Source organism: Asparagus officinalis, chromosome 7, assembly GCF_001876935.1.
Source record: "Asparagus officinalis chromosome 7, Aspof.V1, whole genome shotgun sequence".
NCBI lineage: Eukaryota > Viridiplantae > Streptophyta > Magnoliopsida > Asparagales > Asparagaceae > Asparagus > Asparagus officinalis.
The window spans coordinates 117,581,317-117,653,405 of record NC_033800.1 but is presented as its reverse complement, the minus strand read 5'-3'; positions in this window follow the sequence as shown (position 1 = coordinate 117,653,405).

The following is a 72,089-nucleotide window of genomic DNA, read 5'->3' as shown; positions in this document are numbered from 1 at the left end:
TGGTCCTAACTGTAAGAAGGTTTGACCAAGTGGGTGTTTTGAGACAATCCTAACTGTAGGAAGGTTTGATCGCTCAATTTGTGGACCTCTCGTTCATTGGGGGAATCGAGAGGGGATTTTGACTGTGGTCCTAACTGTAAGAAGGTTTGACCAAGTGGGTGTTTTGAGACAATCCTAACTGTAGGAAGGTTTGATCGCTCAATTTGTGGACCTCTCGTTCATTGGGGGAATCGAGAGGGGATTTTGACTGTGGTCCTAACTGTAAGAAGGTTTGACCAAGTGGGTGTTTTGAGACAATCCTAACTGTAGGAAGGTTTGATCGCTCAATTTGTGGACCTCTCGTTCATTGGGGGAATCGAGAGGGGATTTTGACTGTGGTCCTAACTGTAAGAAGGTTTGACCAAGTGGGTGTTTTGAGACAATCCTAACTGTAGGAAGGTTTGATCGCTCAATTTGTGGACCTCTCGTTCATTGGGGGAATCGAGAGGGGATTTTGACTGTGGTCCTAACTGTAAGAAGGTTTGACCAAGTGGGTGTTTTGAGACAATCCTAACTGTAGGAAGGTTTGATCGCTCAATTTGTGGACCTCTCGTTCATTGGGGGAATCGAGAGGGGATTTTGACTGTGGTCCTAACTGTAAGAAGGTTTGACCAAGTGGGTGTTTTGAGACAATCCTAACTGTAGGAAGGTTTGATCGCTCAATTTGTGGACCTCTCGTTCATTGGGGGAATCGAGAGGGGATTTTGACTGTGGTCCTAACTGTAAGAAGGTTTGACCAAGTGGGTGTTTTGAGACAATCCTAACTGTAGGAAGGTTTGATCGCTCAATTTGTGGACCTCTCGTTCATTGGGGGAATCGAGAGGGGATTTTGACTGTGGTCCTAACTGTAAGAAGGTTTGACCAAGTGGGTGTTTTGAGACAATCCTAACTGTAGGAAGGTTTGATCGCTCAATTTGTGGACCTCTCGTTCATTGGGGGAATCGAGAGGGGATTTTGACTGTGGTCCTAACTGTAAGAAGGTTTGACCAAGTGGGTGTTTTGAGACAATCCTAACTGTAGGAAGGTTTGATCGCTCAATTTGTGGACCTCTCGTTCATTGGGGGAATCGAGAGGGGATTTTGACTGTGGTCCTAACTGTAAGAAGGTTTGACCAAGTGGGTGTTTTGAGACAATCCTAACTGTAGGAAGGTTTGATCGCTCAATTTGTGGACCTCTCGTTCATTGGGGGAATCGAGAGGGGATTTTGACTGTGGTCCTAACTGTAAGAAGGTTTGACCAAGTGGGTGTTTTGAGACAATCCTAACTGTAGGAAGGTTTGATCGCTCAATTTGTGGACCTCTCGTTCATTGGGGGAATCGAGAGGGGATTTTGACTGTGGTCCTAACTGTAAGAAGGTTTGACCAAGTGGGTGTTTTGAGACAATCCTAACTGTAGGAAGGTTTGATCGCTCAATTTGTGGACCTCTCGTTCATTGGGGGAATCGAGAGGGGATTTTGACTGTGGTCCTAACTGTAAGAAGGTTTGACCAAGTGGGTGTTTTGAGACAATCCTAACTGTAGGAAGGTTTGATCGCTCAATTTGTGGACCTCTCGTTCATTGGGGGAATCGAGAGGGGATTTTGACTGTGGTCCTAACTGTAAGAAGGTTTGACCAAGTGGGTGTTTTGAGACAATCCTAACTGTAGGAAGGTTTGATCGCTCAATTTGTGGACCTCTCGTTCATTGGGGGAATCGAGAGGGGATTTTGACTGTGGTCCTAACTGTAAGAAGGTTTGACCAAGTGGGTGTTTTGAGACAATCCTAACTGTAGGAAGGTTTGATCGCTCAATTTGTGGACCTCTCGTTCATTGGGGGAATCGAGAGGGGATTTTGACTGTGGTCCTAACTGTAAGAAGGTTTGACCAAGTGGGTGTTTTGAGACAATCCTAACTGTAGGAAGGTTTGATCGCTCAATTTGTGGACCTCTCGTTCATTGGGGGAATCGAGAGGGGATTTTGACTGTGGTCCTAACTGTAAGAAGGTTTGACCAAGTGGGTGTTTTGAGACAATCCTAACTGTAGGAAGGTTTGATCGCTCAATTTGTGGACCTCTCGTTCATTGGGGGAATCGAGAGGGGATTTTGACTGTGGTCCTAACTGTAAGAAGGTTTGACCAAGTGGGTGTTTTGAGACAATCCTAACTGTAGGAAGGTTTGATCGCTCAATTTGTGGACCTCTCGTTCATTGGGGGAATCGAGAGGGGATTTTGACTGTGGTCCTAACTGTAAGAAGGTTTGACCAAGTGGGTGTTTTGAGACAATCCTAACTGTAGGAAGGTTTGATCGCTCAATTTGTGGACCTCTCGTTCATTGGGGGAATCGAGAGGGGATTTTGACTGTGGTCCTAACTGTAAGAAGGTTTGACCAAGTGGGTGTTTTGAGACAATCCTAACTGTAGGAAGGTTTGATCGCTCAATTTGTGGACCTCTCGTTCATTGGGGGAATCGAGAGGGGATTTTGACTGTGGTCCTAACTGTAAGAAGGTTTGACCAAGTGGGTGTTTTGAGACAATCCTAACTGTAGGAAGGTTTGATCGCTCAATTTGTGGACCTCTCGTTCATTGGGGGAATCGAGAGGGGATTTTGACTGTGGTCCTAACTGTAAGAAGGTTTGACCAAGTGGGTGTTTTGAGACAATCCTAACTGTAGGAAGGTTTGATCGCTCAATTTGTGGACCTCTCGTTCATTGGGGGAATCGAGAGGGGATTTTGACTGTGGTCCTAACTGTAAGAAGGTTTGACCAAGTGGGTGTTTTGAGACAATCCTAACTGTAGGAAGGTTTGATCGCTCAATTTGTGGACCTCTCGTTCATTGGGGGAATCGAGAGGGGATTTTGACTGTGGTCCTAACTGTAAGAAGGTTTGACCAAGTGGGTGTTTTGAGACAATCCTAACTGTAGGAAGGTTTGATCGCTCAATTTGTGGACCTCTCGTTCATTGGGGGAATCGAGAGGGGATTTTGACTGTGGTCCTAACTGTAAGAAGGTTTGACCAAGTGGGTGTTTTGAGACAATCCTAACTGTAGGAAGGTTTGATCGCTCAATTTGTGGACCTCTCGTTCATTGGGGGAATCGAGAGGGGATTTTGACTGTGGTCCTAACTGTAAGAAGGTTTGACCAAGTGGGTGTTTTGAGACAATCCTAACTGTAGGAAGGTTTGATCGCTCAATTTGTGGACCTCTCGTTCATTGGGGGAATCGAGAGGGGATTTTGACTGTGGTCCTAACTGTAAGAAGGTTTGACCAAGTGGGTGTTTTGAGACAATCCTAACTGTAGGAAGGTTTGATCGCTCAATTTGTGGACCTCTCGTTCATTGGGGGAATCGAGAGGGGATTTTGACTGTGGTCCTAACTGTAAGAAGGTTTGACCAAGTGGGTGTTTTGAGACAATCCTAACTGTAGGAAGGTTTGATCGCTCAATTTGTGGACCTCTCGTTCATTGGGGGAATCGAGAGGGGATTTTGACTGTGGTCCTAACTGTAAGAAGGTTTGACCAAGTGGGTGTTTTGAGACAATCCTAACTGTAGGAAGGTTTGATCGCTCAATTTGTGGACCTCTCGTTCATTGGGGGAATCGAGAGGGGATTTTGACTGTGGTCCTAACTGTAAGAAGGTTTGACCAAGTGGGTGTTTTGAGACAATCCTAACTGTAGGAAGGTTTGATCGCTCAATTTGTGGACCTCTCGTTCATTGGGGGAATCGAGAGGGGATTTTGACTGTGGTCCTAACTGTAAGAAGGTTTGACCAAGTGGGTGTTTTGAGACAATCCTAACTGTAGGAAGGTTTGATCGCTCAATTTGTGGACCTCTCGTTCATTGGGGGAATCGAGAGGGGATTTTGACTGTGGTCCTAACTGTAAGAAGGTTTGACCAAGTGGGTGTTTTGAGACAATCCTAACTGTAGGAAGGTTTGATCGCTCAATTTGTGGACCTCTCGTTCATTGGGGGAATCGAGAGGGGATTTTGACTGTGGTCCTAACTGTAAGAAGGTTTGACCAAGTGGGTGTTTTGAGACAATCCTAACTGTAGGAAGGTTTGATCGCTCAATTTGTGGACCTCTCGTTCATTGGGGGAATCGAGAGGGGATTTTGACTGTGGTCCTAACTGTAAGAAGGTTTGACCAAGTGGGTGTTTTGAGACAATCCTAACTGTAGGAAGGTTTGATCGCTCAATTTGTGGACCTCTCGTTCATTGGGGGAATCGAGAGGGGATTTTGACTGTGGTCCTAACTGTAAGAAGGTTTGACCAAGTGGGTGTTTTGAGACAATCCTAACTGTAGGAAGGTTTGATCGCTCAATTTGTGGACCTCTCGTTCATTGGGGGAATCGAGAGGGGATTTTGACTGTGGTCCTAACTGTAAGAAGGTTTGACCAAGTGGGTGTTTTGAGACAATCCTAACTGTAGGAAGGTTTGATCGCTCAATTTGTGGACCTCTCGTTCATTGGGGGAATCGAGAGGGGATTTTGACTGTGGTCCTAACTGTAAGAAGGTTTGACCAAGTGGGTGTTTTGAGACAATCCTAACTGTAGGAAGGTTTGATCGCTCAATTTGTGGACCTCTCGTTCATTGGGGGAATCGAGAGGGGATTTTGACTGTGGTCCTAACTGTAAGAAGGTTTGACCAAGTGGGTGTTTTGAGACAATCCTAACTGTAGGAAGGTTTGATCGCTCAATTTGTGGACCTCTCGTTCATTGGGGGAATCGAGAGGGGATTTTGACTGTGGTCCTAACTGTAAGAAGGTTTGACCAAGTGGGTGTTTTGAGACAATCCTAACTGTAGGAAGGTTTGATCGCTCAATTTGTGGACCTCTCGTTCATTGGGGGAATCGAGAGGGGATTTTGACTGTGGTCCTAACTGTAAGAAGGTTTGACCAAGTGGGTGTTTTGAGACAATCCTAACTGTAGGAAGGTTTGATCGCTCAATTTGTGGACCTCTCGTTCATTGGGGGAATCGAGAGGGGATTTTGACTGTGGTCCTAACTGTAAGAAGGTTTGACCAAGTGGGTGTTTTGAGACAATCCTAACTGTAGGAAGGTTTGATCGCTCAATTTGTGGACCTCTCGTTCATTGGGGGAATCGAGAGGGGATTTTGACTGTGGTCCTAACTGTAAGAAGGTTTGACCAAGTGGGTGTTTTGAGACAATCCTAACTGTAGGAAGGTTTGATCGCTCAATTTGTGGACCTCTCGTTCATTGGGGGAATCGAGAGGGGATTTTGACTGTGGTCCTAACTGTAAGAAGGTTTGACCAAGTGGGTGTTTTGAGACAATCCTAACTGTAGGAAGGTTTGATCGCTCAATTTGTGGACCTCTCGTTCATTGGGGGAATCGAGAGGGGATTTTGACTGTGGTCCTAACTGTAAGAAGGTTTGACCAAGTGGGTGTTTTGAGACAATCCTAACTGTAGGAAGGTTTGATCGCTCAATTTGTGGACCTCTCGTTCATTGGGGGAATCGAGAGGGGATTTTGACTGTGGTCCTAACTGTAAGAAGGTTTGACCAAGTGGGTGTTTTGAGACAATCCTAACTGTAGGAAGGTTTGATCGCTCAATTTGTGGACCTCTCGTTCATTGGGGGAATCGAGAGGGGATTTTGACTGTGGTCCTAACTGTAAGAAGGTTTGACCAAGTGGGTGTTTTGAGACAATCCTAACTGTAGGAAGGTTTGATCGCTCAATTTGTGGACCTCTCGTTCATTGGGGGAATCGAGAGGGGATTTTGACTGTGGTCCTAACTGTAAGAAGGTTTGACCAAGTGGGTGTTTTGAGACAATCCTAACTGTAGGAAGGTTTGATCGCTCAATTTGTGGACCTCTCGTTCATTGGGGGAATCGAGAGGGGATTTTGACTGTGGTCCTAACTGTAAGAAGGTTTGACCAAGTGGGTGTTTTGAGACAATCCTAACTGTAGGAAGGTTTGATCGCTCAATTTGTGGACCTCTCGTTCATTGGGGGAATCGAGAGGGGATTTTGACTGTGGTCCTAACTGTAAGAAGGTTTGACCAAGTGGGTGTTTTGAGACAATCCTAACTGTAGGAAGGTTTGATCGCTCAATTTGTGGACCTCTCGTTCATTGGGGGAATCGAGAGGGGATTTTGACTGTGGTCCTAACTGTAAGAAGGTTTGACCAAGTGGGTGTTTTGAGACAATCCTAACTGTAGGAAGGTTTGATCGCTCAATTTGTGGACCTCTCGTTCATTGGGGGAATCGAGAGGGGATTTTGACTGTGGTCCTAACTGTAAGAAGGTTTGACCAAGTGGGTGTTTTGAGACAATCCTAACTGTAGGAAGGTTTGATCGCTCAATTTGTGGACCTCTCGTTCATTGGGGGAATCGAGAGGGGATTTTGACTGTGGTCCTAACTGTAAGAAGGTTTGACCAAGTGGGTGTTTTGAGACAATCCTAACTGTAGGAAGGTTTGATCGCTCAATTTGTGGACCTCTCGTTCATTGGGGGAATCGAGAGGGGATTTTGACTGTGGTCCTAACTGTAAGAAGGTTTGACCAAGTGGGTGTTTTGAGACAATCCTAACTGTAGGAAGGTTTGATCGCTCAATTTGTGGACCTCTCGTTCATTGGGGGAATCGAGAGGGGATTTTGACTGTGGTCCTAACTGTAAGAAGGTTTGACCAAGTGGGTGTTTTGAGACAATCCTAACTGTAGGAAGGTTTGATCGCTCAATTTGTGGACCTCTCGTTCATTGGGGGAATCGAGAGGGGATTTTGACTGTGGTCCTAACTGTAAGAAGGTTTGACCAAGTGGGTGTTTTGAGACAATCCTAACTGTAGGAAGGTTTGATCGCTCAATTTGTGGACCTCTCGTTCATTGGGGGAATCGAGAGGGGATTTTGACTGTGGTCCTAACTGTAAGAAGGTTTGACCAAGTGGGTGTTTTGAGACAATCCTAACTGTAGGAAGGTTTGATCGCTCAATTTGTGGACCTCTCGTTCATTGGGGGAATCGAGAGGGGATTTTGACTGTGGTCCTAACTGTAAGAAGGTTTGACCAAGTGGGTGTTTTGAGACAATCCTAACTGTAGGAAGGTTTGATCGCTCAATTTGTGGACCTCTCGTTCATTGGGGGAATCGAGAGGGGATTTTGACTGTGGTCCTAACTGTAAGAAGGTTTGACCAAGTGGGTGTTTTGAGACAATCCTAACTGTAGGAAGGTTTGATCGCTCAATTTGTGGACCTCTCGTTCATTGGGGGAATCGAGAGGGGATTTTGACTGTGGTCCTAACTGTAAGAAGGTTTGACCAAGTGGGTGTTTTGAGACAATCCTAACTGTAGGAAGGTTTGATCGCTCAATTTGTGGACCTCTCGTTCATTGGGGGAATCGAGAGGGGATTTTGACTGTGGTCCTAACTGTAAGAAGGTTTGACCAAGTGGGTGTTTTGAGACAATCCTAACTGTAGGAAGGTTTGATCGCTCAATTTGTGGACCTCTCGTTCATTGGGGGAATCGAGAGGGGATTTTGACTGTGGTCCTAACTGTAAGAAGGTTTGACCAAGTGGGTACTTTACGTCCAGACTCTAACAGAGAGAGTGTTGAGTGCATAGACATGGTGAGAATGGGAGTTCTTATTCATTACATTGCTGTGGTTTTGGGAACTTCCCGTTACATAAATCGTCCACCCCCAGTTTCCTCTGCGGAACTGGTTCGGACATTATTATCAGTTAACTAACCGGGTTATCCTTAAGAATATTAGCTTAATATTCTCCAGGAACTTCCCGTCAAAAGTGGGGAAACAGTTTAGACTCATATACCTATTGGAGTATCAGGGAGTAGTTTAACCTCTTATACCGGTCGGAGGATTGAGAAACAGTTTATACTCGTATACTCTTTGGAGTTTTGCCGTTCTCAATTGGCTTACCTTAGCGTTATGACGCCGGCTTCAACCAAGGTCTGAATGCTATTCTTGAGAGCAAAGCAATCCTTGGTGGGATGAACGACCCTCCTGTGGTATGCACAGTACTTTGGGTCCGTAGTGTTGTCAGCTTCCTCCTGATTTGTGATAGGTGGTAGCTTGATCTTGTTACCTTCAAGGAGGGATTCGAAGATGGCTGGAACGTCTTCGTCCTTGAAGGAATACTCTCTTTGGAGTCTCGGACCCGAAGTCTTTTGCTGCCTTCGGGATTGCTGTTGTGACGCTTGATTAGCACCACCAGTAGCTGCAGGTGTTTTGCCCTTACCACGAGAGGCGAAATTTGAGTCCAGCGGATTAACCGTCGGTTGGTTCCTCTCGGCCTTCTTCCTTCTAAGGAATCGCTCAGCCTGCTCCCCTCGGGCCTTCAGATCCTTCCAAGTGTCAGACGGTGCTGTTCCCATTGCTTCCAACACGTCCAACGCAAGGTTGTTGTGGCAAGTTTGGAGGATGAATTCCTCTGTGATCGGGTCCCGGCAATTCATCGCCTTGTTCCGGAATCTTTTGACGAAGGTATCGACTAACTCTCCGTCCTTCTGCTTCTCATCGAGCAACGATCCGATAGATATCTCGGTGTCGTCGTCGAAGAAGTTGGCCAGGAACTTGGTCTCCATGTCATCCCAGCTGTTTACGCTGCCTGGCTTGAGGCGGCGATACCAATCGAAGGCGGCTCCGCGAAGAGTGCCGACGAATGACCGCACCATCAGAGGCTCATTACCAGAGATCACCCCCAAATGCGATTTGAAGTAAATCAAATGCTGGGTAGGTGAACCCATCCCATTAAACGGCGTGAAGTTAATTAGATTAAACTTCGCCGGATATGGGATCGATTCCCATTCTCTTGGGTATGGGCAAGGAATGCCTGTTTTCTTCGTCTCTTGAGCGGAAATTAGTGTGTTGATTTTGCTCTCGAGGTTCTTGATCTTCAGGTTTTCGCCGGTTTCTTCGCCAGCATTCTCATTACCACCCCCTGCGTTGACGGGAGGATCATTGGTGTTACGAGCATTTGTATCCTCATCTTCCACATTAATCGGGTTACGATGATTCTGCTCGCCTTGTTGGTTCGCCAATGCTTGGATCTGTTGGTCATGCATTTCTCTCATCTGCTGCATGGCCATCTCCATCTCAAATTTGAAACTTTCTTTCTGCTTAGCCAAAGCGTCTTCAAGCATCTTGGCCATCTGCTCCGCACTTATCATCAGGGCCTCGCGGGGTTGTCCCTCGCTGGATACTGTATTATCTGATGCCACCGCGGAGCCGGCATCAGATTCTTCATCTTCTGAAGGGCGTCTTGTCCGAATCCTACCATAAGTTGCTCGCTCTATGGTTCCGGACTGCAGACGGGTTCTAGGTCGGGAGGCTCTCAGAATCGACTCGAAATCATCTCGTGCCGATGTCTTCTTGCTCGTCATGTTGGTGGTGACCCTCGGAAATTCTCCGTCTTCAATCACCCTTCTTCTTCGTTGGAAGCGCCTAGGCCTTGGTTTTGGCGTCTCCGTGTTGAGTCTTTCAAAAACTGAAACTCTTTCGGGGACCGCCTTAATGCAATTGCATTCAGACAATACCGCCCGAATGAGTTTGGAACAGGGACATTGAATTTCCTGTTCTCGGGGACTCCTCTTCCTGGTTCTATTCGTACCCCCAGCACGATAGTACAACTCGTCATTTTGACAGTCGGAGTAACCTATCGTGTGTGGGCACGACTTCTCAGGTATAACACTATCATTATCAGATGATAATGTTTCCATCTGAGGTTGGATCGCCTTCTTTGGGCTTTCAAAGGTTACACGCCTAGAAACGTGCCTTCGTGGGCGCGAGTCTTCAGCGTGCTCTTGGACTTCGATGCGCAAGTTAGTGCGCGCAGCTGCCTTGAGCTCTTTGTCATACTGGAGGTGACGGCGACCCCCAGTGTGTTGAGTCGTTCTGGGCTTCTTCATCGGGCCCAAACGCTCGTGAACTGGAGCTTTGCCTCTCTCGTCGGGAACTGGACCGAGGCGCTCCAAAACTGGCTTTTTCCTTTGGGATGATTCTGCATGATCTCCCGGAGTAGCCATAGGAACTAACGGCGACTTTGGTTGATTCGCCGGAGTTTGACCTTGCTTAGAAGGCTGCACTGGTTGCTTTTTGGCCTGAGTCGCCACTTCAGACTTAGGCTTCCAGACTTGACGAGTTGATGGTGGCTTCTTTGCCTCCTCCTTTTGCAGCTTTCTACGGGCTTCCTGAGCTTGAGCCCGTGCCTGCGCTGACATCGCGCGGCGCTTGCGAATACGCTCTTCAAGTGTCGAACGGTTCCGTTTGGCCTCTTCCATTCTTCAGATCCGCGTTGTAGCGGAATCCGTCCGTAGACTCCATCGCCTTAGCGAATTGCCGCGCGAGGCGTTGACGACGCCTCTGGCGGGCTCTCTTTGAGAGAGTCACAACGCCCTGAATAGTGGAGGCGTTGGCGGGAGTAGAGTTGACCTGGTTGGAGGTCGGTGGAATTTCATCTGACGCGACTTTGGCGTCAGCTGGGTTGAGAGCTTCGTTGGCTTCTTGAGCAGCTTCGAACCAACAAACTTCTTTTCTCCCGGAGGAGAACTTCTTGGACTTGCAGGGGGAGGTAGATCCGGACGAGGACACGTACTCCTCGAACTTGGCTTGGTCGAATTCGTACTCGACCTCCTCCATGACCGGGATTGGAATCCGCGGTTGCGACGTATCGATCTCGACAGCGAGATCGCCGGCTCCCACTGTGGTCGCCAGATTGTTCGCGGGGAAAACTGTTGTCTTTTTCATTGAAATAATCGTCATCTTGGGTTACAAAAGATCCGGTCTTTTTAGATCCGGTTACAATTAAATCAAGGAAAAATAAGAAAAATTACAACTTTCCTTTTGTGAACAAATCGCGAGCTCCTGTTTTGCGGTCGCTCGCTTTGGTGGGTTCTTTGCCAACGCCGGGGTTAATCCGTGGACCACCGCGCGATCTAGATCCGGTCGGATCTACACGATTATACGGGTATTATTCCACGAAGGGAATAATAGCCGGGAGGGATTAATCCACCAAGGGAATAATCGCTCAGATCTCGAGATCTAAGACCTGGAGTGTGATCTCGTGTAGATCTCAGATCTGTTCTTTCTTCCTCTCGAAATCCTGCCTTTTCTGACGTGGATGCTCGCCGAGGATCAGATCCGAATGTGCAAGTCTTCAAGTCTTCAAAGCTCCGAGTTCGCTCTTCAATCCGGCAGAGTTTTGGCTTTTGAAATTCCAACCTTTTGAAAATGAGCAATGCTTATCCTATTTATAGGCTCTCTGAACTGTGCCCGCGCACAGGAAAACGTCGGCCACCTCTGGGTGGCCGGCACTGTGCCGAGCCACCTTGAGGTGGCTCGGCTCTTGGCCAAGCCACCCTGAGGTGGCTCGGCCTTGGCCGAGCCACCCCGAGGTGGCTCGGCCACCGAGCCACCTCAGGGTGGCTCGGCTTTGGCCGAGCCACCTTGAGGGCGGGCTCCCCGGTTTGGCCGGGGAGCCCCCTCTGGGTTGGTGTTTTCCGGTCGTTTTGTGTTGTAGTCCGGTTTTTTCCGTTTTGTCCCGTTATTTGGTTGATTAAAACTCTGATTTTGGTTGACTGATTGCAGTAAATCTGATTCCTGATTTGGCAAGTAAAATCAATCTTTGGAGTTTCGGAAGGTTCCGGAAACTTGATCTTGATTCGATGCGTGATTCGGTCCGTAAGTCTGGTTCCCCCGGTTGGATTGACTGTTGATTTCTTTAAACCACTTGGCTTGATTCCCAAACGCGTATGGATGCAATTCCGCGCTTTGCGTGCGGATCGCATCCGTCGCCTCGTTAGGGGTTCCTCGTTCGTGCCGAACTATTGCTAAGGACACCTAAAGGCAAAATTTTATATGGGCCTACAAATTATATATAATATATATATATCATATAAGATATATATATATATTATATTATATATATTTAGTATATAGAAATTATATATATATATATATATATATATATATACATAGAAACAAAAAAAAAGTGTATGTGTATGATTGAGCTTAGAGTACTAACACACATAATATAAAAACCTAAACTAAATTACCCAAGCTTGATCTATCTTCATTGTAGCTCAACTTGGTAAACTTGGATGAAGCTTGTAAATGGATCTTTAACTTGATAGCAAGACTTCACTCTACTATTCCGCCAACCTCCATTGGATATTATCGTTGAAGCGCAATCCATCCAACCTCCAACTCGTTGTTTGCCTAGAATAAATACGAAAACACAAACATTAGACAAACAACATCAGAAGTAAATTATTTGTTAAATATCATCAAAACAAGAATGCCAACAATCTCCCCCTTTTTGATGATGACAAACAATTTACAAAAAGGATATATGCATGAAAGAAAATGAATATATAAATTATAATTCACATGCATATAAACAAGAAAGAATATACTCATAATATTTCTCTCCCTTTGACAACATCAAAAAGGGGACAAAGGAATGAAGAGAGCGAAAACTCTCCCTATCAATATGCATGGGTGAGTATACCACATAAAAAAAATAGGGATTGCTCCCCCTATCAAAATACCTTAATAAATATATGCAATGAATGCTAAGGCATACATATGTGAGCAAGCAATAAACATGCTAAATACAACTCACATACAAAAAGACAATGAGAACACATATAAATATGTCAAAATGAAAATAGTGTCTTATTAACACAAAAAATATAAAAACCATATAAAAGAATAGATTTATAAAAATAAAAGAAGAGGTACATGAGAATCATGTAAAAAGTTTTCAAATAAAAACAAATCAACCAAAAGGAATCATAAATAAAAGTTTAAATCCAAAAACAATGTTTAATCAATTAAGAGAATTTTCTTTGTGGGATTTGATCAAACCACATATGGAATACATTATAAGGCACGAATAGATGATCCATAAGCACAAACACATAAATATCATCATATAAGTAAAATATAATGAATTCAAAGCAATAATTCAAAACAAAATCTTAGATAAAAGAATTTCAAGAGAGGAAATAATATATCAAGCTCTTAAGCTTGTTCCAACACATATAATCATTCTAGCATCCGGTAAACATGATTTGGGAATAAACACCCAATAAACCCGGAGGGTTATATAAACGCAAACCTCTCATCAAAATCAAAACTAATTATCATAAAAACAAAAGAATTTAAAAAAAAAATTGTTTGGAAAGTGTACAAGTCAACACGACGAACAAATACATGAAACGATAAAAAGTACAAGTCTGGAAAGTCGAGAAACATTGAAAAAACGTCGAAAAGGGGTTCGAAACCCGCGTAGGAACGCAATCACCAAACAGTGACCTGTGGCCATGCGGGTCACCAAATGGTGACCCGAAGAGTGACCCGCGGTCGCGCGGGTTACCAAATGGTGACCCGCGGCCGNGCAGGTCAGGTCTGTCTGACCCACGCCCCCTGTCAGTCAGCAGATGCCGACTTGTGTCCGTAACCACCAAAACGTGTTTCAGTTTGTTTCGATCAGTTTTTTCTATTCCGGAACCTCCATAACTACCTGCAAATCATATCTAAACATGAGTGGATGGTTGTTGACTGAAGATATGACCAAATACTCTGTTCCTATCCAAATATCCTGCATCCGGGGCCTTATAAATACAAGCCTAAGGTCTTCTTACAGAGGGGGCGAATTATTATCAAGACGAGGAGGTGCTGCCAAACTTCAGAGCCAAGAGCCATAAATTTTAGCAAGGGCTAGCGAGATCCCGGCGAACTTCGGCATAAAGAAGGAGTCTTTCAAAGGATCTGAAGCTCGTTTCCACCTTTCTTTGATATTAGGCTTGGTCTTAATCTCGAGAAGAGTACTAATTTTGCTTGGTCGATATCAATACTTCAGCGAATACTTCTTTTGTGAAGTAGGAGCTCTGATTAATCATTCTGTCAACCGGATCGATCCGTAGGCGGTCCACGGATATCAACGTCCCAGGCACAGGCAAAGATCCCACGCAAACAAAGACTAATAAATAGGATTTGTGTATTGTTTGAAAGAGATTGTAATCAGTTGTTTCTATTGTGTAAAAGTCTTATAAAAGATTAACTTTTTGTTGAGTTTATTATAACGCCTGAAGTTGTAATAGATTCAATCACAATAAAGAAAACAATTTCCGACCCAAACAATTATTAAGCACAACAAAAGCAAAATAGTTATACACGTGAAATCTGCAGAAGTTATACACACGAAATCTGCAGACGTGTTTCGCGTCTATCTTGTCTAGATTGTAGTTCCACTTAGCTAGATCTTTTATTATACCCTACAAGTGAGAAGCCTTCATTTGGTTAGTCTGCAAGCCATGTAGTCTAAGAAGCACGTCGGCCTGGGCCTGACCCAGTTCTGGCTCGCACCCGGCCGAGTTCAAACCCAGTCTGGACCAGTGCTATTGAAAGACCAAAAAGTGACGTTAATGCGATAATGTATTTACAAGATTGGTGGAGGTTTAAAAGGAGACATCAAGTCATTGAAGCGAGAAAATACAATTTTTTGTAAATTTTTTAAATGTAATTTTAATTATTTGAAAAAAGTTCCACGTGGTATTAATATAGATGAGTATGTATCAATTTAGTGGGGTTGTATCAATACTATTGTGACGTGACAATTTTCCAAATAATGTTGTAATTCTGAGTGACTAGTAATAAGATAGAAATTTTATGATCTTTTAAATTTTTATAAAAATTATAAATTGTAATTCTGAGTGATTAATAATAAGATAGATTTTTTTCCAGAATTTTTATTTTTTAATATAAAATTTTCTTGAATTTTTATTTTTAAAAAATTTTATGAAATAAAAAAAGAAAACATTATTTGTCCGAGCTATTCTGTGCCCTGGTCAAGGTCGTTCGAGTCTGAGATCGGACATGGGCAGATTCAATGTGGGGGCAGTTGTTCCTCACTGAGCCCCTAATGATTAATATTAAATATTAGCTTTTTATTTTCAGACTACCCCTCGATATTTGATCTTACTGACCCCTCAACCCAAGGGTTTTAAAAATAAACACCTAAATAGATCAAACTCAAACCATTAACCAAAATACTTTTACCTAATACCTAAATTCTTGTCGATGTTAGACTCCCCCAAATTCTAAAATAAAAACCCTTTAGCATTTGTCCACCTTTGTAATCATGAGAGGAGTCTACTTGCGAATTGTGAGGGACGTGGAGGGAACAATTGTAAATAATTTTAATAAAGCATTTCTATTGACTCTATTTTATTTCTACATAGCACGTTTCATGTTGGTGTCTCTAATATTAGGTTTTTTGTATTAGTCCCCCAAATCCATCATATTTTGAGATTAGTCACCCATATTCTTCATATTTTAAAATTAGTCCCCCAAATACGTTAAGTGTTTTGAAATTTGACTCTCGAATCTTTCAACCTGGTACTAAATAAGGATCTAATTTTAAAACACTTAAGATATTTGGGGGACTAATTTCAAAGTATGAAGAGTTTGGGGATTAATTTCAAAGCATTTAAATATGAAGATTCGAGGGACTAATTTTAAAATATGCAATATTTGGGAGACCAATTGTAACACCCCCTCCAAAACCTATTGAGGCGGGACTTGAGAGATACATAAAAGTTGGGCATGAGTCGGATGTAATGGGGAGCATAGACCTGCTCAATTTTTATATACACTCATATATCAAGCAATAATGTTGAAGAGCGGAACACAAGGTTGACACTAGAGTCCACATAATACCAGAATAATAAAAAGCTAAAGGGAATAATAATACACTACATAGTCTGATAATGAACTACAATATACATTATTATATGTCCAACTACTCAAAAGTACTACAAAAGTTAAATAGAACCTAATCTTTATTGTTGGGATTTGCGATCCCCTTGCCTTTTATCTACTTTGCGACATGTGAATAGATGTAGAAAAAATAAGGTGAGCCTAAAGCCCAATAGACTACTATAAAAATCTTACGTACAACATAAGGAGAATAAAAATAAAGGAACATGTATAGACACTTGAAATTGAAATGTATAGTTATTAGCAATAAGCCACCCATACTCATAATATGATTGTCGATCTAAATGAAATAACAGATGTCAATAACGAATAATCAAACTCTAATATTTAGGATTTTAAATTCCTCCAATCATGGGATATATTAATAAACCACGCATGTCTTATATACACCCACCAGTGAGCATCCTCAAGTAGGGCATGTCCCTACCGAGACCCATTTTCATTTACCACCCACTGGTGAAGCTTACTTCATACAGAGCATAATCCATAAATATAGAGTATCAACAAGACAACAAATGAAAGAATTCTTCCATCCCCAATATTAGAGTCATCAAAAGCAAGATGAGTTATTATAATATAATCATTCATGGAAGTTTCAATGACATAATACCGAAATGAATAAACAACGGTATAGCAAACAAGTAATCCACGCATGAAGAAATCCAAGTAGACTTTTACCGAAGCAAAAGAGCATACAACTGAGTTATTGAAATTCATCTTGTGGGATTTTCAAGAAAATAAATAACCGAACTCTCAACGGATTGAAAGGGAACAAGAAAATGTTACTTACCGTTTGTGTCGGGTTCCTTGGTACTGACAAACGAACCTAAAACTCTTGCTCCTATATACACATACATGTATACCCATATGAGTTTCTAATCAATTAGATCTTTTCCTAGCCATAACTTATACCATGACATATATGTTGTGCTCGAAAAGGTTACGCTCAACACTTATGATATGCACAAATAGCGAAGATAATGTACATATAGCATATTGAGATGGATAGATGAGAGAGCAATTGATGTCTGAAATGTATGAAACTAGTGTCATATAACTCCTATACATGTCTAGTTATCAGGACAATAATTAATTTGCAAAACTAATGTATATAGCTCAAGTTAGACTTCGAAAATGCAAGACATATACAAACTATAATGCAAATCATATTCGTGGATTCAAGTGATAGATGAGGGCCAGTCGATATCCAAAATTAGTGAAACAAAATATAAATTGTTCCTATTACAAGTCTAATTTCCGGAACAAAAAAAAATTCATACATGCAAGCTTCTTACAGAGAGTTATACTCTTTACAATGCAAATGTATTAGGATAACCGAGTCAGGTCAATAACAAAAAAACACTCTCTTATCTTTCTAACTCTTTCAGATATCACTTATCGCCAAAAGGCAACAATAATTATGATGCAGGTGCCTTCATAAATGTAATTTTAGATTCCAAATTTTTTTTACTTGGCCATAACCAAAATTAGAGATACATGAAAAACACCAAAGAGGGCATATTGTATTTCCTGTGCACATGAATTGAATTTAACCACAAATTCAAACTAGCAAATGATCTCATAATTAAATCAAACTATTTTGAAATGAAAGATATGAAAGTCTAGTTTCTAAAAGAAAAGTTTACTAAATTTGAACACGTATAGAGAGAGTTATGGCCAAAATACTAATAAGGTATTTTGCAATAAATGTTATGTACGAGACTTTATTTCAAATATCGACATGCAAGCTTGCTACACATACAAGGATGCTTGTAAAACTATAATCAAAGGTATGCACTACAACTACCACATTTAAGGGCAATAACACAAGAAAGATCATATTTTTATTAATTACAAACATAAAGACCACAACATTAACACTCAAGAGTGACATGCAAGAGTGAATATCCATCTATACCCCACATGCAAATATTGATTCATCAACTAGAGTTCAAGCATGATCAAACTAACACAAACATGTCAAATTTTAGATTTTAATTCAAATGCAAGCAAGATTATAAAGTAGGGCTGGGCATATTCGGTTTGGATCAGTTTTAAACTCAATCCGCATCCAATCCGAATTTTTTGAATTCTCAAAACTCTCATCCAGATATAGATTTTTTTCCCTTCATCAGAATATTCGGCCCAACCGAAATTCGGATCGGTTTTGGTTTTGGACCGAATTAATACTATTTCACAAAAATCTGCCCACACCTGAGATCATTGCCTATTAATTTCTGATGAAGTATCATTATTTGTCCATTTTGTCTACTTAACTTTTCCCCCCAAACAATGAAATGTGGAGCTTGTTTGAAGTAACACCATTGCCACAGCTAACAAAAAACCGAAATCAGTGAAATGAGCGCAAACCATATCAACAAGTACATATGGTTACGTAACATTCAAATATTAATTAACTATAATCAAAATGTTATCTTTCATTTCTTGGAAAATAACTTAACATGCCTCTAGTAGAATTTGAAAGCTTATATGAGGTTTCACCGATTTTAATGCGGGCATATACGCTAGCAGACCCAATGAAAAAGGAACTATACAATATAAACATGTATGTAAACATAACAATCAAATTACCGAGCAATTATATAGCTTAATGTTCAAGTGATGACTCACTAATAAGAAAGCTATTCCATCCGACTTCGTCCGAACCAAAAGTCCTTTCCATTTTGACCGAATTCCGAACGACGAAGTCCTTCTCATTTTGAGCAATATGAATATTCGACAAAGAACGAATTAGAAAATTCGGTTCGGTTTTTTTCGGGCAGTTCAGGGGTTCAAACCGGATCCAAACCGGTTTAATTCGGTTCGGGCGGTTTAGAGTCTTCTTCTCATCCATTTAATCCGGTTCGGTTAACCGGCCCGCTTTTTCGGGCGGTTTTTTCGGTTGAATCGATTTTTTTGGTTTTTGCCCACCCCTATTATAAAGGGTTTGAGAGGATGCTGAATGGTGGCTCTAGAATTCCTCCTCTACCAAGCTTTCTTGCAACCCTTGTCTTTGCTTCTTCTTCTAGTTTGAGAGATGAAACTTGAATGGTGGATAAGTGGTAAAAATTAAGAAAATTAGAGGGATATGAGGATGAGATGGGGCCAGCCAAAGCGGAGGAAAGAGGGAGAGGTTTGAAGGATTTTTCTCTTTGGAATGAGAGAGAGAGAGAGAGAGAGAGAGAGAGAGAGAGAGAGAGAGAGAGAGAGAGTGTGAGTGAGAGAGAGAGAGAGAGAGAGAGAGAGAGAGAGAGAGAGAGAGATGTTGAGTGTTTTACCCTGACCCATGTGATTTGGAATATTAGGTTATGGAGAAGTGGTAAAAATTAAGAAAATTAGAAGGATATGAGGCTGAGATGGGGCCAGCAAAACTGGAGGAAAGAGGGAGAGGTTTGAAGGATTTTTCTCTTTGGAATGAGAATGAGAGAGAGAGAGAGAGAGAGAGAGAGAGAGAGAGAGAGAGAGAGAGAGAGGAGAGAGAGAGAGAGAGAGAGAGAGAGAGAGAGAGAGAGAGAGAGGTTGAGTGTTATACCCTGACCCATGTGATTTGGAATATTAGGTTATGGTAAAGTTTGTGGGGTTGAAATGCAAAAATTCCCCCTCTCTAACATGATTTGAAATGAATTAGTATAATTATTGGAATAGGAGTTAACTTGAATTTGATCATAGTGGACTTAGAGTTCATATAAAATTAATATGCACTCTATAACTTGATTAAATAAAACTATAATGAGAACATGATCACATTGCATTCTCATGACATTAGAAAGCATGTATGGAATTTGTATATACTAGGGGTCCATATTGATAACGGTATCCGAGTATCAAAAGAATGTTAGTATTTGTTTGTAAAAAACAAGATAGTCCCACATTGGAATTTTGAGCATTGTTTTAGAGGTTTAAAAGCATTGAATGCTTAGTGGGCTTTGAATAATGGATCAAAGTATAGGCTTCTAAACCCGCGTGCGGGTAGCGCGAATAATGCGCGATTTTGACGCGATTATTAGACGCACTTAGCACTTAGCACTTAGCACGCTTGCCGCTACCGCTTAAATGTTATATTTTTTATATATATAATTATATATTGAATATATTTTATTTTTAATATTATTTTAAAAATTAAAATTATGAAAAGACAAGACTGTTGAAAAGTGGCTGTTTAATCCAAGGGGTGTTTTGAAAAGTTGTGACTGTTGGAAGCACTTTTTCAAAATCTATAAATAGTTTATATTTTCAGATATCAAACAATTCTTTTCTGAATCTTTTCTATCAAAAAACTTTTGCAATATTACAAACTTGTTTCACAACGAATTAAGGAAAATTCCAGATTTGCTTACTAAAATTTTCATTTTCTGTTGTATCCTGGGAAGAAAATTTGCATTAACCCGAAGCAACTTTGAATATCAAGTGGGGGCAAATATTTCTTTAAGGAAAGTGTTTCACGCCTCAGAATTTCTGTCTCCTTCATTGTTTTACTAACAGTGAGAAGAAGAGATCAGTGAGAAAGTCATGTGGTTTTTGTATTCACTTGCTACTATCTGTTAAGGAACTTCCACATCTACTCCTCTATACTTAAAGTAGACATCTACTGGAATAATTTCTCTCGCTGGCAAGACAAGATGATGTTTCTTCTTACAGCATTGAAGATCTCCTACATCCTCAACCCCAACTTACAGCCCATAGAAGATCCAAAACCAAGTGCAGACGGCAAACAACCTACTGAGGAGGAAATAGAAGAAATCAAAAAGCAGAAGGCAAAACGGGAGGAAGATGAAGTGTTGTGTCGCGGTCACATTCTGAACACACTTTCGGACCGCTTATATGATCTTTTCACGAGGATAAAGTCGGCAAGGGAGATCTGGAACGCACTGGAATTTAAATACAAAGCCGAGGAGGAAGGTACAAACAAGTATTTAATTGCAAAATATCTAGAATATAAAATGGTTGATGACAAGTCTGTCCTAGAGCAAGTTCATGAATTGGAGGTTCTGGTTAATAAGATTCATGTTCTCAAAATAGTTCTTCCAGAGTCTTTTCAAGTTGCTGCAATTATTGCAAAACTACCATCAACTTGGAAAGATTATTCGAAGAAACTAATGCATAAAACTGAGGATATCTCTTTGGAACAACTTCAGAAGAATCTTAGAATTGAAGAGGAGTCACGCATACGTGATTCGAAAAATTCTGTCCAAAGTGATTGTAAGGTCCACACCGTGGAGAAGAATGAATCTTCGGTAAAAAATGTGAACCTTCAAGTAAAGAAAAGTGGACAACACTTTAAAAAGAAGAATTTTCAGAAGAAAAAGGGGTCCTGTTTTATTTGCGGCAAGCCTGGACATTTTGCTAAAGAATGTCGTCACAGAAAAAATAATAATGTAAAATCAAAGGCTTCTGCAAATATGATAGAAGAGAATCTGGTCGCTATGATTTCTGAAATCAATATGGCTTCTGTTAAGTCTGGATGGTGGCTTGATTCTGGAGCAACAATCCACGTTTGCAAGGACAAATCCTTGTTCAAAGGATTTGAAGAAATTTCGGAAATTACAGAAGTGCAAATGGGGAATAATGCTTGTGCAAAGGTTGCTGGAAAAGGGACTGTTGATATAGATTTTACTTCTGGAAAGAAATTGACTCTTATAAATGTTCTGTATGTACCCGAAGTTAGAAAGAACTTAGTTTCTGTTGATCTTCTTTGTAAGAAAGGGTTTCGGGTTGCTTTTGAGTCAAATAATGTTATCCTGTCTAAGAACGGGATGTTTGTGGGAAAGGGCTACTCTTGTGATGGAATGTATCAACTAAGTATTAATAATAAAGTTATATCTTCTGTTTATATTGTTGAGTCTTCATATTTATGGCATGATCGCTTAGCACATTTAAATTTTCGCTATTTGAAAAATATGAGAAAGTTAGACTTCATTAACTTTAATGGTGAATTTGATAAATGTGAAATTTGTGCTAAGTCTAAATTAACAAAGAAATCTTTTCCAAGTGTTTCTCGCAAAGATTCTAAAGTTTTAGATTTAATACATTCTGATATATGTGAATTGAATGGTATGTTAACTAGAGGAGGAAAAAGATACTTTATCACTTTTGTTGATGATTGCAGTAGATATATGTATGTTTATCTTTTAAGAACAAAAGATGAAGCTTTTGATATGTTTAAAAAATACAAAACAGAAGTTGAAAATCAACTTGAAAGGAAAATTAAAGTATTACGTTCTGATAGAGGTGGTGAATATTTTTCTGATAACTTTAATACTTTTTGTGAAGAACATGGCATTATTCATCAATGTACAGCACCTTATACTCCCCAACAGAATGGTTTAGCCGAAAGAAAAAATAGAACTTTACAAGAAATGATAAATTGTATGCTTAATAATGCTAAGTTACCTTTAAATTTATGGGGAGAAGCTTTGTACACAGCATGTTATATTCATAATAGGATTCCCTCTAAAAAGTCAAATATAAGCCCTTATGAGTTATGGAAAGGTAGAAAGCCTAATCTGTCATATTTTAAAGTGTGGGGGTGTTTGGCTTATTATAGAGTTCCTGATCCTAAAAGAACAAAACTTGGACCTAGAGCCTTTAAAAGTGTTTTTGTCGGATATGCTGAAAATAGCAAAGCATATAGACTACTTGATTTATCTTCTAATACTATTGTTGAATCTAGAGATGTTGAATTCTTTGAAAATAAATTTTCTGTAGATTCTGAAAATGTTGAAAATGTTCCTATTCTGCTTAACTCTAATAATTTTTCTAGTTCTGATTTTCATGCTAAGGAAACGAATATATCTAAAGAAATATCAGAGCCAAGAAGAAGTACTAGAGTAAGAAAAGAGAAATCTTTACCTTCAGATTTTATTTCTCCTGAACAAATTATTTTTCTTGTTGAAGGTGATAGGAATAATAATGTTTTAAATAAACATCCTATAAGTTTTAATCCAGATGATGATCCTAAAACCTTTATAGAAGCAATGTCATCTAGAGATGCTTCATTTTGGAAAGAAGCTGTCAATGATGAAATGGATTCTATAATGGGAAATAGTACTTGGATTTTAGTAGATTTACCTCAAGGATCAAAGCCAATAGGATGTAAATGGGTTTTTAGAAGAAAATATCATTCTGATGGTTCTGTTCAAGCTTTTAAGGCTAGATTAGTAGCCAAAGGGTTTAGACAAAAAGAAGGCATAGATTATTTTGATACATATGCACCTGTCGCACGTATAACATCTATTAGAATTCTTATTGCTTTGGCATCTATACATAAGTTATTTGTGCATCAAATGGATGTCAAGACTGCTTTTTTAAATGGAGATTTAAATGAGGAGGTTTACATGGAACAACCGGAAGGTTTCATTCTTCCAGGAAATGAAAGAAAAGTATGTAAACTAATTAAATCTCTTTATGGTCTTAAACAAGCACCAAAACAATGGCATGAAAAGTTTGATTCTGTTATTCTATCTTATGGTTTCAAACATAATAGTGCTGATAAGTGTATTTATTCTAAATTCACTGATAAATATGGTGTGCTTGTCTGCTTGTATGTGGATGACATGTTAATATTCGGCACTAATATGATTGGCATAAATGAGACTAAAGAGTATCTATCTTCTATGTTTAAAATGAAAGATTTAGGAGAAGCGGATACTATTTTAGGGATCAAAGTTAGAAAACATAGTGGGGGTTTTTCTTTAAGCCAATCACATTATATTGAAAAAATAGTGAATAAATTTAATCATCTTGGTTTTAAAGAAGTTAACACTCCTTTTGATCCCAGTGTCAAATTGACTGCCAATTCTGGTAGAGCTGTAGCACAGCTTGAGTATGCTAGTGCAATTGGTTCTTTAATGTATGCCATGCATTGTACTAGACCTGATATTGCATTTGCTGTATGCAAATTAAGTAGATACACTAGTAATCCAAGTGTAGAACATTGGAAAAGCATTTCCAGGATTTTTGGATATTTAAAGAAAACCAAAAATCTGTGTTTGTTCTATAATGATTATCCGGCTGTATTAGAGGGATACACCGATGCAAGCTGGATGACTAGTGTTGGAGACAACCAATCCACTTCTGGAATGGTTTTTACACTTGGTGGAGGAGCAGTTTCTTGGGCAAGCAAGAAACAAACATGTATCTCACACTCCACCATGGAATCTGAATTCATTGCTTTAGCAGCAACTGGTAAGGAGGCTGAATGGATTAGGAACTTATTGCTAGATATTAAGTTATGGCCGAGTCCAATGCCTCCTATCTCTATCTATTGTGATAGTCAAGCCACTTTGTCAAGGGCTTATAATTGTACATATAATGGTAAGTCTAGACACATAAGTCTAAGACATGAATATGTGAGACACTTGATACAAGATAGTGTCATAACTATTGTCTATGTCAAGACAAATAAAAATTTGGCTGATCCATTTACAAAACCTCTAGCAAGAGAGGTAGTAAAGATGACATCAAGTGAAATGGGGCTGAAACCTTATATTTAAAATCACCAGGAATGGTAACCCAACCATTTACTAGAACTAAACTGGTTAAATGGTTTAAATGGGTAATAACAAGTTTCTGAAAGTGATTGATTGATATTGACGCATTAAGCCCTAAAAGATAATGTCAATATCGTCCATTACGGAATAAGAGGATGAGTTATGCTCTTAATGAAAGTCTAATACATTATTGTTGTGTGTTTAAAGTAATGGAAAACACATTGTAGACGTTTCACCTATATGAACTTAGAAGTGGTGCCGCTTCTTAAAAGAACTAAAGGTTTGTTCTTTAAAGAGTTCATGAACCAGGAATAAGCACAAGGCCATAACAGTGCTAAAATATTAATTCTCATTGAAACAAGAGATTAGTGTATGTACAATATTCTCCGGTTCTATCACAAAGAGTAATTAGTTTAATGTTAAGGCAACTAACGACTTTGATAGAACTTTGAGGTATTTGTACTAAGTAAAGGTTTAAATCGAAAGATACCTCTACATATGTATACTTATCTCATTTTGTACATATTGCAGATTATTTTTAAATATAATACTATTAAAATGTTTTTTCAAACAAAGTGGGGGATTGTTAGTATTTGTTTGTAAAAAACAAGATAGTCCCACATTGGAATTTTGAACATTCTTTTAGAGGTTTAAAAGCATTGAATGCTTATTGGGCTTTGAATAATGGATCAAAGTGTAGGCTTCTAAACCCGCGTGCGGGTAGCGCGAATAATGCGCGATTTTGACGCGATTATTAGACGCACTTAGCACTTTGCACGCTTGCCGCTGCCGCTTAAATGTTCTATTTTTTATATATATAATTATATAGTATATAATATACTATATATTAATCATCTATATATATATATATATACTATATATATATATATATATATATAAAATTATATATTAAATATATATTAAATATATTTTATTTTTAATATTATTTTAAAAATTAAAATTATGAAAAGACAAGACTGTTGAAAAGTGGCTGGTTAATCCAAGGGGTGTTTTGAAAAGTTGTGACTGTTGGAAGCACTTTTTCAAAATCTATAAATAGTTTATATTTTCAGATATCAAACAATTCTTTTCTGAATCTTTTCTATCAAAAAACTTCTGCAATATTACAAATTTGTTTCACAACGAATTAAGGAAAATTCCAGATTTGCTTACTGGAATTTTTATTTTCTGTTGTATCCTGGGAAGAAAATTTGTATTAACCCGAAGAAACTTTGAATATCAAGTGGGGACAAATATTTCTTTAAGGAAAATGTTTCACGCCTCAGAATTTCTGTCTCCTTCAATTTTAAAATTAACAAAAAATATGGAATATTACACCAATATTGAACAACTCCTAAATTTTTTTCTAAAAATCATATAGTAGGCTTATAATCTTGCTCCCACTGACTAAAATTTTCGGATCCGCTCCTAGGATTAATGGACAGGGGTCTTTACCCGACTCAAGCCTGGTGACCCGGCTAGTTCAGGCCTACCCACCTTGTTTGTACAACCCTAGAGTCGCGATTAACCCCAAATAGAACAAAAAATGACGTCAATTTCTTTCCCTCTATGTTGCTTCTCTAGGCTTGGATTTGTACTTACAGGGTAAACATGAGGATCGGACTTCAGGTGTGCATTTGTATTGATTGAATTAACCCCTTTTTTGTAGTAAATGGAAATCGACACGATGACATTGAAGAAATGGCGAGCACAACAATGAAGACCACAGGAAAAGACGAAGGAATAGGTTTGGGTGCTGTGCGGTCGACCGTGTGTGGTGCGGTGGTCGACCGCCAACGTGCACGAGAATGAGTTCTATTCAGTATCAGTTCGTGGTCGACTGTGAGTGGTGTGACGGTCGACCGTCAAAAGTCCAAAGACTCAGGAAAGTTTCTATCATTTTCGCGGTCGACCGCGATGAGTTTTGCGATCGACCAACCAAACCTTGTAGGGTTTTTTTAGTCTTGGTCATTGGATCTGGTCGATCGTGAGTGGTTCTGCGGTCAGCCGCGAGTCGGGTCTAAGCTGAGTTTTGGTTTTAAACCCGTTTTGTTTCTGAGTTGATATATAAGTCTAATCATAATTAATTAGGGTTAAGTAAGAACGTTTTGAGTAGTCTTTGAGAGAGGATTATTACATCTAATTATGGAAGATTTATGAGAGATCTAGAGGCTTTGTTTTAGGGTTTATTTGAGAGATTTGTAATCCTATTTGTATTCTCTTGATTTCTAATAGTAAGAACTCCACCTCCTTGCCCCGTGGACGTAAGAAACTTATCGAACCACGTAAAATTCGTTTGTCTTGCTGTGGTATTGTATTTGGCTTATTGGTTGTGAGTTATCTCGTTCTTGTTCATGTGGTTTCAAGCTTCCGCCGCGCACAACAAGTGGTATCAGAGCTTCCGGTTTGACTTGGGGCTTGTTCGAAGGATTTGCTGAAAGATTCCTATTTGAAGAGTTAGATCGATAACATAGGAGAAGCAAGCACATCAGGTTTGTCTCTTATGAAGGCGATATAAAGTCTGAGCATCAATAATACGAAGATTGATGTTCCTGTTAGCCCTTATATTTTGATGATGTTCTTACAACCACCATTATCGGTACTAATGGCTTATTGAGTGTAAATGTAGTAAGTTCATTTATCAAGCTCGTTAGTGCCATTAACGGAGGATGGATGGAATATACGCTACAACGAAGATATCCAAAGGAGGAGGAGGCCAAGAGATGAAGCAACATTATTTTAAGAACGACAAATTCGAATACAAGCTTCATCCGATTCAAGCTATATCAAAGCTCAAGTATTGTTCTTTATATATGAGGATATTAGCTTTCTTTTGTTTTTTTTTCTCTAGTGCTAGAATGTAGGCAAAGAGTTACTGAGGTTACTTGAAGCTATTGGGAATCACACACACGATTCATACTTATGTTTTTAAGCGTTTTTTACAAAATACTATTTTTCACAAGTATGAGGACCTACCTGCAAAATTCTTTTTCCAAACAGTTTATTTTTAGTATTAAAAATATTTTACAAAGTTTCAGATTTTTCAGAGGTCAAATAAATATTTTGTAAATATTTAAAGTTGGTCAAAAACTGTTTTCTGTAAAATGTCAGAAAGCGGTCGACCGGTCCGGTCGACCGCTCCCATCGCCTTTCCTCACTATTTTCCAGAGAGGTCTTCGGTCGACCGGTACGGTCGACCGAAATCTCGATTTTCAAATCGGTCGACCGTGCCGGTCGACCGACGGTGGTTCTGTTTGTTTTCCAAGTTTTCAAAGCGCCTCGCGGTCGACCGAATTTTTCGGTCGGTCGACCGAATTTTTCGGTCGGTTGACCGACGTGATTTTTCGGTCGACCGAAGTATTATTTCGGACGACCGAATTTTCCTTCAGTCAACCGCGACTTTTTCAAACGGTCATTTACCTAGTTAACTGTGCTTACACTTAACTGTGTTTGGCACAGTCTGAGATAAGGGTCTGAAAAGGAGATTTCTATCCTATTTGGGAAGATTGGGTTTTGTTTTAATTGATGAAAATCCTTGGATTTGGCACAAGAGACTTGGACATGCAAATATGGAGTTAATATCAAAATTGTCTAAGAAGAATCTTGTGAAAGGGCTACCTAGCTTGCACTTCATAAAAGATACAATTTGTGAGGATTGTGCCAAAGGTAAACAAACAAAGTCTTCTTTCAAATCCATCCATGAGGTATCTACTTCTAAACCCTTGTAATTACTTCATCTTGATTTATTTGGTCCTATGCGTGTTACCTCTCTTGGAGGCAAACACTATGCTTTTGTGATCATTGCTGATTTTTCTCGTTTTACATGGACAATATTTCTTGCAAAGAAAAATGATTGTTTTGAAGAATTTGCTAATCATGTTAAAAGAATTGAAAATGAAAAGGATTTAAAAGTTGTTAAAATAAGAAGTGATCATGGTGGTGAATTTCAAAATGAATTTTTCTATGATTTTTGTGCTCATCATGGTATAACTCATATGTTTTCCGCTCCTAGAACACCACAACAAAATGGTGTTGTTGAACGGAAAAATCGCACCATACAAGAGATGGCACGTACTATGTTAAATTCTTTTGATTTACCAAAATACTTTTGGGCGGAAGCCGTCAATACGGCTTGCCATGTTTTAAATCGTGTTTTGATTAGACCAAAGCTTAAGAAAACTCCTTATGAACTATTATATGGAAAAACTCCTTTTATTGGTTATTTTCGTATCTTTGGTTGTAAATGTTTCATTTTAAATACAAAAGATCACCATGATAAATTTGATTCCAAAATTGATGTTGGTATTTTCTTGGGTTATGCACCTCGAAGTAAGGCTTATAGGGTCTTCAATAAACGAAGCCTCGTTGTTAAAGAGTCTATAAACGTTACTTTTGATGAGACTAATGTTGGCTCTCAAGTTGTGTTGCCTAGGAAAGATGATGATGATGATATTGAGAGAGGATTGGACTTGCTGCAAATCAATGACACTCCCTCTGTAGAAGTTCAAAAGGATGTAGATAGCACCAATGCTCAAGAACAAGTTGAACCACCTAAAGCTTGGAAATTCACATCCAACCATCCAAAGGAACAAATCATTGGGAGCCCTTCAAAAGGAGTTATAACTCGCTCAAAAGCCTTGAGTGAATGTGGTAATGTTGCATTTCTATCTCAACTAGAACCTAAAAAGGTTAATGATGCTTTAAATGATGAGTTTTGGGTTTTGGCTATGCATGAAGAATTAAACAATTTTCAAAGAAATGAAGTTTGGAAGTTAGTTCCTAGACCTAACAATGCTAGTGTTATTGGTACAAAATGGGTTTTTAGAAACAAACTTGATGAACATGGCATTGTAACTAGAAATAAAGCACGTTTGGTTGCCCAAGGATACAATCAAGAGGAGGGCATAGACTATGATGAAACCTTTGCACCGGTTGCAAGGTTGGAATCTATTAGGATGTTTTTGGCATTTGCTAGCTTTAAAAATTTCAAACTTTTTCAAATGGATGTTAAAAGTGCCTTCTTAAATGGCTTTATAGAAGAGGAAGTGTATGTTGAGCAACCCCCCGGTTTTATAGATCATGCTTTTCCTAATCATGTTTACCGGGTACAAAAAGCTTTATATGGGTTGAAACAAGCTCCTAGGGCTTGGTATGCTCGCCTCTCTAGTTTTCTTATTGAAAATGGTTTTTCAAAAGGAACAATTGATAACACACTTTTTGTGAGAAAAAGGAAAAATGATTTCATTTTAGTTCAAATATATGTGGATGACATCATTTTCGGTGCTACTAATGAATCCTTGTGCAAGGAATTTTCTAAAGTAATGCAGGATCACTTTGAGATGAGTATGATGGGAGAGCTTACATTCTTTCTCGGGCTCCAAGTCAAGCAAACTAAGGATGGGATCTTCATTTCACAAAGCAAGTATGCGATGGAATTGGTGAAGAAATTCAAGTTGGAGAATTCTAAGCATGCGCCCACTCTCATGAGTACTAGTGTTAAGCTTGATGCGGATGAGAGTGGTGAAGATGTGGACCAAAAACTATACCGAGGTATGATAGGTAGTCTTCTTTATCTCACCGCTAGTAGACCCGACATCATGTTTAGTGTATGTGCATGTGCACGTTTTCAAGCCTCTCCCAAAGCGTCTCATTTAATTGCGGTTAAAAGAATCATTAAGTATGTTAATGGAACTTTTAACCTTGGCTTATTTTATCCAAGAAGCACCTCTTTTGATTTATATGGTTTTTGTGATGCCGACTTTGCCGGATGTAAGGTAGATCGCAAGAGTACTAGTGGAACATGCCAATTCTTAGGAAATTCCCTTGTTTCTTGGGCTTCCAAGAAACAAAATTGTGTTGCATTGTCCACTACGGAAGCGGAATACATTGCCGCCGGCTTATGTTGTGCTCAAGTCTTATGGATGAAACAGAGCTTAGTTGACTATGATTTGAATTTTCAAAATATTAAAATCTTTTGTGATAACACAAGTGCTATAAATATTTCCAAAAATTCGGTTTTGCATTCTAGAACTAAACATATTGATGTACGCCATCATTTCTTACGCGATCATGTAGAGCGACAAGATGTATCCCTAGTATTTGTTGACACAAAATCTCAACTAGCGGATATATTTACTAAGCCTCTTGGAGAGGATGATTTTTGTCGCATAAGAAATGGTTTGGGCTTATGCACTATGTGAAAGTTCTACATTGCTTGCTTGTTTAGTTGCATCTTGCATTTTGCATTTCTTTCCCCATTTTTTGATGGTGACAAAGGGGGAGAGAAATCTCCTCATTTGTTGCATATATTTAGGGGGAGCTCATAGATAGGGGGAGCACCTATCTATAAGCTATTTTATTTTTGCTCTTATATAATGGTTGGTTGTCATCATCAAAAAGGGGGAGATTGTTAGCCCTTATGTTTTGATGATGTTCTTACAACCACCATTATCGGTACTAATGGCTTATTGAGTATAAATGTAGTAAATTCATTTGTCAAGCTCGTTAGTGCCATTAATGGAGGATGGATGGAATATATGCTACAACGAAGATATCCAAAGGAGGAGGAGGCCAAGAGATGAAGCAACGTTATTTCAAGAACGACAAATTCGATCTTACTGAGGTTACTTGAAGCTATTGGGAATCACACACATGATTCATACTTATGTTTTTAAGCGTTTTTTACAAAATACTATTTTTCAAAAGTATGAGGACCTACCTGCAAAATTCTTTTTCCAAACAGTTTATTTTTAGTATAAAAAATATTTTACAAAGTTTCAGATTTTTCAGAGGTCAAATAAATATTTTGCAAATATTTAAAGTTGGTCAAAAACTGTTTTCTGTAAAATGTCAGAAAGCGGTCGACCGGTCCGGTCGACCGCTCCCATCGCCTTTCCTTACTATTTTCCAGAGAGGTCGTCGGTCGACCGGTACGGTCGACCGAAATCTCGATTTTCAAATCAGTCGACCGTGCCGGTCGATCGACGGTGGTTCTGTTTGTTTTCCAAGTTTTCGAAGCGCCTCGCAGTCGACCGACGTGATTTTTCGGTCGACCGAAGTATTATTTTGGACGACCGAATTTTCCTTTAGTCAACCGCGACTTTTTCAAACGGTCATTTACCTAGTTAACTGTGCTTACACTTAACTGTGTTTGGCACAGTCTGAGATAAGGGTCTGAAAAGGAGATTACTATCCTATTTGGGAAGATTGGGTTTTGTTTTAAATTGATTAAATCTCTTCTATAAATAACCCCAGTCTTCTTCTTCTTCCTTAAGCCCTAACGTTTGCAAAAACCAGAGTCTGCTGTTTCCTGAGAAAAATTTTCAAAATCTGGTTTCTGTGTTTTCTCTCTGTTTTTGTGTGTGTTTCACTTCCCAGCTTCAGTACTCTTTCTCTTTGCTATAGGGGCTTGTGTAAAGAGAGAGTCTTGCATCTTTTCTTCTGCTGCTGTGAGTGAGATCTGTGTAGATCAACTGTGAGGGAGTGTGATCTGTTGAGATCAAACTGTGTAGTGAGAGAGATCGTGTGGGATCGCTGTGTAGACGAAGTTCCGGCTTCCAAACCGGGTGTGTAGTGGATTTCTCCTCGAGAGTGGGGAGCGGGGACGTAGGCCAGAGGGCCGAACCTCGTTAACACATCGCGCGTCAAGGATAACGAACTCCTAACTCTATCTCTCTTACTTTAATTGCTTTACTGTTTTGTGGTTTGCTTGTGTTTGGTTTTTATTGCATATTAGAGCCTCTTGACCCTAATCACCCCCCCTCTAGGGTCCAACTGTTCCGAAGTTCGACGACAAGATTAATTTTGGTTTGTGGAGATGCCAGGTGATGGATGTATTAGATGCACAGAATTTAGAGGAGACTCTTGAGTTACAAGAAAAACCCACTGACATGGAGGACAAGGTTTGGAAGAAGATTAATAGTAGAGTTTGTGGAGTTATTCGGTCATGCTTGGCAATGGATCTTATCGATGACGTGATGAACGAGACGTCGGCGAAGAGAATGTGGGAAACACTCAATGAGAAGTATCTTACGAAGAGCATTGAGAATCAACTTTACTTGAAGAAGAGGTTTTTCCAGTTCAAGATGAAGAGAAGAGTTTTCATTAGGGAGCATGTAAATAATTTCACGAAGCTACTTTCAGATATGGCCAATATGGACATTATGGTTAAGGATGAAAATAAAGCGACGCTACTTTTGTGTTCGTTACCCGAGGATGATTATGGTACGTTCGTTCTCACTATGATCAATGGAAGAACTACTGTTAGCTACAAGGAGGTGACTTCAGTATTGGTGAATTATGAGCTGAGGAACAGTGATGGTGAACCCTCCGAGAAGGCATCAGGAGATGCATTAGTAGTTCAAGGCCGTAGTCCAAACCGTCGCCAAGTCAACTGCTCAAAATCGAAAAATAGAGGTGCCAATAAGAGTGTTGGTAGAAATTAATATCGATATTGTAAAGAAGAAGGACATTGGAAGATTGACTGCCTAAAGTGGAAGGATAAAGCCGGGAAGAACAAGGGGAAAACTGTACAGGCTTCAGAAGTGAATGTTACAAAAGGTGTTGGCGAACATTCGGATTTTGATTCTTTGGGCTATTCGTACCCTACACTACTGTCACTTTACTATGCCGACTCTACGGAGTGGATGTTAAATTCGGGAGCCACATATCATATTTTTCCTAGGAGGGATTGGTTCTCTAGCTTTGAGGAGCTGGAAAGAGAGGATATCGTGCTTATGAGAAATAACCACGTATTCCCTATTGGTGGTATTGGTTTAGTCCGGGTCAAGATGCATGAAGGTGCAATGAGGGAGTTGAAAGAAGTGAGGTTCGTACCGTAGTTGACAAAAAACATCATTTCTCTTGGTACTTTAGAGGCAGCTAGTTATCGGGTGACCTTAGATGATGCTACTGTGAAGATCACGAATGGTTCTATAATGGTGATGCGAGGAGTCAGGGAAAATTTCCTATACTACTTGAAAGGCAAGATAGTTACAGGGGGTCTGACAGCTTCTATTACTACAGAAAAGGACACTACCACCTTATGGCACATGAGATTAGGACACACAAGTGATAAGTCCCTACAGTCATTGACGAAATAGGAGCTTTTGAAAGGTGTTTGGGGAGAAAGTCGATTTCATTGATGAGTTCATTTACAACTTCAAACTTTTACAACAAACTCAAAGAAATAGTCTTTTTATAAGACTTTCAACAAAAATTATAACTTTCCTTTCAACAAACGCAACAAATATTTATCCCCCACTGCTTGCATGGGATCTTGGCCTGTGACGGAGATGTTGATATTCATGGACTACCAAACGATCAGATTAGATCCGGAGCTTCGTTGATTCGCGAAGGAATCAAGAAACTAAAGCAATTATCTCGGCAACAACGAGATAATCACTCTTCTTAAGATCACCGCAACGGGGCAATCTCAAGGGAAGGAACCAGGAACTGTAGATCTAACGATCTCCTCTTCTTTGTGCCGATGAACTTAATCTGATCTCCCCCTCTCTTCTAAAATTCGTGCTCATTCAGTTTTCAATTCAGCAGGGCTTCGCCGACACTAGAGAATTCTAGGACTCAAAAAATGAAGGTCCTAGGGCTGTATTTATAGGCTTTGGGATCTCTGTTTTTGGATAAGATCGATCGATTCACTCTTATCTTTAGTTGTAACCACTTAACCATGTTTTTGGATGATATTTTATCAGTTCAAACAAATCTAAGGGGTTAACGGTCGAGAAATAGCTCAAAACAACCAAAAACAGGTTTTCGGGGCTACGGACGCCCGTGGTGTCTCGGCAGTGGCCGAGACACCAAGGGGTGTCTCGGCCAATGGCCGAGACACCAAGGGGTGTCTCGGCCAAGCTGAGACACCTAGGGTGTCTTGGTTTTGGCTCTGGGCTTTGTTTTGTGCGTCCCGTTTGTTTTCGTCATAATTTTGTCATCCGAACTCGGAATCACGCGATTCAAAATACGTAGAAAAGATGACGAAGAGATCTACAAGCTCCCATGATTGAATCATATATTGGGTAGACAAGGCATGATGGGCACTCTTGATTAGTTCATGTTTTCGTTATTTTGAAGTTTTGTTGCTTCACACAGTTTGTCGACTCACTTTATGTGCTTATCGACATCAAATAAGCTTCTATGACTCAGATAGTGATGTTCATCATCTTCTCTCTATCTCAAGCCACGTGCGGGAACCTATAGGCAATTTTGGACGCCTACAGATATCTCCTCAAAAGTGTTTCAGTATCGTTTCTTTTATAGAGGAGGCTGAAATACTTTGGATGTGATCGGTCCAATATTCAGTCGGTGTAAAAGGACTTGTACTTAGCTTTGATTCTTGACTCCTTCAATTTTTAGCCTATTCAATATTTTAACGAATAGCTAAAATTTTTCCGGCGCTGCGTTTATCGTCTGACCATCGTCGAAGTCTCGAATCAAAAATTAGTGAGTTGATTTTGGCTTGTGTCATCGAGTTGACTTAGAACTGACTATCTTTGTCACAATATATTGACTTAGGGCTATGCGTTGAACAGCGTTGTTTTGGATCGCCCGACGTTGACTTTCATCGCAACACATTGACCAGTATTGACCTAGGGTTACGCGTTAACCAACATTGACCTTAGGGTTTCGGATCACTAGGCGTTGACTTTTATCATAACACGTTGACTGGCATTGACCTTAGTGTTTCGGATCGCTCGACGTTGACTTTCATCGTAATGCGTTGACCGGCATTGAGCTTATGGTTACGTGTTGACCGACGTTGACCTTAGGGTTTCGGATCGCCCAACGTTAACTTTCATCATAACTCGTCGACCGACATTGACCTAGGATTATGTGTTGAATAGCGTTGACCTTAGGGTTTCGGATCGCTAGGCGTTGACTTTCATCGCAATGCTTTGACCGGCATTGACCTAAGATTACGCATTAGCCGACATTGACCTTAAGGTTTCGGATCACCATGCGTTGACTTTTCATCACAATGTGTTGACCGGTATTAACAAAGTTTATACTCGTACATTTACTGGAGTCCACATAGTTTAAGCTCTTAAGGTATTAGGGTGTGGCAGTCCTAAATTTTGGGCTGTAGGACCAACTATTAAAGTTGTTTCGTCTGCAGATATAGATCTTATCCTGAAGTTGTTGGATGCTCAAATCACAAGACCAACTAATAAAGCTGATGCGTCAGTGACTTTCGCATATATAGGATTTTTTGGCAAACCCTCAGCCATCAACGGGTTTGATTAGCCTTTACCGACTACCGTTTGAATCGGGCTAGCGTGCGAATTGTTTAAGTCTGTTCCGCACATAACATTGTGCTAAGAGAGATAACTCTCTTAGTGCTACGATATTGAATATGTAGACTTCGTCTTTCTTACGTGAAAAGATTAAACGGCGACGCGTGTTAGGCATAGACTTTAGGATTTTTGGCAAACCCTCAGCCTTCAACGGGTTTGATGTGCCTTTACCGATTACCGTTTGAATCGGGCTAGCATGTGAATTGTTTAAACCCGTTTTCACATGTAATGTTGTGCTAAGAGAGTTAACTCTCTTAGTGCTATGATATTGAATACGTAGACTTCGTCTTTCTTACGGGAATAGACTACCCGATAACGTGTGTTAGGCGCTGACTTATCCCTTCTTAGGATTTGGGATAAAAGTCCCCAGACTTGGATTTTGGTGTCTTCTTCAATTGGTAAAAGACTAAACCGATAATGCGTGTTAGGCGCTGACTTATCCTTACTTAGGATTCAGGATAAAATTCCCCAGACTTGGATTCTGGTGTCTTCTTCAATCGGTGAAAGACTAAACCGACAACACGTGTTAGGCGTTAAATTATCCCTACTTAGGATTTAGAATAAAATTTTCCGTACATGTGAGGCATAGATTATGGTGTTATTAATAACAACCTGTCACAATATTAAATATGTGGGTTTTTGTCCTTTTTACGGTTAAGGACTAACCGGCAATACATGTTAGGCGCTGACTTATCCCTACTTAGGCTTCTGAACAAAATTCTCCAGACTCGGGTTCTGGTGTCTTCTTCAATCGGTGAAAGACTAAACCGACAATGCGTGTTAGGCGTTGAGTTATCTTTACTTAGGATTCAAGATAAAATTCCTCGCGCGTGTGAGGCACGGTTTTTGGGAGTTGAAAAAAAAAATAGTGTCTTCTCTTGGGGCAAAAACGAACCCGATGCGGGAGAGAAAGAATTTTATATTCTATCTCCCAAAGCTGAAGAGGAAGAATTTTATATTCTATCTCCAGTTGCTAAGGAAACTCAAAGTGAGATCTCCACTTTGAGAATCCGGGTAGGTAAAACTAAGAGTGAGATCTTCATTTCGAGAATCGACAAGATTCAGATAATCCTAACTGTCGGAAGGTTTGATTACCAAACTAAAGATGTGTTTCTTGTTTATCGAGAGTGAATTGTGGTTTTGGCCCTAAGTGTAGGAAGGTTTGACCGAGTGGGGGTTTGAGACAATCTTGACTTTTATAGATTTGATCGTTTAATTTGAAAGTGGACCTCTCGTTCATGGAAGGAATCGAGAGAGGATTTTGGTTTTGGCCCTAACTGTAGGAAGGTTTGACCAAGTGAGGAGTTTTGAGACAATCCTAACTTTTATAGATTTGATCGCTCAATTTGTGGACCTCTCATTCATTGAAGGAGTCGAGAGGGGATTTTGGTTGTGGTCCTAACTATAGGAAATTTTGACCAAATGAACAGTGAGAGTGGGAGTACAAATTATAGTGGGAGTGTTGATTCGTACAAATCACTCAAAAGGAGTTCCTGGTGTTAATTAAGTGACAAATACTTAATACAGAGGGGTTTGAGAATTGTCAATGATCAGGAGATTAAAATTCTGAGTACTATGTCCGGACTCTAACAATGAGAGTGTTGAGTGCACAGACGTAGCGGGAGTTTGAGTGGGAGTTTCTTATTCATCACCTTCTTGTAGTGATCAGGTTATCCCTAAGAATACACTATATAGAATTCTTTCAGAAACTCCTCGTTACATGAATTATCCACCCCAACCTTTTTTGCAAAATTGGGTCTGATATTGAACACAGTTGCGTGATCAAGTTATCCTTAAGAATATTATATATAAAATTATCCAGGAACTTCCCATCAAAGATAGAAAATAGTTTAGACTCATATAACTATTGGAGTATGCAGGGATCAGTTTAACCTCATGCATCTGTTAGAGGATTGAGAAGCAATTTATACTCATATACTCTTCAGAGTGTAGGAAGGAGCAGTTTATACTCTTATACCTGTCGGAGTCTTCATTCAGCTTAATTTAGTGTTATGACACCGGCTTCAACTAAGGTTTGACAATTGACTAAGTCCGCACATTTCTTACCTGTGAGGACGACTTATACAACAAATATGTATGTGAGGATTTTCATTCAGGAGATTGTTAGATTGCATGGAGTTCTGGAGACGATTGTATCAGATCGGGGCTCAGTCTTCACATCTCATTTTTGGAGGAGTTTTCAGGATGCTTTTGGCAGTCAGTTATCATTTAGTAGTGTTTTCCACCCCCAGACAGATGGACAGACCGAGAGGGTGAATAATATTTTTGAGGACATGCTGAGAGCGTGCATTATAGATTTTTAGGGTAGCTGGGAGGATCACATTCCACTGATCGAATTTGCATACAATATCAGTTATCAAGCTACTATCGGGATGGTACCGTATGAAGCTTTGTACGGGAGACCATGCAGATCACCTATATGTTGGGCAGAACCAGATGATAGTCTATTGATTGGTCCAGAGTTAGTTAGACAGACCACAGAGAAGGTGGCATTGATTCGAGAGCGCATTCTTGTGGCGCAGAGTCGACAGAAGAGCTATGCAGATCAGCAGAGACGACCTTTAGAGTTCTAGGTCGGAGACTCAGTCATGTTGAAAATATCACCGATGAAGGGCGTCCAGCGATTCGATAGACGGGGGAAGCTTGCCCCAAGATATGTGGGTCCTTTCAGGATCATCGAGCGTATTGGAGCTGTTTCTTACAGATTAGATCTTCTAGCATCGATGTCGAGTGTACACGATGTCTTTTATGTCTTGATGCTTAAGAAGCATCTGCGAGATGATAAACAGCAGAGAGTGATTGACTCACCAGAGATTGAGATTCAGGATGATTTGACTACCGTAGAGGTACCGGTATGTATACTTGTTAGAGAGAATAAAAAGCTTAGAAATAAAGTCATTCCATTAGTGAAGGTGCAGTGGAACCGGCAAGGAGCCGAAGAGATTTCTTGGGAGCGCGAGGAGGATGTTCATCGTGACTACCCGCACCTATTTGAACAGGTATGATGTTAATATGCTTATATGACTTGATAGTTGTCATTATCTATGATTTTTTTAGTCACATTTATATTTATCTTTAACACTAGAATGGGGATATTCTTACCTGATCCTTAATCAATTGAAGTATATGGTATATACATGAGGATTTCCTTATTTGGATTATTTCGCTCGACGTACCAATTTCGTTTAGTTAAGGATTTAGGTAAGAATGTTTGCATTCTAGGTTGTTAACTTTAAATATCATTGTGCTAATGCTATGTGATTTGTGCAGAAGGAATTCTTAATATGAATTATACCTTCTGAATGTGTTTTCCCAGTTATTAAGCTTTGAGATGCGACTGTGGAATTTCGAGGACGAAATCCTCTTAAGGCGGGGGAGGGTGAATGTAAAACCCCGATAATTTATGAATAATATAATTAATGTGTGATAAATTATGATATGTGAATATTTAGTATGATAAATATCATTTAATGGTATATGAGTATAATACCATGTGATTTGAGTATGAACGAGTTCATACATGAGACAGAAAAGAGTTGAAACATACACCGAGACTTTAGAAACTAGAAATGTCCGGTCCGGTCAACCGTCGCGGTCGACCGTAGCCCGGTCGACCATCACGGTCGACCGCGATACCTGCAATCTTTTTTCTCCTGTTTTGAGTTAGTTTCGGATTTTTAAACTCATATCCATTTTCCTCTGATATATATATATATAAGTTTTATTTCTTGGAGAAGATTGGAGGCTTTCAAGTTGGGTTTTTGTTGATTCTTGGCTTTTGGAGTAGAGATCTCCTTCGACGTTGCTTCTAACACATTTTCCTACAACCCCAGGCGAGTATCATCTCTGCTAATCCCCCTCCTAGTTTTTAAAACATTTTTAAAGATTTTTAAACATATTTCGTAGAGCCTAAATGACTAGTTTATGAATAAAGTCAATCTCTTTTGTATTATATGTATAAAGATTAAGTCTTTTCATGCTAAAAAGGTTGAGAACATTTTTACAGATGTGATTTAGATCTGTTGATGATTTTAAAACATGGTTAATCTAAAGAAAGGAGTTTGATTCGTTGTTTTGAGCTTTTATGCATGTTTTTAGGGTTTTGAATACAAATCTAATGCATAAAATCATGTTAATAGTTGTTGAGTTTTTTCCAGATGTTCATATCTGCTGTGACATGTTTACATACAAGTTTCATGAAGATTTAATCATGTTTGAATCACAAAAACACGACGTGAATACGACATACACGAAATAATTAAGAAATCTGGAATCAGGGTTCACGGTCGACCGTCACGGTCGACCGCATGCAGGACAGAGATCTGGGTAGTCTCTGGAGCCCGTCGCTGTCGACCGCTACGGTCGACTGCTACGGTCGACCGCCAGTCTGTTTTGGCTGTGCATGTTTATATGGCTTGGTTTTGGTTTGTCGAGCAGATTTCTCGATCTAATGATGATAGACTATTATGTTAGTGATTGTTTAACACCTGGGATGATGGTGAACTTCAGATGAGGACACGCACACTGATATTTGTGCATGTATACTAGATTGTGTTAGATTAACACACTTTTGACATGAGTTAATTTGATAAACACATATGAATAATGTTGTTCTATACGTATCCGGAAATAGGAAGATAAAACCTATTTGCCACAGAACGATTGAGTAAGAGTATTACAAAAGTATCGTTATTACACGTATCCGGAATAGGTAGATAATAAAACCTATTGCCGCAGAGCGATTGAGTAAGAGCATTACGAGAGTATCGCTATAGTACAAGATGATGCACACATAGATAATTGATCAGTTGTAAGCTTTACTTTCATGATAGATTGCCCGCGAGTAGGATATTTCCTTTGAGATTTTGATACACCCGTTATGAACGGCAGATATTTTTTTTTTGTTTTAGCAATTGTTGATATTCTCTTATGTTAGAACAGATCACTCGGACGTAGTTCGAGATGAGATGATTATTCTTTATGTTGGAGATTAGGGTTTTAATCATTGGTAAATTTGTTTTTCATTCATAGGGAGTTAAATGAATGATTTGATATATGTATGTACTGACTCTATTTTCTATATACTCCTACCCCTTCCCCTGGGGAGAGGTAGTGATGATCTCGCTAGCGCTTTGACGCTCGTTGTTTCCCCTCTTTCAGGCAGCGAGTCTGGCGTACGGAGAGTCGTAGGTTGAGGGGACATCTTAATTATCTATTTAAGCTATTTATTATATTTTATAGTTATTGCAGAACTCTATATGTAGTTGATTATTTTTAGACTCTAGATTGATATTTTATTTCATAGAGTTAAGAGCTATTGTGAGACTTAGTTTATTTGACTCATTGTATTTGAGATTTAGTTCAGACTCAGTGAAATATCTACTTTATTCCAGTTGGACTCATTATTAATATTTCTTATGCTTCTTCTGTGTATATTTTCAATGTTGTTCGATTTAGATTATTTACTTGTCTGTACCTTCATCTATTTATTGTTTTCACTAGAGAGATAGTGATTGTGATGGTGAAACATGTCGTAGCATGGAGTTGGTGCTTGGCAGGTTTGACGATCCGGGTTTCACCTTGGACTGCAGTCTTGGACTACAGTCTTGTGTGAACCCTAGGGCGTTACAGATACGCACAGTACTTTGGATCTTTAGTATTGTCAGCTTCCTCCTGATCTGCGATAGGTGGTAGATTGATCTTGTTATTTTTAAGGAGGGACTTGAAAATGGCTGGAACGTCTTCGTCCTTGAAGGAGTACTCCTTTTGGAGTCTCGGATCCGAAGTCTTTTGTTGTCTTCGGGGTTGTTGTTACGATGTCTGATTAACATCAATAACTGCTGCAGGTTCCTTCCCCTTACCACGAGAGACGAAGCTTGAGTTTGGAGGATTAGGCATCAGTTGGATTCTCTCGGCTTGCTTCCTTCTGAGGAAGCGTTCGGCCCGCTCTCTATGCATCTTCAACTCTTTCCAGGTATTGGATGGTTCTACTCCTATAACTTTCAACACGTCCAAAGAGAGATTGTTGTGACAGGTTTGGAGGATGAAGTCCTCTGTGATCGGATCTAAAAAATTCATCACCGTATTCTGTAAGTGCTTGATAAAGTCGTTGACTGTCTCATCGTCTTCTTATTTCTCATCAAAGAGTGTCCTGATTGATACCTCAGCGTCATCATCAAAGAAGTGAGAGAGGAACAAGCTCTCTAGGTCTTCCCAGTTGTTGATGCTTCCAGACGTAAGACGACGGTACCAATCGAAGGCAGGTCTGCGAAGGGTACCAACAAATAACCGAACCATCAAGGCTTCATTGCCGGAGATCATACCCAAGTGGGACTTAAAGTAGATCAGATGCTGAGTGGGCGAGCCCTTCCCGTCAAACAGCATGAAGTTGACCAGGTTGAACTTCGTCGGATATGATATCAAATCCCACCTCTTGGGTAAGGATACGGAATACCGATCTTCTGCACCTTTTACGTAGACATCAGAGCGTTGATTTTTCTCTCGAGGTCATTTATTTTCTCATCCTCGCTTGTATCGTGCTTTGGATGTTTTCTGAGAGAAATAACGGGACCACCCCTAGTGTTATCATCATTAGTGGGACTACCCCAAACATTGTTATTATTAGTGGGGCCACCCCTAGCGTTCTGGTCAACCGGAGGATTATCAGCATCGAGATGTTCGTCCACATCTGAATCGCTACTTGCTTGGTTAGCAATATTATGATGACTGGATTTACCAAGTTGATTGGATAGAGCCCGAATCTATTGGTCATGCTCTTCCTTCATCCGCATCATGGTCATTTCCAATTCGATTTTGAATACTTCTTTCTGCTTGGCTAGAGCATCCTCAACCATTTTGGCTACTTCCTCGGTGTTAATCATAAACACTTGCAGGATTGTCCTGGACTAGATACCGTTTTGTTAGAAATGACTACGGAGTTGGCATCTGATGCTTTGTCATCCGAGGATAATCCCCTCTGCATTCTTTAATAATCCCTACGTCTAGTAGTCCCTACGTGTAGCCGAGTTAGATGATGCGATATGAGGGGGTCAGAACTAGAAGGCCGAGCCGACTTTTCTTTATCAGCCATGTTAATTGTGACTTCTGGAAGTTCGTCACTTTGAACGGCCGATCATTTCTTGTGGAAACCCTTTGGCTTGGACTTAGTCGCTTCGTTAAAGATCCTCTTAAATATCGAGACCCTCTGTGGAGTGATCTTGGGGTAGTTACATGCTGATAACACTGTCCTGATTATCTTGGTACACGGACAATGAAAGTCCATCTCCCAGGAATCTCTCTTTCGAGGTCTGTTTGTACCCCAAGCCCGATAGTACAACTCATCGGCATGATGACCGGAGCAATCTATCATGTATTGGCACGACTTCTCAGGTATAACGTCATCGTCTGACGAACATGTTTCCTTCTAAGGATTCGTCGCCTTGTTGGCACTCTCAAGAGTCGCACATTTTGAGCTACACCTTCGTGAGCATAGGACCTTAATGGGCTCTTGAACTTTGACACACAGTCCGAGGTGGTTAGTTATAGGAGTTTTCTCTTTATGAGAAGGCTCAGACTTGTTACAAGGGTGAGTACGACCCCCAGCTCGATGAGTTGCTCGCGGTTCATTCACCATGCCCAAGAGTTCTTTGACCAGAAATCTGTCTCGATTTTCACGTAGAGGATCCAGGTGATCCTTCAACGGAATTCTAGATTTGGAGAGATCTACGCTATCGTAGGGCTTCATCGGAGGTGCGGGAGTGATAGGAGCATGATCTAAAGTTGACGAAGGCTGGGGAGAAGCCTTGGATATGGAATCAAGTAAGAGACATGACTGGTGTCTCTTATCGGGTAGAGGTGCTGTTTTGGCCTTCGACACCCAAGTAGTGTGCGATAACCGTGCTTCTTGTACGAGAATCCATGTGTGCGCAAGTAGTGTGCGATGTTTCTGGATATGCTCCTTGAGGGTAGAACGAGTTCGTTTGACACGAACCCATTTGTTAGTTGACGGTTAGGAGGAGGACCCTGATGCTTGTTGTGGCGACGGCTTAGCCACTTGGCGCTGTTGGCCTCTTTGTTTTGATAATGTTTAACAAACAATTTACCACTAATATTATTTGTCTAGTATTTGTGTTTATTTATTTATTATAGACAAACAACATGTTGGAGGATGGATGGAATTACGCATTCACGATCATATCCAATGGAGGTTGGCAAAATTGTAGAGTGAAGCATTGCAATTCAAGTTGAAGATCCAAGTTCAAGCTTCATCCATAAGTGTACCAAGATAGAGCTTCGTTGAAGATCACAAGCTTAGGTATAATTAGTTTAGAGTTTATATTATGTGTGTTAGTACTTTAAGCTTAATCATATACACACATACACGTTTTGGTTTTGTATATATATAGTTATATATATACATATATGTTTTAGTTTGAGAGTTTTCAAGTTTTAATATGAAACAATTGAATATAATTAGAAAACATATTTTTGTTTCAAACTTGAATACATTTATATGATTTTATCAGTATCAATTTTATTTAGTTCAATGAAATCATATTTATTGTTTTTTGAAAAGTTTGCAAAATATGCAATTTTTTGAAAATATTATATTCTTAGATTTTTGGACTTAACAATAATCATATACATCTTTTATTAAGTCTACAAAATTATTTTCTAATGTTTTAAAACATGGTTAAGCTAAAATGTTAAACTCATGTGTTTACATTCTCATGTTTTGGACTATTTTATAAAATAAGGATATTTTACATTTGGAAGGTCCTTTTTGAAAACTAGTTTTTGCAGCATGTTTATTATTATGTCTACAATCATTTCCCAAAGTATCATAATTTTTAGAATTTATCTGATATTTTTAAATAGGGTTTTAAAATCAGAAATCTGTTTCAAACTAGGTAATTTCTAGTATCAGTTTGCGATCGACCGTCACGATCGACCGCCTTGAGTCCAGAGACTCAGATTGTTTTTTGGTGACTCGCAGTCGACCGTAGCGGTCGACCGAATGGAGTCCAGAGAGTTTTGCGGTCGACCGCCATGGTCGACCGACTGTTATCCTAAGTCCAGATTTTGTTTCTGAGCTGCTCACGGTCGACCGCGCATTTTTCCACGATTGACAGCCGATGTTACAGTTGGCTTCCAATGGCTATTTCCAGCAGCTATTTTTGTGGGGGTTTTTTGGTTATTTTCTTGGGGTTTTTTGCTGACATTTTTAGTGGGTATAAATACCCCATTGCTTTCAACTCTTCATGATCCAAGAAATGTTTTAGTCAAGTTTTAACAAGGGTTTAAGTTTTGTTTAAGTTTGTTTAATAAGCTTTTAAGCATTCGAGAGTTTGATTTTGTGAAATTAATTTCACAAGAGCTTGAGGAGATCATCTATTGGTGTTTGAGCATCCAACTATTCTCCCTCTATCTCTTGTTATCTATAGAGAAGTTTTCTAAACTCAATTTCTAGCTTTGAATTTATATTGTTTGATTATCATTCTTCATTCTATTAAGCTAGTATTTATATTTGAGTTTAGTTGATTTGATTTCACTCATTGTTTACACACACTCATTTGAGCTTATTGTATTTACATTCATAGTATAATTTGGGTTGTGGGATTGTGACATTGAGTGTGAGTCTACATTGAGTTCTCATCTATTGTAGAGAACAAATTTGTTATGTTGTGAGCATTATTGTGAGATTCACTTTGTATTACACTAGTATACCGAGAGGAGTGTGTGGTAGAGACATGGTCTCTTCCAAGAGGAGTGACGTCGGTTGATGAACCTAGGGAGATGTTGTATCCGAGCACTTGAGGAAGGACACGGGCTAGAAACCAATACTTAGAGGGTGTGGAGTGTAGTTACATCGTGAGATTATGATCGTTGATCGGTGAGCGTTGAAAACCAATATTGTGTGGTGTAAATATTATTCGGGTTAGCGTAGAAAACCCGGTTGTGATAGTGAATTTCTCCCCGAGAGTGGGGAGTAGAGACGTAGGATGGAAGGTCCGAACTCCGTGATCATATTGTGTGTTTGTATTGTTTATATTGCCCTATCACAATTGTATTTTTAGTTTAGATTGTTTACCCTTGTGTTATTTATATATCCTTGCATACATTTTACCATATAGGATATATCTCTTTGTTCATATTGCATATTCTTGCTCATAACATATTGTATATCCATCTTGTAAGAATTATTTATTAATAAGTTTTAATTGATATAAAATTGGATTAAATTAGTATAAGATCCTAATCACCCCCTCTAGGGTCAAACAATTGGTATCAGAGCTTGGTGCTCTTTGATTTAAGGTCTAATCACCTTGAGTTAAATATCCAAGTTATCTTTTTGTGCTAATCTAATTTTTGATTTTTGTATCTTGCTTGCATATATACATTATGGTAATGAACGATGCATCTAGTTTAGGTTATGCTATCAATATTGCTCCTAGATTAGATAATTTCCCCTATGCCCAATGGTGTGTTAGATTTAAGCTATTTGTTAGATCTAAACTTTTTGATTTATGGAAAATTATAGATGATACTTATATTGTGTCCACTACGGAGAAATCCAAGTGGAATAAAAATGATCATCGAATGTTTTCAATGAATAAGATTTTGTTAGAATATTTGCTAAATGCTTTTAATTCATCTATGTCTAACAAGTTTGTTCATTTTGATAGTGCTTACACCTTATGAAAATTTATTAAAGCACATCAAAAGAACTTGGAGGCGATTCGACAAGCTTTGGAGGATATCACTTCAAGTTCATATGGAGCATCATGAACACGGACACTAGGCGATAGCCCTAGTGAGGTTTACGAGTTCGAATCCATTAATAATTTATCTAGTGATGAACTTGCTTGTGCTTCTGAAAGATTATTGCATGCCTATAATAAATTGCATAAAGATTTTATTGATTTAAAAAGCAAGCATGTTAATTTAGAATCCGATCATGAGTTGCTAGGTTCCAAATTTAATGTCATTGCAAAAGAAAATACATTGCTTAAAGAAAACAATGACTTATTAAATTTGAAAAATAAAAAATTAACCTCATCCATTTCTAGCTTAACTCATGAAAGAGATAATACCATGTTAGAAGTAAAGAACATACAAAATAATACTGCTTCTTTTATAGAGGACTATATATGTTCTACTTCTAATAAAAATGCATATGTGCCAAATGATGAGTTGAATGTTGTTAAAAATTATATTTCATCTTTAGATTCAACTCTTAAAACATGCATTGTTAATAATAAGAAACTTATGGACTTATGTGTAATTCATCTTTAGATTCAACTCTTAAAACATGCATTGTTAATAATAAGAAACTTATGGACTTATGTGTAAAGTCTCGTGTTAATTCTTTCATAATAAGAAACTTATGGACTTATGTGTAAAGTCTCGTGTTAATTCTTTCAAATCCAACACTCACTATGTACATATTTATAGAAAAATTTACAAATGCTCAATTTGCGGTCGTAAAGACCACATTGCTAAATTTTGCTATGATGCACAAAAACCTATAATAAATAATCATAATTGTGCATCCCATCAAGTTTCGTCATCATCACATGTATACACACATGCACCTATTGCTTATCATAAGCATGTTCTTGTGTATAGATGTGATATTTGTGATCGTTTTGGTCATTTGGCCAAGTATTATTTTGATTTAAAAAAAATCTCATTTGCCAAATGTTTCTATAGACCACATGTTTTTAAATGTGATATTTGTGATAGATTTGGCCATTTGACGAAGTTTTGTTATGATTTAAAAAAATATTCAAACTTGCCAAATTTCTCAAGTAGATCACCTTTATTTAATGATGTTTCTCATTTGTAAAATAATTTTAAAGAACAATCCTTGTTTGCAAATGGTTCCTGTGCACGAGCTAATGGTCCACAAAAACAAATGGATCTCTTTCTTTGCACAAATTGCAATCGAAAGGGTTATTTGAGTGATTATTGTTTTGACCGTGTTAGTACACTACATATACCCAAACAGATTCATAACCCTAGGACTTTGAGCTTAAATGATAGGGGTCATGTCCCTAAACTTCTTGGTACTAAGAATTTTTGGGTACCGAAACAAATTTAATTTTTAAACCAAGTATTTTAGTGTTTTTCTTTTTCCTTTTATTAGTTTTGAAAATTATACTTTAAATTTTTTGAACATGAAAATAATTCTTTTTATTGATCAAATTCTTTTGTTCTCATAATTGGTTTTGTTTTGATGAGAGGTTTGTGTTTATATAACCCCCCGGGTTTATTAGGGGTTTATTCCCAAATCTTGTTTACCGGGTACTAAAAGTCCTTATATGGGTTGGAACAAGCTCAAGAGCTTGATATGGTTGCCTCTCTCATTTATGAAAATCAATGATGGTTTGGTTTTATACTCTTAAATATGATTTTTAGTTTTTAAAATCCATAGTTCATGATTCTTGTATGTTACTTTTGAACTATAAAATTTTTGCTTTGATTTGTTCTTTTGAATTTATTATATAAGTACAAATAGATGATTCAAATTTCAAATATGCTTTATAATGTATTCTACATGTGGTTTGATCAAGTTTTACAAAGAAGATTTCTTTTATTGATCAAACATTATTTTTAGTTTAAATCTTGAATTATGATTTCAGTCGAGTGATTTGTTTTTATTTGAAAACTTTTTTTCATGATTATCATGGTTTTCTTTTTTTTTGATTTCATAAATCTTTTTATACATGATCTTTATGTTTATGTTTTGAGACACATTATTTCAATGATACATCCATATGTGTTCTCATTCGCAAACTGGTCCATGGAGGTACTTAGGCGCCCTATCATGAGTGAAAGACCAATCTTGTAGTATGTGAGTGATATTTAGTATATTCATCTATGCTTACTCACATATGTGTGCCTTGATCTTTATTACATATATTCCATAATGCATTTCGATAGGGGGAGTCTTCCCTTTTCTATTATTATTTTTATATTCACCTATGCATATTGATAGGGGGAGCTTTCGCTCTCTTGTTGGTTTCCCCTTTTTGATGTTGTCAAAAGGGGAGAAATATTCTGAGTATATTCTTTTTGTTTATATGCATGATAATTATAATATTGTATATTCATTTCCTTTCATGCATATATCATTTTTGTAAATTGTTTGTCATCATCAAAAAGGAGAGATTATTGGCCTCTTTGTTTTGATATTTTTTAACAAACAATTTACCACTAATGTTATTTGTCTAGTGTTTGTGTTTATCTATTTATTGTAGACAAACAACATGTTAGAGGATGGATGGAATTGCGCATTCACGATCATATCCAATGGAGGTTGGATTGTAGACAAACAACATGTTAGAGGATGGATGGAATTGCGCATTCACGATCATATCCAATGGAGGTTGGAAGAATTATGGAGTGAAGCATTGCAATTCAAGTTGAAGATCCAAGTTCAAGCTTCATCCGCAAGTGTACCAAGATAGAGCTTCGTTGAAGATCATAAGCTTGAGTATACTTAGTTTAGAGTTTATATTATGTGTGTTAGTACTTTAAGCTCAATCATATACACACATACACGTTTTGGTTTTGTATATATATAGTTATATATATACATATACGTTTTAGTTTGAGAGTTTTCAAGTTTTAATATGAAACAATTGAATATAATTAGAAAACATATTTTTGTTTCATACTTACATGCATATATATGATTTCATCAATATCAATTTTATTTAATTCAATGAAATTATATTTATTGTTTTTTGAAAAGTTTGCAAATTATGCAATTTTGTGAAAATATTATATTCTCAGTTTTTGGACTTAACAATAATCATACACATCTTTTATTAAGTCTACAAAATCATTTTGTAATGTTTCAAAATATGGTTAAGCTAAAATGTCAAACTCATGTATTTACATTCTCATGTTTTGGACTATTTTGTAAAATGAGGATATTTTACATTTGGGAGGTCCTTTTTAAAAACCAGTTTTTACAGCATGTTTATTATCATGTCTATAATCATTTTCCAAAGTATTATAATTTTTGGAATTTATCTGATTAAACTGTTTCAAACTAGGTAATTTCTAGTATCAGTTTGCGGTCGAGCACCACGATCGACCGTCTTGAGTCCAGAGACTCAGATTGTTTTTTGGTGGCTCGTAGTCGACCGTGACGGTCGACTGAATGGAGTCCAGAGAGTTTTGCGGCCGCCCGCCACGGTCGACCGACTGTTGTCCTGAGCCTAGATTTTGTTTCTGAGCTTCTCACGGTCGACCGTGCATTTTTCCACGGTCTACCACCGATGTTACAGTTAGCTTCCAACAGCTATTTCCAGCAGCTATTTTTGTGGGGGTTTTCTGGTCATTTTCTTAGGGTTTTTTGCTGATGTTTTTAGTGGGTATAAATACCCCATTGCTTTCAACTCTTCATGATCCAAGAAATGTTTTAATCAAGTTTTAACAAGGGTTTAAGTTTTGTTTAAGTTTATTTAAGAAGCTCTTAAGCATTTGAGAGTTTGATTTTGTGAAATTAATTTCACAAGAGCTTGATGAGATTATCTATTGGTGTTTGAGCATCCAACTATTCTCCCTCTATCTCTTGTTATCTATAGAGAAGTTTTCTAAACTCAATTTCTAGCTTTGATTTTATATTGTTTGATTATCATTCTATTAAACTAGTATTTATATTTGAGTTTAGTTGGTTTGATTTCACTCATTGTTTACACACACCCACTTGAGCTTATTGTATTTATATTCATAGTATAATTTGGGTACACACACCCACTTGAGCTTATTGTATTTATATTCATAGTATAATTTGGGTTGTGGGATTGTGACATTGAGTGTGAGCCTACATTGAGTTCTCATCTTTATATTCATAGTATAATTTGGGTTGTGGGATTGTGACATTGAGTGTGAGCCTACATTGAGTTCTCATCTATTGTAGAGAACAAATTTGTTGTATTGTGAGCATTATTGTGAGATTCACTTTGTATTACACTAGTACACCGAGAGGAGTGTATGGTGAGAAACAGGGTCGCTTCCAAGAGGAGTGGCGTCGGTTGACGAACCTAAGGAGAGGTTGTATCCGAGTACTTGAGGAAGAACACGGGTCAGAGACCAACACTTAGAGGGTGTGGAGTGTAGTTACATTGTGAGATTATGATCGTTGATTGGTGAGCGTTAAAAACCGATATTGTGTGGTGTAAACATTATTCGGGTTAGCGTAGGAAACCAGGTTGTGATAGTGGATTTCTCGCCGGGAGTGGGGAGCGGAGACGTAGGACGGAAGGTCTGAACTCTGTGATCATATTGTGTATTTGCATTGTTTATATTACCTTATCACAATTGTATCTTTAGTTTAGATTGTTTATCCTTGTGTTGTTTATATATCCTTGCATACATTTCACCATATAGGATATATCTCTTTGTTCATATTGTATATTCTTGCTCATAACATATTGTATATCCATCTTGCAAGAATAATTTATTAATAAGTTTTAATTGGCATAAAATCGGATTAGATTATCATAAGACCCTAATCACCCCCCTCTAGGGTCAAACAGGTGCTTTCTGAACTCTAGATCCACTTGGTAGTGGAGTCTGTCCACTTGTTCCAAAGCCTTGGCGAACTGACGAGCAAGACGTTGACGACGCCTAGGACGAGCCCTCTTCGACAAATTTGGCACGCCTTCAACAGTCAACTCCTTAATGGAGGCGGTGTCCGAATCTGTGGCTTTGGCTTCATCGAACGTCGTCGGGTCATCGCGAGGTGCAACTGCGGCAGCGGTGGCGGAGAGATCATCTTCTTGGGTCTTCAGATCTGAAGACCAACGGATTTTCCTAGAGGAGGAGGCCTTCCTGCGCTTGCGAAGAGAGGCGGATCTGGAGGAGGAGGAGGAGACGTACTTTTCAAACTTCTGCTAGTTTAATTCATATTCGACCTCTTCATTCACCGGGATCTTGATCGTTGGCTATGGCACGACAGTCTTAGCAGTGAAGCTGTTGGCTCCCACTGTGGTCGTCAGCTTGTTTGGGGAGAAAGTCGATTTTATTGATGAGTTCATTTACAACTTCAAACGTTTACAACAAACTCAAAGAAATAGTCTTTTTATAAGACTTTCAATAAAAATTACAACTTTCCTTTCAATAAACGCAACAGACGTTTATACTCCGCTACTTGCGTAGGATTTTAGCATGTGACAGGGATGTTGATATCCATGGACTACCAAATGATCAGATCAGATCCGGAGCTTTGTTGATTCGTGAAGGAATCAAGAAACCGAAGCAATTATCTCGGCAACAGCAAGATAATCACTCTTCTCAAGATCACCGCAATGGGACAATCTCAAGGGAAGGAATCGAGAATTGTAGATCTGACGAGCTCCTCTTCTTTATGCTGACGAACTCGATCCAATCTCCTTCTGAAATTCATGCTCCTTCAGTCTTCAATTCAGTAGGGCTTCACCGATGCTCGAGAATTCCAACTCTCAAAAAATAAAGGCACTGGGGCTGTATTTATAGGCTTTGGGACCTCTGTTTTCAGATAAAAATGATCGATTCACTCTTATCTTCAGCTATAACCACTTAACCACGTTCTTGGATGATATTTTATCAGTTAAAATAAATCTAGGTGGTTAACGGCCGAACACCTCAAAACAGCCAAAAACAGGTTTTCAGGGCTGTAGACGCCCGTGGTGTCTTGGCAGTGGCCATCCCGGCAAAGCCGAGACACCTAGGGTGTCTTGGTTTTGGCTCTGGGCTTTGTTTTGTGCGTCTCGTTCATTTTCGTTATATTTTTGTCATCCGAACTCGGAATCACGCGATTCAAAATGAGTAGGAAAGCCAACGAGGAGATCTACAAGCTCCCATGATTGAATCATATATGGAGTAGATGGGGCATGATGGGCGCTTTGTCTTTCATAAGCAAAATGTAGCTCCTGATCACTTCATGTTTTCGTTATTCTAAAGTTTCATTACTTCACACAGTTCGTTGACTCACTTCATGCGCTTGTCGACATCAAATAAGCTTTTATGACTCGGATAGTGACGTTTATCATCTTCTCTCTGTCTTGAGCCGCGTGCGGGAACCTATAGGCATTTTTAGATGCCTACAAAAGGTGTTAAGACCTGTAAGATGGAGTTGTGTGAGCATTATGTACTTGGGAAGAAGACTAGAGTGAAGTTTGGTACCGCTATTCACAACACCCAAGGTATATTTGATTACGTTCACACAGATATTTAGGGCCATTCCAAGAACACATCACTTGGTAGGGCCAACTATTTTGTCACTTTCATTGATGACTATATTAGGAGGAATTTGGTATATCCTATGAAGCATAAACATAAGGTCCTGAATATTTTTTTTAGAGTGAAAGAAGAAAGTGGAGCTGCAGACAGGCAGAAAGGTGAAGAATCTACATTTCGATAATGGTGGAGATTATAAGAGTGATCCGTTTCTGTAGTTTTGTCAGGATCATGGCATTAGGCGACACTTCACAGTTCGAGAGACACCACAACAGAACGGGGTGTCTGAGAGATTGAACAGTACATTACTGGAGAAGGTGCGATTTATGGTGATGCAGAGTGGATTGCCTAGATCCTTTTGGTCAAAGCGTTAGTTTATGCTAGCCATCTCATTGATAGGTTGCCTTGTACCGCGATACAGGGGAAGACTCCTTTGGAGTGTTGGTCTGGTTCGTTAGCTAGTGACTATGAGCCACTTCGGATATTTAAATGTCCTGCTTATTATCATGTTAGTGATGATAAACTGAATCTGAGGTCGAGGAAGTCAGTCTTTGTTGTTAGACCCTAGAGGGGGTGATTAGGATCTTATGCTAATTTAATCCCGTTTAATTACCAATTAAAATTATGTTGATCAATATGTTCTTACAAAAGATAGATATGAATAAGAACAATAAGAATATGCACAAATAAAATATAAGCCAAGCAAAACACAAACACACGATATGTTTACGAAGTTCGGTCACCACGACCTACGTCCCCGCTCCTCACCTCGAGGAGATATCCACTATCACAATCCGGTTTGGAAGCCGGAACTTCTACACACTCGGTTACAAGTTCACCGAAAACTCTCACACTACACAATCACTAATCAATCACACTTAAGAACAATAAGAATATGCACAAATAAAATATAAGCCAAGCAAAACACAAACACACGATATGTTTACGAAGTTCGGTCACCACGACCTACGTCCCCGCTCCTCATCTCAAGGATATATCCACTATCACAATCCTGTTTGGAAGCCAGAACTTCTACACACTCGGTTTACAAGTTCACCGAAAACTCTTACACTACACAATCACTAATCAATCACACTTTATACACTAAGTGTAGGAACCTAGCCCGTGTCCTCCTCCTCAAATGCTCGGTTATAACCTCTCGCTAGGTTCGTCAACCGACGCCACTCTTATTGGATTCGACCCCGTCTCTCACCTCACACTTCTCTCGGTGTACAAGTGTATTACAAGTGATTCTCACGGATTCGACCCCGTCTCTCACCTCACACTTCTCTCGGTGTACAAGTGTATTACAAGTGATTCTCACAAAAGAAGATTAAATACAATGGTTTGTTCTCAAATAACAAGTGAGAACATAATGAAGCTCACACTCTCTAAATCACACTCCACAACCCACACTATATGGTATGAAGATATTAAGCTCAATATGTGTATGTGATAACAGTGAATGAAACTTAATAAATATAGCTAATTGAAATGAAAATGAAATAACAAGTTATATAAGAGTTTAAAAAACTTCTCAAATAAGAAGAACAGTAGATGATGATCCCAATAGGATTTGAAAGCCACTTCTTGTTATAGGAAAAACTTCTTTTGAAACAAACTGATAAAATCAGCTTAAACAACTCTTAAACACTTTGTAAACTTAAATAATCAATTCTCTTGGATAGTTCAAGTGTTGAATGCAGTAGGGTATTTATAACAACCCAATACATCAGTAAAAACTCACTTAGATTGACCAAAAAGCTCACAAATAACAGCTATAAAAAACTAGCCGTTGGAGATGATCTGACAGTTCGGTGGTCGACCGGTGCGGTCGACCGCGAAGCCAAAAAAACCACAGATATGAAAATATAAAGCTGGCGGTCGACCACGAAAGTCTCTGGATGTTTTCACGGTCAACCGTCACAGTCGACCGTGATTTTGAAAAGTGTTCGTAAAACCTGTATTTTACGAATATGAAAATTTTGATATGACTCATAAATACATATATATATATCATGCATACGTTATATATATATATAATAGAGTATGAAAGAGCTGTAAACATGAGATAAAAGATATTGTAACGACGTTTGATGAAAAATCATTTATTTGGTAGAAAACGTCAAAAATCGTGTTAAGTGTACATATATTTGTTCGCGGTGAAAATCGTCTTCATTGAATTCATCGTTATCTCAAGTAATTGATTTTTTTTATTACAAAAGATCCGGTCTTTTTTAGATCCGGTTACAACGAAATCAAAGAAAAAATTACAACTTTCCTTTTACAACTTTCCCTTTGAACAAATCGCAAGATCCTGTTTTGCGGTCTCTTGCTTGTGTGGGTTCTTTGCCGACGCCGGGGTTAATCCGTGGACCACCGCGCGATCTAGATCCGGTCGGATCTACACGATTCGACGGGTATTATTTCGCAAAGGAAATAATAGTCGTAGGGTACTAATTCACCAAGGAAATAGTAGCCTTTAATTCTCGGGATCAAAGGCCAAGCTTTGATCCGGAGTGTAATTTCGTGTAGATCTCAGATCCGATCTTTACCTCTCTCGAAATCCTGCCTTTTGTGACGTGGACGTTTGCCGAGGATCAGATCTGAATCTTCAAGTCTTCAAGTCTTCAAAACTCTGAGCTCAATCTTCAATTCGGCAGAGTTTCGGCTCTCAAAGTTCCAACCTTTTCAAATGAACAAAGGGGAGCCTATTTATAGGCTCTCTGAACTGTGCCCGCGCACAGATCTGGGTCGGCCACCCATGGGTGGCCGGAACTTGGCCGAGCCACCCATGGGTGGCTCGGCTTTGGCCGAGCCCCCCTTAGGTGTAGGGTTCTGTCATTTTTTCGTTGTATCCGCTTTTGTCCGTGATTCGGTTGTGCGGTTGATTTGTCTGGACTCGATTTGTTGACCTGATTTGACAGTCGATCCGAATCCTAATTTGGTAGTAAATCCACTTCTGAGTTCGAGTCTGAAACCGATCTAGATTCGATCGTGATTCGTCCGAGTCCGCTCTTGTTTGAATGACTCGTTGACTCCCAGTAATTTTACATGCCTACAGATACCCCCTCCAAAGTATTTCAGCCTCGTTCTTTTATAGAAGAGTCTGAGATACTTTAGATATGATTGTCCCAACCTTCAGTCGGTGTGACGGGACCTTGGAATGGCTTCTGTTCTTGATTCCTTCAATCCTCCAGGCTATTCGGTGCTTTGTCGAATGTCTGTAAGAGTTCCGGTGCTGCATTTATTGTCTGACCGTTGTCGGAATTTTAAACTTGAAATCGATTCCTGATTTTTTAATCTTTAGCTGACCATCGATTGTTGGCATTGAGTCTTTATTTGCGACGCGTTGTCCGGCGTAGTGTTGTTGAGTTATCCTTAAGAATATTTAGAAAAAGTATTCTCCAGGAACTTCTCAACCAAAAATAGGGAATAGTTTATACTCATATACCTTATTGGAGTATTTTCTGTGCCCAAATGAGCTGAACCGGCTTAATAATGACCCAAAAAAGGCAGTAATTAGGCTCAAAAAATCTTCCGACCCTTCCGAATGTGTGGGAGAGGAAAGAATAAATAAAGGACTGAACCATCGGTCAATTTGAAGTTGTTTCGATGCTCGGTTCAGCTTCAATTTGAATTCTGGTTCAAATCGGGTTCAAACTGGTTTAACCTGGTTCAAGACTGATTCAACCTGGTTCAAGGCTGGTTCAGGACTGGTTCAAGACTGGTTTAGACTGGTTCATCCTGGCCTGGTCTGGTTCAGTCTGGCTTGGCCTGGATCAGCCTGGTTTGGCCTGGTTCAGTCTCTTTTGAACTGATTTAGACTGGTCTAGTCTGGTTCATCCTGGTCCGGTCTGGTTCAAGACTGGTTCAAGACTGGTTCAGCCTAGTCAGTGTAAAGGACCTGCAGTTAGCTTCAACTCCTAACTCCTTCGATTTTCAGTCTATTCGATGCTTTGAAGAATAGCTGAAATCCTTCCGACGCCGCGTTTATTGTCTGGCCGTCGTCGAAGTCTCAAATCTAAGACTGATGAGTTGAGTTTGGCTCGTGTCATCGAATTGACTTTGAACTGCCTATCTCCGTCATGATATATTGACTCGTGTTGACTTTTTTACTCGCAACGCGTTGACTGGCGTTAACCTAGGGTTACGCGTTGATAGGCGTTGACCTTAGGGTTTTGAACATCGTACGTTGACTTTTTGATCGCAACGCATTGACTGGCGTTGACCTAGGGTTACGCGTTGATCGGTGTTGACCCTAGGGTTTCAAACGTCGTACGTTGACTTTTTGATCGCAACGCGTTGACTGGCGTTGACCTAGGGTTATGCGTTGACCGGTGTTGACCTAGGGTTTGGGATCGCTTGACATTTGTTGGAGTATACACAGTTTAAGCTCTTAAGGTATTGGAGCATGACGGTCCTAAATATTGGGCTGCAGGACCAACTATTAAAGCTGATTCATCTGCACGTATGGATCTTATCCCGAATTTGTTGGATGTCTAAGCCACGAAACCAACTAATGGGACTGGTGCGTCAGTGACTTTCGCATATATAGGATTTTTGGCAAACCCTCAGCCATCAACGGGTTTGATGCCTGGTGCGTCAGTGACTTTCGCATATATAGGATTTTTGGCAAACCCTCAGCCATCAACGGGTTTGATGCCCCTTTACCGACTATCGTTTGAGTCGGGCTAGCATGCAGATTGTTTAAGTCTGTTCCTCATGTGACGTTATGCTAAAAGAGTTAACCCTTTTAGTGCTACGATATTGAATACGTAGACTTCGTCTTTCTCCTGTGAAAAGACTAAACAGCAACGTGTATCAGACGTTGACTTAGGATTTTTGGCAAATCCTCAACCCTCAACGGATTTGACATGCTTTTACCGATTACCGTTTGAATCGGGCTTACATGCGGATTGTCTAAATCCGTTCCGCATGTGACGTTGTGCTAAAGGAATGAACTCCCTTAGACTTGATGCTACGACTTCGAATACGTAGACTTCGTCTTTCTCACGGGAATAGACTACCCGGCGACGCGTGTTAGGCGTTGACTTTAGGATTTTTGGCTAACCCCAAGCCTTTAACGGATTTGATTAACCTTTACCGACTACCGTTTGAGTCGGGCTAGCATGCGGATTGTCTAAATCCGTTCCGGTTGTGCTAAAGGAATAAACTCCCTTAGACTTGATGCTACAACTTCGAATATGTAGACTTCGCCATTGTTATGGAAATAGGCTACCCAGCAACGTGTTTTAGACGCTGACTTATCCCCACTTAGGCTTCGGGATAAAATTCCCCAGAATCGAACTCTGGTATCTTTTTTTTCGGAGAAAGACTAAACCGGCGACGCGTGTTAGGCGTCGGCATATCCTTTCTTAGAATTCGGGATGAAATTCCCCATGCTTGTAAGGCATGGATTCTGGTGTTATTAATAACAACCTGTCACAATATTGAATATGTGAACGGGTGTTCTTTTTAACGGTTAAGAACTAACCGGCGGCGCGAGTTAAGCACCGACTTATCCTTACTTAGGTTTCAGGATAGAATACCCCAGAATCGAACCCTGGTGTCTTTTTCCACGGAAAAAGACTAAACCGGCGACGCGTGTTAGGCGTAGGCATATCCCTTCTTAGGATTCAGGATGACATTCCCCATGCGTGTAAGGCATGGATTTTGGTGTTATTAATAACAACCTGCCACAATGTTGAATATGTGGACGGATGTTCTTTTCAACGGTTAAGAACTAACCGGCAGCGCGGGTTAAGCGCAGACTTATCCCTGCTTAGGTTTCAGGATAGAATACCCCAAAATCGAACTCTGGTGTCTTTTTGTGCGGAAAAAGACTAAACCGGCAGCGCGTGTTAGGCGCAGACTTATCCCTGCTTAGGATTCGGGATAAACTTCCTAGACTGGAATTCTAGTGTCTTCTTCAATCGGTGAAAGACTAAACCGGCAACGCGTATTAGGCATTGACTTATTCCTACTCATGCTTCGGGATAAAATTCCCCGTACGTGTGAAGCACGGATTTTGGTGTTATGAATAACAATCTGCCACAATGTTGAATATGTAAGCTTTTGTTCTTTTTACGGTTAAGAACGGCTATATGCACCGTTTGAGTAGACTGTGTCTATCACAAACGGTCCTTCCTACTTGGGTTCGAATTTACCTTTCTTCTTGGAATTGAGGATTATCGGTCGGCGAGCAGCGAGGACCAGATCTTCTTCCTTGAAGCTTCTCTGTCGGACTCTTTTGTTAAAAGCCCTGGATATTCTGACTTGATATAACTCAATTTGTTGTTGAGCCTCCAAGCGCTTTTCGTCTAACCTCTCGAGTTCTTCGAGACGCTTTTGATGGTGTTCTTCCGTCGTCATCTCAGTTGCGAGAGCGATCCGAAGGGATGGGATTTGAATCTCCAAAGGTAGCACAGCCTCGCATCCGTATACCAGCGAATATGGGGTGGCTCCTGTAGGTGTGCGTATGGTGGTGCGATAAGCCCAGAGTGCTTCACCGAGTTTATCGTCCCAGTCTCGTTTATTGGTCTTCACGAGCTTTGACAGGATCTTAATGATCATTTTGTTGAACGCCTCAGCTAATCCATTCGCAGCGGGATAATAAGCTGTCGACGAAACGTCTTCGATTTTGAACTTGTCACAAAACCTGATGAAGGCGTTGCTTATGAACTGTGGACCGTTGTCATGAATGATCCGTCTTGGCACGCCGTGTCGGTATATGACATGATGCTTGATGAAATTAATGACGTTGTTCGTCTTCACTTCTTTTGAGAAATAATCTGTAATTGCGAGGATGAATCGATCGCCTTTGACTGAAGGGGGAAAAATAGGACCAACAATGTCCATACCCCATATCTCGAACGGCCAAGACGTGGTTGATGTGTGCAACTGCTTTGGCGGTTGATGCATATAATTCGCATGTATCTGACAAGCGTGGCATTCTCGTGCGTGTTCGATTGCATCTCGAACGGCCAAGACGTGGTTGACGTATGCAACTGCTTTGGCAGTTGATGCATATAATTCGCATGTATCTGACAAGCGTGGCATTCTCGTGCGTGTTCGATTGCATCTCGAACCATCGTTGGCCAGAAATATCCCATTCTCCTGATGCGATCATACAGTTTGGGACCGGGCTGATGCGCACCACATTCTCCTTCGTGTGCTTCCTTAAGAACTTCCTTTGCTTCTCTGTTCGAAAGGCATCGGAGTAAAAGACCGTCGTACCCTCTACGGTATACCTGGCGCCCTCTAGGGAAATCAGACGGTAAGCGCCGTTTGAATAGACTGTGTCTATTACAAACGGTCCTTCCCACTTGGGTTCGAATTTACCTTTCTTCTTGGAGGTGAGAATTATTGGTCGGCGAGCAGCGAGGACCAGATCTCCTTCCTTGAAGCTTCTTCGGCGGACTCTTTTGTCAAAAGCCCTGGACATCCTAGCCTGGTAGAACTCGATGTGTTGTTGAGCTTCCAAGCGCTTTTCATCCAGCCTCTCGAGCTCTTCGAGACGCTTCTGATGTTGTTCTTCGGTCGTCATCTCCGTTGCGAGAGCGATCCGAAGGGAGGGAATTTGAATTTCCAAAGGTAGCACCGCTTCGCATCCATATACTAACGAGTACGGAGTAGCTCCCGTAGGAGTGCGTATGGTGGTGCGATAAGCCCAGAGTGCCTCCCCAAGTTTATCGTCCCAGTCTCGTTTGTTGGTCTTCACGAGCTTAGACAGGATTTTAATGATCGTCTTATTGAAAGCTTCAGCTAATCCGTTTGCAGCTGGATAATACACTGTTGATGATACATCCTCGATCTTGAAGCACCATCGAAATATAGTTGCCATATTTGTTGATGCGACGATGTAGTATTAACCTCGTGGGTTTCATCCGGCAAGTCATCATATACTTCCGCCGTATCTGTGGTCGGGCTTGCCGCCAAAAGATCACAAATTGCTTGTCCCTTGACCGACTTCTGCTGTTTGAAGTGCAAATCGTACTGGGATAGGAGGAGGGCCCATTTTGCCAAACGCCAGTTCATCGAACCCGGTTGTGTCATAAATACTCGCACGGGATTAACGCCGGAGATTACGTAAATCGTCTGTCCCACTAAGTAATGCCGCATCTTTTGCACTGCGAATACCAATGCGAGACATTCTTTCTCGATCATCGGATATCGGGACTCAGCGCCCACCAAAGTCCGACTTAAATAATAAACTGCCTGTTCGTGACCATTGTCATCATCTTGTGCTAACAAAGCACTGATCGAATGGTTCATCGCCTTGATGTAAATCAAGAACGGTTTACCTGATTTTGGTGCAACGAGAACAGGAGGATTTGTTAGATATGTTTTAATATCTTCAAATGCTTTTTGACAGGCGTCGTCCCAGATGAATGACACCCCTTTCTTGTTTAGCTTAGAAAAAGGTTGGCATTTCCCAGAAAGATTTGAGATGAACCTCCGGATATAAGCTAAACGCCCCTGCAATCCTCTAAGCTCTCTCAGATTCCTTGGAGGTTGCAGTTCGTGTATCGCCTTTACTTTATCGGGGTCGATGTGTATACCTTTAGTGGTAACGACGAATCCAAGGAATTTTCCGCTGGACATTCCAAGGAAGGATTTAGTAGGGTTCATCTTCAACTGGTGGCTCCGCATGAGATCGAACATCGTCTTCAGGTCCTTGATGTGATCCCCTTTGCTGCGGCTTTTTACAACCAAGTCATCAACATAGCATTCGACTGTTTTCCGGAGGTGCTCTTGGAAAATCTTAGTCATCGCCCGCTGGTATGTGGCACCGGCATTCTTCAGGCCGAAAGGCATCACTGTATAGCAGAAGACACCGAGAGGTGTTCTAAACGCCGTATGCTTCTCATCCTCCGGATGCATCTTGATTTGGTTATATCCCGAAAAGCCGTCCATGAAGGACATCCTCTCAAATCCGCATGTATTGTCGATGATGACGTCCGTGATTGGGAGAGGAAAATCATCTTTTGGGCATGCTTCATTCAGATTCCTGAAGTCGATGCAAATCCTGATTTTGCCATTTTTCTTCATGACGGGAACGATGTTGGCTAACCAGTCTGGATGTTGTTCCTCTCGGATAAATCCTGATTCGATCAACTTCTTAACCTCTGCCTCAATGGCTTCCATAATCTGCGGACGAAACCGTCTTTGCTGTTGTTTGACAGGTTTGGCATCCGGCTTGATGTCGAGGTGATGCATTGCCACATTAGGATCAAGCCCTGGCATATCTTCGTAGTTCCAGGCGAAGACGTCGATATATTCCCTGATGAGGGCGATTAGTTCCTCTTTCTCATCTGGGGGAAGACTACCGCTGATGAATATGGGTTTTGGATTGGCCTCATCGCCCATATTAATTTGGACTACTTCATCTTCGGTTGGTGGTTCTCTCTGTTCGAACCTGTCACCGTACTGCATACTTAGATGATGCACCCACGGGTCTTCCCACGTTGGCATTTGATCATCATCCTCCAGCGTGGATGGATCTGCTGTAGTCATGTTTGACATTAAGGTTTTGAACATTTCTCCCAGACTTGTATCAGAGTCCCACTCTGAAGCATCGGGAGAGTATCCATTCTTAGGCTTGTTAGCAATTTGATCAATGATCTGCCAACTACATTCCTCATCTGATGAAACATAACCTAAGCCTCGTCCATATTTATAATAATCCTCAGGCTTCCCTTTCGGTACATATACTGCTTTGGCTGGATTACGAGGACCTCGATCGAAGTATAAACCTTCTCCGAGTGTGAAATCGTACCCCTGCTTTTCCATGAGCTTGCGCGCTTCCGGACTATATTTAGATAAATGCCGACCAGGTTTGTCATCATCTTCATCTTCACTTAGGAAATGATCTGGTAACGGAGAGCTTTTTCCTTTACCGTAAATTACTTCTTTTGCACCTCCTATCTTGTTCGGGATGATCATGGTTGTTCCGAAAGAATGCTGGAGGCGCTCCTTTGTTACATAGGATGATCGAAGCGGCATATACAAATCGGTATTATTGTACAATTCTGTTATCACATCATCAAGAGACAAGGAGTACTCTAAATCATTATTTATTTCATTAGTGGCAAGTTTCTAGTTACAACTGCCATCTGACGATTGATCATCGTCAAGATTGATTACAAAGGGTACAATGTCATTTAAAACAAAACCACCATCGTAATCGAATCCGGCTTCGGAATCAGCTTCTCCTCCGCTGTCCGTGCCCTGGACTGATGGTTCCGTGTCGGATTCGTTACCATAGAGGAGAGAATCAGTGAAATAATTCTCAAACCCTTTAAATGGTTGTTTATCCGCGACCACCGTCCTGACCCTTCCACCAGTGTCGACATATTTCAGACACTGATGTAGGGTGGATGGAACTATAACATTACTATGGATCCAAGGCCGACCCAGTAGTAAGTTATATGATGTCTCAGCATCAATCACATAACACGTGACCTCCGTCTTCAGATCACCCATTTGGCACTTTATCCGAATCTTTCCCAAAGGCCTTGACCCGCTGGTGTTGAATCCGTAAATGACTGTGCCTGTAGACGCCAATTTGCAAAGCGGCATAATACTCACAGCGGAACCCGGATCCACTTGGATTCGGTTGACTTCGCTGGAGCCAATGTATCCGATAAAATATAGCGGTCGATCGTGGTTCGAATTCTTCGTCTGCATGTCCTCCTTGGTGAAGGTAATGCAGGGAAGGTTTTTAGTAGCTATGTTGCAATGTTGACTCAGTAGTTCCGTCTGTTCAGGTACTGGCTTGACTTGAGTCAGGAACACTTCTGAGTTGGCCAAAGCTTCTTGCAAAGCCTCCTTGGTTTCCTTGGACAGCCGCAGCAATTCATATAGTGTTATCTGTGCCGGAATGTTGGCTAGTTGAGCCATTATATCGAAGGCTTGCGGAGTCTTCGAGCTTTCCGGTTTGTCTTTTCCAATCGGGCGACTGAAACGAGACTGCTTCGGATTCTGAACTTCCTGGGGATTCTTCTCTTTCGGTTTATTTACCGGCTATCGTCGAGCTTCTTCGCCCGGTGTAGGACTTGTAATCACCCCCATCTCCGTGAGAGTTTTGGCTGGTCCCCGTTTATTCACCCCCTGCTCACTAGGTGGTGGATAGTTGTAGTGATACTCATTTCCGCTTCGGGTTGCAAAAACTTCTTGTTCTTCTTCAGAGAGCGAAAAAGCTAGTATTCTTTCGTCATCTTCTCCTGGGATAGCAGAGACTCCATAGCAAGACTTTCCTTTCTCTTTGGACTTCTTCTTGGATAACGACCTGGTCCATTGTTCATCTTCAATCAGGTCGGGGTGAACCCAGAGGATTTTGCCGTTTGGAGCTGTATGTGGCACAAGTTCTTTTTGGCGCTGTCCATGCGGGTCGTCGTTTACTGTCTTCATTCCCACTTTGGTGATGCTTTTTGGTTCAAACCACGCTGTGGGCACTGATCCAAAGCTGATTGAGACCGCGTTTGCTCCCACATTCTTGGCAGGCTTCGGGGTTATGACACCCACATCAATTAGTGCCTGGATCTTATCCTTGAGGTGGTAACACGACTTGGTAGGGTGATGGACCGCTCTATGGTATGCGCAATACTTCGGATCCGTCACTTTGTTAGCCCCTTCTTGATTCATGATCGCTGGCAGCTGAATTTTGTTGTTCTCCAACAAGTACTTGAAGATGCCGGGAACTTCATCATCTTTGAAGGAGTACACTTTGGGAAATCTTGGCTCTGAAGACTTCTTCTTTTGAGGCCGTTGTTGCCATTGTGACTGCGATTATTGTGGCGTTCGTTGTTGCTGCCGCTGCTATTGTTGCTGAGGTTGCAATTGAAAGGTTTGGTTAGCGTCAACTGCATTAGCATGTGCCTTACCTTTCCCCCGTGGGACGAAATTCTGTTGCGGAGCATTATTCGCCTGTTGGCCTCTTTCTGCCTTCTTTCTTCTGATGAATCGCTCGGCCTGCTCTCCTCGGACCTTCAGATCCTTCCATGTTTTGGACGGTGTTGTCCCCATTGCTTCCAACACGTCCAGTGCGAGGTTGTTGTGGTAAGTCTGGAGGATGAATTGCTCGGTGATCGGGTCCCGACAGTTCATCGCCTTGTTCCGGAACCTCTTGACGAAGGTGTCCACCAATTCCCCGTCTTTCTGTTTCTCATCAAGCAATGACCCGATGGATATCTCTGTGTTGTCATCGAAGAAGTTGGCGAGGAATTTGGTCTCCATGTCATCCCAACTATTCACGCTACCTGGCTTGAGGCGGCGATACCAATCGAAGGCGGCTCCGCGAAGAGTGCCGACGAATGACCGCACCATCAGAGGCTCATTGCCGGAGATTACTCCCAAGTGTGATTTGAAGTAAATCAAATGTTGAGTGGGGGAACCCATCCCATTAAACGGCGTGAAGTTAATTAGGTTGAACTTCGCCGGATATGGAATTGATTCACACTCTCTTGGGTATGGACAAGGAATGCCTGTTTTCTTCATCTCTTGAGCGGAAATCAACGTGTTGATTTTACTCTCGAGATTTTTAATCTTCAAGTTTTCACCTGTGTTTTCGCTGGCATTCTCGTTACCACCCCCTGCATTGATGGGAGGATTATTATGCGTCTCATTAGTGTCTTCATCTTCCAGATTCACCGGGTTACGACGACTTGGCTCACCTTGCTGGTTCGTCAATGCCTGGATTTGCTGGTCATGCATTTCTCTCATGTTTTGTATGGCCATCTGCATTTCGAACCTGAAGGTTTCCTATTGTTTAGCTAAGGCGTCTTCAAGCATTTTGGCCACTTGCTCCGCACTTATCATAAGTGCCTCGCGGGGTTGTCCCTCGCTGGATACCGTATTATCTGATGGAGCCTTTCAAACACCGAAACTCTTTCGGGGACCGCCTTGATGCAGCTGCATTCAGATAATACTGCCCGAATGAGTTTGGAACAGGGGCACTGAGTTTCCTGTTCTCGGGGACTCCTTTTCCTGGTTTTATTCGTACCCCCAGCACGATAGTACAACTCGTCTGCTTGACGATCGGAGTAACCTATCGTGTGTTGGCACGACTTCTCAGGTATAACATTATCGTCATCAGACGATAATGTTTCCTTCTAAGGGGGAACTGCCTTCTTCGGGCTTTCAAAAGTCACGCGCCTCGAAACATGCCTTTTCGGGTGTGAGTTCTCGGCGGGCTCCTGGACTTCAATGCGCAAGTTGGTGCGCATGCCTGCCTTGGTCTCTTTGTCATGCTGAAGGTGACGGCGACCCCCAGCATGTTGCGTCGTCCGGGGCTTCTTCATCGGGCCCAAGCGATCTTGGATAGGAGCTTTGCCTTTCTCGTCGGGAATCGGACCGAGACGCTCCAAGACTGGCTTCTTCCTTTGGGACGATTCTGCATGATCTCCCGGAGAAGCTATTGGGATTACCGGCGACTTTGGTTGATTCACCGGAGGTTGAACTTTGGTTGGAGGCTGCTTCGGCCTCCACACTTGGCGGGTTGATGGCGGCTTCTTGGCCACTCTTCCTTTCTTCAATTCCTCGGCCTTCTGCACGAGGATTCTTGCTTGTGCAAGCATGTAGCGGACTCTGTCCGTAGACTCCATAGCCTTAGCGAGTTGCCGCGCAAGGCGTTGACGTCGCCTCTGGCGGGCTCTCTTTGAGAGAGTCACAACGCCTTCAACAGTAGAAGCATTGACAAGAATAGGTTTGACCTCGTTGGAGGTCGGTGGAACTTCACCCGGCGCAACTTTGGCGTCAGCCGGGGTGAGAGCTTCGTTGGCGTTCTGAACTTCTTCGAACCAACGAGCTTTTCTCCTGGAGGAGAGCTTCTTGGACTTGCGGGGGGAGGTAGATCCGGATGAGGACGAAAGGTACTCCTCGAACTTGGCCTGGTCGAATTCATACTCGACCTCCTCCTCGACCGGGATTGAGATCCGCGGCTGCGACGTGACGATCTCGGCAGCGAGATCGGTGGCTCCCACTGTGGTCGCCAGATTATTCACGGTGAAAATCATCTTCATTGAATTCATCGTTATCTCAAGTAATTGATTTTTTTATTACAAAAGATCCGGTCTTCTTTAGATCCGGTTACAACAAAATCAAAGAAAAAAAAATTACAACTTTCCTTTTACAACTTTCCCTTTGAACAAATCGCAAGATCCTGTTTTGCGGTCTCTTGCTTGTGTGGGTTCTTTGCCGACGCTGGGGTTAATCCGTGGACCACCGCGTGATCTAGATCCGATCGGATCTACACGATTCGACGGGTATTATTTCGCAAAGGAAATAATAGCCGTAGGGTACTAATTCACCAAGGAAATAGTAGCCTTTAATTCTCGGGATCAAAGGCCAAGCTTTGATCCGGAGTGTAGTTTCGTGTAGATCTCAGATCTGAGTTTTACCTCTCTCGAACTCCTGCCTTTTGTGACGTGGACGCTCGCCGAGAATCAGATCTGAATCTTCAAGTCCTCAAGTCTTCAAAACTCTGAGCTCAATCTTCAATTCGGCAGAGTTTCGGCTCTCAAAGTTCCAACCTTTTCAAATGAACAAAGGGGAGCCTATTTATAGGCTCTCTGAACTGTGCCCGCGCATAGATCCGGGTCGGCCACCCATGGGTGGCCGGCACTGGGCCGAGCCACCCATGGGTGGCTCGGCTTTGGCCGAGCCCCCCTTAGGTTCTGTCATTTTTTCGTTGTATCCGCTTTTGTCCGTGATTCGGTTGTACGGTTGATTTGTCTGGACTCGATTTGTTGACCTGATTTGGCAGTAAGTCGGATTCCTGATTTGGCAGTAAATCCACTTCTGAGTTCGATTCTGAAACCGATCTAGATTCGATCGTGATTCGTCCGAGTCCGCTCTTGTTTGAATGACTCGTTGACTCCCCGAACCGTTGGCTTGATTCCGCACGTGAATGGATGCATTCCGTTGCTCGCGTGCGATTTGTTAACCTCGTCGCCTCGTTGATTCGTCGGTTTGTGCCGAGCTATGTTAAGGGACCTATAAGCAATTTTACATGCCTACAATATTGAGCTTAGATATAAACTTACAATATATGTAAGTAAACTAAACTTATACCTAGGTAAATCCACACATATGAACTTGAATCTTTAACGCTTGATTGTCGTGTGTTGAAATACATGTAAAGAGAAACATAAACACAAAACTAGAGAATATATTAGCGATAAATTGTTTGACAAATCATCATCAAAACTATAGGGTCAACAATATCCCCCTTTTCGATGATGGCAAACAATTTATACATGAATATGAAATGTATACTGATAAACCACATATAAACCAATCATGTATACAACATGAATAAACCATACATGAGTAAATCAATAAACCATACATGAACATGAATAAATAATAAATAAACCATATGTGGATTTTCTCCCCCTTTGACAACATCAAAAAGGGAAAAAAATAAAAAAATAGGAGTAACGCTCCCCCTGCATATAAGCACAGATAAAAAGCCAAGTAAATTGCCAAAAGCTCCCCCTGTCAAATTGCATAAATGACATCTAAAAAGCATATTTAGGAGCTAAACAATAATTATCCATCCATAAACAATATATAATCCAAAGAACTCATCATTAGCAACATATTTTCCACAAACAAAGCATGAAAATTGTTTTCACCATGCATAGTTCATAGAAAAGATAAACTAACACAATAAATCACAAATCATCACTTAAACATCAGAAACTACATAGTTTTCCACGAACATAGTTTGTTCCACAAAACTACAAACCATACATAAAAAGTTTCACAAAGTCACATGGTTTTCCACACGAGTAAAGAGTTATTACAACTCAAACTAAAAACATAAGTATCAAATTCTACAACTCAAAATAAAACATCACCATAAGCATAGAAACAATCTTCACCATAAGCACAAAAACCAGTAAACACAATAAGCACCAAAGTCAATCATCACCACCACCATCACCATCAGAAGCATGGCCAGAGCCAGATGCAGATCCACCATCAGAGCCAGAGTCAGAACCATCAGCAGGGCCCTCCTCAGAACCAGACTCAGAACTGGAAGAGGGATCCGGAATCCCTAGAGACTGACGCTGATAGGATAGAATAGTCCTAACATCCCTCTGGATAGTTAAGACCTGAGTCTCAAGACGATCCAAACGGGTACAGAGGTCGGAAGTGGAGGAGGAAGAGGCTCTAGACCGGGAACGAGAATATGATGGCTGAATAGGATCAGATAGGGAACTAGAAATTTGCATCCGGGAAAGTGAGACCCTATCAAAAAAGTCCTTCTTGGGTTCAATTTTGGGTTCATGAGTGAGATCAACACCGAAGTGTTGAAGGATAAGGGTGATGAAGGAGCCAAAGGGTAGATATTTGAAATGCTTAGATGCCATGTTTTTGAGAAAAACGTTTACCCAATCTACTTTTATTTTGACAAAAATGGCATATACAACATTGATCTTGTCAGAAGCAAAATGATCAAAACTACCGGTTTTAGAAATTAGATTTTGAGCAATAATTTTAGCAATAAGTTTGGCATTTGGATTAAGAGAATTATTATTCATCGGATAAGTGCAACCGGGTTTAAACAAGAGCTTGTTCACAGCTGGATCATCAAGTTCAATAGACATAAGGTCAACATCACCTGTTGGGATTTTAAGAATCCCCGCAAGTTCGTTGGCAAAAAAAGAAATTGCAACATGTTTAACAGATGTACTAATGGTCTGAAGACCATCAGCAGAGGATGACACAGATAAGTTGACATAAAACAGATAAACCAGAAAAGGATAATAAGGAACTTTACGTTCCACATCTAATAGCCTAGCCAACCTAACATTATGAAGAATCGAATGAGTGTCATACATGGATAATTGATCAAATTGATATATCTGGTGGGAAGAATTTTCAGTTTGCACAACTCCCTATATTTCTTAACTCGGGATTTAAACTAAAGAAAATCCTCATAATGAGAGGCTACAGAAGAAGACGAACCAACATCATATTTTGATCTCTTTCTAGGAGGCATGTTCGATTAAGGTTTTTAAATGAAATTGGACAGAATTATAAAACCCTGGAAATGAAAATAGAGCAAAATAAGTAAAAATGGGTTTTTAAATGAAATTGGACAGAATTATAAAACCCTGGAAATGAAAATAGAGCAAAATAAGTAAAAATGAATTAACTCTAAATCAAAACCCTAGACTGAGAATAGAATCACTAGAGCAGGAAATGAAATCAAAAGATGAGAGGAGAGATTATTACCCTGCAGATCCCAACTAAGATTGACGGAGAAAGAGAGCGACGGTCGACGAAGCAGGCGACTGTGGGAGAAATCGATAGATTAGAAAAAATTTTCAAATGAGGGGAAAACTGAGGAGTCGGATCTTAGAGGAGATGAAGGAAGGGCTAGGATTAGCTTAGGGAACAGATCAATGGTGATGACGAAATCGGGTTCAAAAAAGTTATAAAAAAACCAAAACCCGATAAGAATTAAAAACGAACCTGGAAATTTTTTTTTGCGGTCGACCGTGACGGTCGACCGTAACAACTTACAGAAACATCGACGGTCGACCGTGGCGGGCGGCCGCGAGAAAGAAGCCAATTTTTCAAACCAAAAACAAAAACGAATAAAACAACAATAAATGACATAAGAATCATTTTGGTACCCAAATCATTTTGGTACCACTAAACTTTGGGACATGACCCCTATCATTTAAATCCAAGACCCTAGGGTTATGAGCCCGCTTGGGTGTATTTTGTGCACCGATACGATCAAAGCAAAAATTATAAACATGACTCATACAATTGCAATTTGTGCAATGTAGAGGTTTGAATGGTTTACGTTGACCGAAATGGAATGCACGTGGTTAATTTGCAAAAATAGATTTTTCTTTGTAATTGTTTTGCAAACGAGAATTTCTTTTCAAATCGAAACAAAACATGGCCAAATGACCAACACGACCACAATAATCACATTTGTACACATAAGCATGTTTATGATTTACACTATGTGTGTGTACATGTGTTTGTGATGAAGAAGCTTGATGGGATGCATAATCATGAATAGGCTTTTCAATTTTTGGTGCATTATGACAAAATTGAGCTAAATGGCCTTTAAGACCGCAAATAGAACATTTGTGAATTTTGTCATAGATATGTGCATAGTGAATAGGCTTCTTAGAAGAATTAATATTGAACTTTGCACATAAGTCCATAAGCTTTTTATTATTAGCAATACAAGTGTTTAGTGTTGAATCTAAGGTAGATATACGTTTTCTCATTTGATTCAACTCATCATTGTGCATACAAGCATTGCTACTAGAAGAAGGATAAACAAGATTATTCATCATAGATTTCAATTTATCTACTTCTAACATAGCATCACGTTTTTCATGAAGCAAACTAGCATTTTCAATTTTCAAATTTTCATTGCATTCTTTAAGAATTATATTTTCATTTGCAATAAAATTAAACTTAGTAGCTAGTGTTTCATGAATAGATTTTATATTAACATACTTACTTTTTACATCAATATAGCTATTGTGTAATTTTTCAAACTCAAGAGCAAGTTCATCAAAAGTAATAATATCATCGTTATCGCATACCTCACTAGGGTTATTACCTAGTGGTATTGTACATGGGGATGAGGCTTCCTTAGAGCTCAAAGCGGGATTTTCCAACGCTTCTTGAATAGCCTCCAATTTTCCTTCATGTGCTTCAATAAGTAAGGCGTAAGCACTATCAAAATTAGCAAATTTGTTAGAAAATGAAGATTGAAAAGCATTAATCAAATATTCTAACAAAAGCTTGTTCATATTAAACAATCTTTTATCATTTTCACACCATTTTGATTTTTCCAAAATGGGAACAATATAGGCATCCTTAATAATTTCCCATAAATTAAATTGTTTAGATTGAACGAAAAGTTTGAATCTAACACGCTATTGAGCATAGGGAAAAATATCCAAACGAGGAGCAATATTAATAGCATATCAGTTTGAATCTAACACGCTATTGAGCATAGGGAAAAATATCCAAACGAGGAGCAATATTAATAGCATATCCTAAACTAGATGAATCATTATATCCAAACGAGGAGCAATATTAATAGCATATCCTAAACTAGATGAATCATACATATCCATAAAGATAGTATGCAAGAAGCAAAATGCAATCAACACTAGATTAGCACAAAAATGATAACTTGGATCTTTAACTCAAGACGGTTAGTCCTTAAATCAAAGAGCACTAAGCTCTAATACCAATTGTTAGACCCTAGAGGGGGGTGATTAGGG